General features: G+C 35.8%; 3 protein-coding genes and 1 pseudogene across 3 annotated transcripts; 3 read left to right on the forward strand and 1 right to left on the reverse strand.

The window, feature by feature from the left end:
- Positions 1-31,259: 31,259 nt before the first annotated feature.
- On the reverse strand, positions 31,260-32,368 carry LOC111369281. The gene is made up of 2 exons (XM_022990730.1): positions 31,842-32,368; positions 31,260-31,785 (listed from the first exon to the last, which is right to left on the reverse strand). The coding sequence occupies exons 1-2, from the start codon at positions 32,366-32,368 to the stop codon at positions 31,260-31,262; spliced, it is 1,053 nt and encodes a 350-aa protein (XP_022846498.1).
- A 13,303-nt stretch (positions 32,369-45,671) lies between these two features.
- Positions 45,672-46,891, forward strand: LOC111369360 (LEAF RUST 10 DISEASE-RESISTANCE LOCUS RECEPTOR-LIKE PROTEIN KINASE-like 2.3). The gene has a single exon (XM_022990846.1). The coding sequence runs from the start codon at positions 45,731-45,733 to the stop codon at positions 46,127-46,129; it is 399 nt and encodes a 132-aa protein (XP_022846614.1). The 5' UTR covers positions 45,672-45,730; the 3' UTR covers positions 46,130-46,891.
- On the forward strand, positions 46,135-46,792 carry LOC111369282 (LEAF RUST 10 DISEASE-RESISTANCE LOCUS RECEPTOR-LIKE PROTEIN KINASE-like 2.3). The gene is made up of 2 exons (XM_022990731.1): positions 46,135-46,159; positions 46,257-46,792. The coding sequence occupies exons 1-2, from the start codon at positions 46,135-46,137 to the stop codon at positions 46,790-46,792; spliced, it is 561 nt and encodes a 186-aa protein (XP_022846499.1).
- Positions 46,892-68,207: 21,316 nt separating the features above from the next.
- LOC111369283 overlaps positions 68,208-72,089 on the forward strand; it is an 11,426-nt pseudogene continuing 7,544 nt past the window's right edge.

The raw sequence follows: 72,089 nt of genomic DNA on the forward strand, positions 1-72,089 counted from the left end.
TATGAGTACAAATAAATGAATAACTCAATTATACTTTTTATTGAACCTATTATGTAGAGGCCATTTAAATTGATGTTATAACACCTATTAGACAATTTGTTTTCAAACGACCTCTCGGGTAATGATATAACCTCGATTTTATTTAATTTCAGTCGCCCTTGACCATATGACTGAACTATATGTCGATACTACCATCGAGACAACCCAACCCAATTTTCTACGGACCATTAGAAGCAACCTCTTTTAATACTAAGGTGATTCCTCGGCTATTAATATCCGTTACTATCTTCGAAAAAATCAAGATAACAAAAAACAGACAGATTTCTTTGTAGACCGAATTTGGCGGGTATTTTCGAGGCAATTTGCCGTTTCGGCAAAAGTAAAAAAGAGAGGGATGTTACTCGTGGCCCGTCCCATTTTCTTGGATGGCTACGATATCCATTTGAAGCCCATTATCTTTATGTTTGGTCTTTTGGGCCACTAAGGTTAACCTACCCTAACTTACCTTATTTGGTCACTCTCTTAGGCTATAATTCTCATTCCCTTTGTGCCTCCAAGATGTCGTCTTCTCTGCCTCTCTTTATGATCCCGTCTTTGCTCATTCTCAGGCTCTCTCTCTTGTGTAGCCTGTGTGGTTTCTCTTGGGTGTATTATTCTCATCTTGGCCGCCTCTTTGTGGGTATGAATAGCAACTGTAGGTGGGAAAAAGAAAAGAGAAAGTTGGGTGTGTCTCAATAGTGGCGGTGTTGATTTGGTTGGAAATTGAGCTCAGTATCACCTTGGATTGCTGGATTTTTCCCTTAACATCTGGTATTAGACGCGAGCTATCATTATCTAGCAAAAATCAAATCAAAATTTGAAGAAATTAACGTTTTCTTTAATTTGACTGAATTTGAAATCTTCAATAACTCCCAAATCGGACTCTGTTGAATGAACGAAGGCCAGACCCAAGACCAGCAAGTCGAGGCACCCCCGGTGGTGGTGGCAAGCGGCGACGACGGTGCGTGGAGGAGCTCCTGTGTGGTTATTTCGTGCCATTCCATTTATTTTAATCTCCTGAAAATTATGATGTGTTTGGTTTAGTATTTTAGGCTGCGCAGAAAAGTTTAGACGATTTTGCCCCTGACCACAATCTGCATTTGCTGCTGATTGGAATTGTTATATTTGCTGAATCTTTAGGGCGAATAGTGGTGGCCCTAAAAAAGAAAATTCGAATCTCTCCACGTTACGGACTCAGATAGGTTTGCTCTGGTAAATTGGTTGAAACCTTTAAATTTTCGCACTAGTAGATCATTGTGTGGGGTGATCATTAGGATTGGGGGTTGTTGTTGCTTGTGCTAGAAATTAGAGTTACTTGCTCTTAATTGATTGATTGAGAACTTGTCTTTCTATTTAGTTAAATCAGTATCTAGCTCTTAGTGTTATAATTGCTGTGAAATTGGTTATTTGTTAGACATACCTTTTGTTGCATTGATTCTTCCACTGTGTGTTATTTTAGTTAGAATTACTGTGACCTTACCAGTTCGAATGTTTTTCCTTGATCTAAGACCGCGAGTCCTACAAAATCTTGGGAATCTAGAACTGTGTATACTGTCTATAACCCTAGGACTATTTTGTGTCGTTTGATTGTGTTTTGTGCATCCTTTAGCTGTTTTGTGAAGTTGACAACTCAGGATCCCAAATGAATTGGCTTATTCGAAAAAGGCCTTGTTCTTTGGAAGATCTATCTCGTGTCTGGTGCACAGGCCATTGTTCTGTATCAATTTCTTCGCCGATCGTACGTTGATTGGCTTAAAGTGCCCATTCCTTTGCTACTGATAGGTATCGATATCTAACCGGAGGAGGATACGAAAATCTATCTGGCGCGGCAATAACCAATTTGGTCCCGAGGTAAGGAATAAATAAAGAAACAATTTTTGGTCATAAAAACAGAAACGCATGAATTGCGCAAGATTTGAAGATTTTTAACGAAAAATGCGATTTTTCTATCTGGCAACAAAAAATGATGGGTATTTTGGTTCAACAAAAAGTTTTAAAGGCCATCGAAGGCAATTTTCTAACTGACTTTTCAAAAGAACAAAAAGAAAAAGTGGATTAGCTTGCTTATACTTCAATTATTTTACACTTATTTGATGCTGTTTTAAGAAAGGTGGGTAAACTAAAAACTAACTAAGAACTTTGGAAAAAATTGGAAGACTTGTATTTGCTTAAATCTACATCGAATAAACTCTAACTTCTTAAATATTTTTTCAGCTTTAAAATGGATCCTTCAAAAGATCTCAATGACAATTTAGACGTATTTAACAAATTGGTGCAAGATATTGTTAATTGTGATGAGGCTTTGTCCGAAACTTATAAAGCTATAATCTTGCTCAATAACATTCTTGATTCTTATAAGGAAGTTAAAAATACCATTAAGTATGCTAGTGATACATTGACACCTAAAATTGTCTTAGATTCTCTTAGGAGTAAAAAAATGGAAATTAGGGCTGAAAAACACGATAAGAGGAGCAGTGAGTTACATATGATGCAAGGTAGAACTCAGTTTAGGCCAAATAGTCATTTGAGAGTGTTGCTAAAGAGAATGTTGAGGGCACTCCCTATGTCAACTAAGACTTTTGGGATTGCTACCCTTGCCACAGGTACTGAGACTACTAGGACTCTAGGGTAAGGGTTCGGGTCTACCTTTTTTTCGTCAAAGGACAGTTGGTCATCCGTAGGCCTCTTGAGGTGCTTTTCTGTTATGCCGATCTTGAAATCGACGACGATTGGCCTTTTCAATCTAGCTTTCCCAAATTGTGTGTTTATCCTTCCCCTTAGCATGTTGATCTAGTGTTTGGGCAGGTCAACATTGCATGCCCTGGCTTCAGCTTGGTCTCCCTGTACAATTTTTGTCCTATAGGGAGTAGGAAACTTTATGCAGTAATGATAGATTGATGTGGCGGCCTTCAGTTCATGCAATATGGGCCACCCCAGTATTGCATTATAATTGGATGGTAGGTCGACTACCACAAAGTCAGCCAGAATTCTTCTTTGGTGAGGATTTTCATCCAGTTCTACAATGAGGACAATCTGACCTTGGGCTTTGATGGGATCTCCGGAGAACCTTTGTAGTTTTCTTAGATATGGTTGAAGATAGCGCTCCGATATCTCCAACTGTCTTAAAGTCCGTGTACAGTATGTTGATCGAACTTCCACTATCTACTAGTGTCCTATGCACTTTTATTCCGATAACTGACATGGTAATTACCAAGGTGTCACTTTGGTCTTGGAGGATCCCTTTAGAATCCTCCTCTATGAACCAGAACCATTCAGGGTCTATACTAATTCGTAGAGCTCGTTCTTCGTAGGTCGGCATATTCACACATCCCGTGCTTGTCGTTGCCTAACCCTTATGGTCCTTCAATATATTGATTTCTTCCGACCATCATTCTAATCTTGGTTCGTTGGGGTAGATTTCGATTGGGAGCTACCTGCTGAGCTCGTATAGCAATTTTTTGCTATGTAGGCTGTTGCGGTTGGGGTCGGTCAACCTCCTTTAGTTTGGTGACGAATTCTTGCAATTGTCCTCTTCAAATCAAAGATTCAACTTTTTCTTTCAATTTCCGAAAATTGTTGGTGTCGTGTCTCTCCATTCTATGGTATTGGCAGTATCGTCCTTGGTGGTGTCCTCTCTGCCCATTTTTCTGGGGCACCGGTCTACGGAATGCTTCTTTCTCACCAGTCTGCATGAATATCTCCTTCAAAGGGGATTTCAATGGATGATACTCCCAAAACCTGTACTACTGACTCTTAGGGCGATCTCTTTCTCTCTTATCCTTTCTTTTTTCGGGTGGAGGATTGTCATTCGACTTTCTCTCTTTAGCCGTATTGCTTAGGTCGGGATTACATCTGGCCTCATCTTGGTCAGAGGTTGCTTCCTCAGCAGCGATGTATTTCTCAGCTCGATTTAGGAGCTCGAGGTAGGTTCTTGGTACGTGTTCATGTACTGACCACCAGAATCTTGTTCTGGGTCTCAGCCCTACGAGCACGGCCATGAGTATAGCGTCATTAGATATCTTTTTCACTTCCATAGATTTTTTATTGAATCTATTCATATAACTTTTGAGGGATTCACTTTTTCCCTGTTTGATGCTTACCAGCTGCTCTTTGGGCGTAGTCCTGGCTTTGGAGCCCATGAACTGGGCCAGGAATGTGGAGGCCAGGTCTTCCAATTTTTGACCGACCTCTGGTGCAACCTCCTGAACCATCTTTGCGCTTTATCTCCTAAGGTTAGGAGAAAAGCTCGGCACATGATAGCATCACTTGGCCTTTGTAGTTCCATCCAAGAGGTGTACTTATCGAGGTGACTGAGAGGTCTTCCCTCTCCTTCGTTCGCGGTCATCTGGGGAATCTTCAAATTTTCAGGTAATGGTTCGATAAGGATGTCTTTGGTGAAAAGAAAATGTCGCTTGGTGGTTTAGCCTTCGGTATCGCCTTTGTCTTTGGCTTCCAGGTCAGCGATCTATCTTTTCAAGGTGCTCATCTTGTCCTCGCATGGGGGTTAACGAGTGCTGAGTTCACAATCTGTCAAATACACTGCTAGTCCTCCTTGCCGTCGGTTCCTGTCTCCTGAATTGCCAGTCCGACTTCTAGAGGATTTTTCTCTTGAGAAATTGAGGGTCCTCCTAGTGGGGGGATGTCTTGCCCTTGTCCTTATTTGGGATTCCGCCTCGGTATCTGGTAGGGACAGGGGGCTTGGCTTTGCTCCAATAGTCCCACTGCATTTGTCAGCTTTTCCAGAGCTTCTCTCATGGCGGTCATTTGTGGGTTGCTTTCTCGGTTTTGCTCTCGCCGTCTTGGAGAACTGGGCGGGGTATTGGTTTCATGGGGATGAGTATGGGATGGGTTTCTTGAGGTCGGGATTACATCTGGCCTCATCTTGGTCAGAGGTTGCTTCCTCAGCACCGATGTATTTCTCAGCTCGATTTAGGAGCTCAAGGTAGGTTCTTGGTACGTCTTCATGTACTGACCACCAGAATCTTGTTCTGGGTCTCAGCCCTACGAGCACGGCCATGAGTATAGCGTCATTAGATATCTTTTTCACTTCCATGGATTTTTTATTGAATCTATTCATATAGCTTTTGAGGGATTCACTTTTTCCCTATTTGATGCTCACCAGCTGCTCTTTGGGTGTAGTCTTGGCTTTGGAGCCCATGAACTGGGCCAGGAATGTAGAGGCCAGGTCTTCCAATTTTTGATCGACCTCTAGTGCAACCTCCTGAACCATCTTTGTGCTTTATCTCCTAAGGTTAGGAGAAAAGCTCGGCACATGATAGCATCACTTGCCCTTTGTAGTTCCATCCAAGAGGTGTACTTATCGAGGTGATGGAGAGGTCTTCCCTCTCCTTCGTACACGGTCATCTGGGGAATCTTCAAATTTTCAGGTAATGGTTCGATAAGGATGTCTTTGGTGAAAAGAAAATGTCGCTTGGTGGTTTAGCCTTCGGTATCGCCTTTGTCTTCGGCTTCCAGGTCAGCAATCTATCTTTTCAAGGTGCTCATCTTGTCCTCGCATGGGGGTTAACGAGTGCTGAGTTCACAATCTGTCAAATACACTGCTAGTCCTCCTTACAGTCGGTTCCTGTCTCCTGAACTGCCAGTCCGACTTCTAGAGGATTCTTCTCTTGAGAAATTGAGGGTCATCCTAGTGGGAGGATGTCTTGCCCTTGTCCTTATTTGGGATTCCGCCTCGGTATCTAGTAGGGACGGGGGCTTGGCTCTGTTCCAATCGTCCCATTGCATTTGTCAGCTTTTCCAGAGCTTCTCTCATGGCGGTCATTTGTAGGTTGCTTTCTCGGTTTTGCTCTCGCCGTCTTGGAGAACTGGGCGGGGTATTGGTTTCATGGGGATGAGTATGGGATGGGTTTCTAGTGCTGGAGCTATGACTCATGACTCTACTTTTGTGGAGAGAGTAAGGCTATTTTTCACAATGTGGCCTTCCATTTAGTGTCAAATTGTTGATGTCAAAATTTGCATTAACTGATTTTGAGTTAGCTTTCAGAAAAGAAAAGGGGGGGGGGGAGGATTATATTTTATATCAAAAGATCATAAAAAGTAACTTAAGAAAGTTTGATTGTGTGAAGAGTTCGTATCCGTATCCCCCCCCCTTTTTAAGAAAACTATCATTCCACTGTTTATACATGATTTTCAGCCGAAATCACGTCGAATCAGCTACAGTACCAAACTCAGAAGAGGGGTCGCTGAATCCTCCCACGATTGGTTGGCGGGGTCGGTGGACATGTGCCGATGTTTACTCATCTAATGATGACCCGCAGGGGGTTGTAGATTTCGGGCCTTGGATTGCTGGCTTTGGACAGTGATGACATCATTTTGACAAGTGTATGGGTTTTAGAGGATGATGTGACAAGGAGCAATCATGATATCTTTTTTGGGGTTACGGAGGGCAAATTCGACCTGAGGGTTATAGCCGAACTCACATCCACCAGAGGTGAGGCCTATGAACAACCTGTCGAGAGATTAGAGTTCCGTGGTCAACAACTTGCATGAATCTAATGCTGGGCATGTTGGCTATGTGATAACTTTGTCTATACTATTGTTGGAATTGGTGCCGTAAACATAAAATTTGACAATGGTTTTGTGTACACGTTAAATGATGTTAGATATATTCTTGAATTGTCTAAGAATTTGATTTCACTAGGGAGACTTGAAAAAGATGACTTCACTGGTAAAATTAAAAGTGGTATGCTAAAGATGATTAAGGGTGTGTTAGTTTCTATTAAAGGGACTAAGAAAAACGACATCTATATCACTACTGGAGAAGTGATTAGAGATTTGAACTCCTCTATCTCTTCTGCTAAGATTGATTACACACACATATGGCATAATAGATCTGCACACGTAGACATTAAGAGACTTAAGTTACTTAATGAAAAATGTGCATTTGGTAAATATTGTGTGTTAGATTTGTCATTCTGTGATCACTGTGTGCTTTGGAAAGTATCATAAAACATCATTTTCCTTGAGTGTTCATAAGGCTAAAAGCATGCTTGAATATGTACATTCTGATTTGTTGGATCCTGCTAGTAATCCCACATAGGGTAGAAATAGGCATTTCTTGTCTATTATCGAAGACTATACTACGAAAGTGTGGGTTTATTTATTAAAAGATAAATCTGAGAATTTTCATAACTTCAATAACTGGAAGAGATAAATGGAAAACCAAATGGCAAGAAGATCAAAATTTTAAGGACGGATAATAGCTTAGAATTTTGCAACACTGAATTTGATAGTATGTGTAAAGAAAATGGCATAACCAGACATAAAATGGTTTCTTACACTCCCCAGCAAAACGGGGTAACGGAAAGGATGAATAGGACCATATTTAATAAAGTGCACTGAATGATGTTAAGTTCTGTTGTCCTTAAGTCGTTTTGGGGTGAGAATGTCATGACTGCTTGTTATTTGATTAATTTGACTCCATCTGCTGCATTAAATGTTGACGCTCTATATGAGAGATGGTCGGGTAAACTGAGTGATTACTCTATGCTTAGAACTTTTGGCTGTGCTGCTTTTTCTCACCAAAGTGAGGGAAAGCTGGAACCTAGAGCTAGAAAATGTCTTTCTAGGATACGCTGAGAGTGTTAAGGGTTATAGGTTGTGAGATAGAAGTCAAAAGGGGGTTAAGATCATCGTAAGTAGGGATGTCACATTTAACGAAAATGAGATACCGCGTATTAAAGGAGAAACCGAACCTATAAGTGGAACTGAACCAGGTAAAGAGAGAGATTGATTTAAGGTGGAGTTAGGAAAATTTAGTACACCTGCCCCTACTTCTCCTAATGAGGTGGAGATTTAGGTTTAGGAACCTGAGATGGAGAACAGTAATGAAGTAGTGATAGACGAGCACATTGAGGAAAAAAATCTCTTAGCTAATTACAACCTAGTTAGGGATAGAGAGAAGAGACAAAGGAGAGAACCTAGAAGGTTGCTGGACCATCGGAAACAAGTGTAATATCGGAACGAGTAGAGCGTCAGTGAATTTCTAACCAGAGTAAAGAGATGTAGCGAGTTAAAAGGTTCTAAATTTAAGTTAGCCTTTGCCATGCTAGTTACGAAGAACTAGTCGATAGAGAGCTAAAAACCTTTGAAGAGGCGAAGAGTACTGACCAATCTAAGGAGTGGTTTAAGGCGATGAAAGAACAGATAAGTTCTCTAGAAAAGAATCAGACTTGGGAACTAGTATCTAGGCCTAAGAATAAATCGATCGTCGATTACAAATGGGTTTTTATGGTTAAGGAAGATACTAGTAGCTCAGAACCCTTAAGGTTTAAGGCTAGGTTAGTGGCCAAGGGTTACACACAGAAGGAGGACATTGATTATAATGAGATTTTCTCACCAATTGTTAAGTACACTACTATTAAGGCCATGCTTGCATTGGTTGCGCATTCTGACTGGGAACTTGAACAACTTGATGTAAAAATTGCTTTTTTACATGGTGAGCTTGACGAATAAATCTTTATGAATTAACCAAAAGGCTTTAAGGACAAGTTAAATCTTGATTATGTGTATTTTTTGAAAAGATCCCTGTATGGTTTAAAGCAGCCACCTAGATAGTGGTACAAGAGATTTGATTTTTTTGTACTCACTACAAGGTTTCAAAGAAGTAAATTTGATCACTGCTTGTATTTTCAACATAACGAGACTGATAATAATTATTTATTTTTGTTGCTTTATGTAGACGACATGCTTTTGATTGGTTCTTCTTCTAAGTGGATAAATAATATAAAAGCAAAACTAAGTGGTAAATTTGATATGAAAGACCTAGGTAAGAATAAGAGAATTCTAGGCATGGAAATAGAAAGAGATAGGTTAAATTCTATTTTGTTTTTGCATCAGTCTCCATACATATCTAAGGTGTTGAAGAAATTTAATATGAACAATTGCAAACTTGTTACATTGCCTCTGGCTAATCATTTTGTTTTATCTAAAGAACAATCTCCTTACAATGAACATGAAGTAAGATATATGAGTAGGATTCCGTATTCTATTGTGATTGGTTCCATAATGTATTTGATAGTTTGCATTAGACTGAATTTAGGTTTTGCTGTTAGTACTCTCAGTAGGTACATGGTTAATCTAGGTCCTGAACATTGGGAAGCATTAAAATGGTTATTAAGGTACTTGAAGGGTACAAGTGATGTAGGTCTAAAGTTTAGTACTAATAAGGAAGATGTAAAATTAAGGGGTCTTGTAGATGCTGATTATGCGGGAGATATGGATGGTAGGAAATCGACTTCTTCTTACATGTTTACCTTATCTAATTTATGTGTTAGTTAGAAATCATAGTTACAATACATGGTTTCTCTATCCATTACTGAGTCCAAATATATTGCTACCACTGAAGCAATTAAAGAGGCTCTATGGCTTAGAGGTTTTACTTTATGAACTATGTGTCTTGAATGATTATGTAGTAGTGTATTCTGATAGTCAATCGTCTATACATTTATGCAAAAATCCTCTTTTTCACGAGCGCACTAAACACATTGACGTTAGGCTACATTTTATTAGAGATATAGTATCTCAAGAGGTGGTAAGACTTGAAAAAGTCCATACACAATACAACCCTTTAGATATGGGCACGAAAGTGCTGCCATTGGTAAAGTTTAGAAATTGCAAGGATCTTCTAAACATTGGCACAGGTAAATAATTTTCAATTTTATTGGTTTTCTGTTAGAGGTGTCACTAACGGGATACATTTTTTTTTTGGGTTCTTTGACAATAAGGTGGAGGTTGTTACGCAATTTGCCGTCAAACGACCTCCTGGACAATGATGTGACCTCGGTTTTATTTAATTTCAGTCAGCCTTAACCATATGATTGAATTATACGTCGACACCACCATCAAGACGACCCAACCCAATTTTCTATGGACCATTAGAAGCAACCTATTTTAATAGTGTTGCTCGTGGCTCATCCCATTTACTTGGATGACTACGATATCCATTTGGAGCTCATTATCTTTATGTTAGGCCTTTTGGGCTACTAAGGTTAAGCTACCCTACCTTACCGTATTTGGACACTCTCTTGGGCTATAATTCTCGGTCCCTTTGTGCCTCCAAAATGTCGTCTTCTCTATCTCTCTTTGTGATCTCGTCTCTGCTCATTCTCAGCCTCTCTCTCTTGTGTAACCTATGTGGTTTCTCTTGGGTGTTATTACTCTCATCTTGGCCACCTCTTTGTGGGTATGATTAGCAACCATAGGTGGGAAGAAGAAAAGAGAAAGTTGGGTGTGTCTCAATAGTGGTGGTGTTAATTTGGTTGGAAACGGAGCCCCGGTATCACCTTGGTATTGCTGGATTTTCGCTTAACAACACCATTAATGATGCTAGATAACATTATTTTTTTATATACAGCTGCATAACTCGTGTTCAAAAATTTAAAATTTTCTAAATCCCATGTCAAATTGTGGTGAGGCTTCCGAATGTCAAATTTTATAAAACTAGATTTTGCTTCACATCCATAACCAATATTTCATAAATTTGAATCATGTTTAGATGAAAATAAAGTAACAATATAATGAAAATAAAAGATGAGCTTCTTTTTAAAGAAGAGATAAGTTATGGATTTTATATTTGAAAAAGTTTTACTTATCGATATAATTACAAAATTTGGGAATATATATTGTCACCGTTAGATATGCTATTTATTGTCATGATGATGAAAAATCGATGATATAAAGTTTACGTGGAATAATGAGATTGGATTATTTAATTTTTATGGGAGAGAGGGGAGGAGACATGGTCTCAAGAAAGAGAAATGTGAAGAGTAATGGATTGTTTATCACCGATATTCCATCATCTTGATGATAAATAGCATTACAAGCTAAAGTTAATAATGTAAAGATTTACAAAATGATCTTTATAAGTGAGAATCTAATTATTGGTGAGGATAAAATAGTTCCCACCCCCAAAATCAAACTAAGCCCACGTTTGGTTGAGATTCTTTAAAATTTATTTTTATCCAAACTTATTTTCAACTATATCTTCTCCATTAAAATAATTTTACACGTGGATTCATAATTTTTCCTACTTTTAGTCATATATTTTCCAAATAAAAAAAAAAAAAACCTTTTCAGAAAAGAAAATTACATGAAATAGGCTTTAAAATATTAACCATTTGACCAATAAAAAAAGGCATCATCTCCTCTTCATCAGCTTAGTTTACATTATTTGTTGACAAATGAGCTCTTTGTAAACCCCAACATGTGTTTGCAAAACGTGCTTATAAGCATATTTGAACTTGAACAGCTCATAAGTACAACCAAACATGGTATTTTTATTTTAGAAATTAAGGATCAATTTACAACAGAGACATAAATAATAGTTAAAGGTGCAATTTTTGTATGATTATATGCTCCTCCTCCTGGTTTTAGTTGTATCTGTAACCCCACAAAGTAGAAACAGAATTTGATAAAGTAGTAGCAGCACATCCTCAAGTATAATTACAAATGAGCCAAATTTAAAAGAAAAGCCACTTCTCTCAATTTCGTTTTCTGACTTTGACACTTTGGTTGTAACTGTTCTACTCACTCGTATTGGTTAAGTTGTTTTGTTCATTATTTCTATTTTGTTAGTTATTTTATTTATTTATTTACTTATTTTTTGTGTTAACATGTCTTCAAAACATTAAGAAGACATCGGTTAGGTTCGAGTCAATCAACTGAGCGCAAAGTCAACGTGCCGATAAATGGTAGGTTAAAGAATTTATTGTGCCGAATTTGATGAGAAAATAATTGCAGCTCTAGTTGGGAGGATTAGTGGGTCATTTTCTTGAAATGATTGAGGTTCAATTTTTCTCTACGACAATAGAGTGCGGTCGATCTTATCTCAATGATTTGGCACAAAACTTAATTTAGGTGCATGGTACCATTAAGCCTCTAGTGCTTATAGAGTTATTATCTATAAAAATTACAAAATAAAATGTGTTTTTGACGTGTAAAGTATGATTAATCATTTGACAAGTTGTACTCTAAATTTGACTTTATTTGATGCATTTTTATTGACAATCAATTTTCTAGATCATCTTTCGTCAACGTTATGAGCCTATAACAACCAAAATTTGAACCTGTTTACTGCGTATTTTTCCTTTCTTCCTCACCAGATTTCTGTCAAAAATAAAAAAGTTAGAGGCTGCAAGTTTTCCACACAAGTCTCTATAATTCTCCAGTTTCATCTCTAGGTCTATACAGCTTCACTGCAATCACTATCAAGTCTCGTAATTTCAAAATTATTACTATTCTTACTCCTCCCCAGTTCGGTATTCACATCACACCACTGAGAAAAAATATTTTCAGTCTCTACATCAATATTTTCTTCTGTATTAATGCAATTTATCTAATGACAAGTTCATCATTATTTTCATCCAAGAAAAATATTTTGAGTTTATAAGGTTCTGAAATTTATTTTGCTTGTTCTGATTGATTTGACCCACTTAAAAAAATGAGTCCTGGAGGTTCGTCCACGCGAGGAAAGAAAAGCCTACATACATAGGTTGTTTAAAAGTCAAAAGATCTAAGTCATTTATGTTTAAATGAAATTTAATCCAAAAAATTAATAAATAATTGAGTTGTAGCACAATGATCATCATACAATTCTCAAAAATCATAACTTAGGTCCGAGTATCAGGCAAATATTTTTATAAAAAAATTATAAGAATTATTTTTTGAGTCAAAAACTCTTCAAATTCTCACTTTAAGGCTAATTAAACAAGTAAAAAGTCACGTTTTACCCCATGTCTCCTCAAATTCGAAATTCATTCTTCTTCATCTCAAATTGTGTTAATTTTAACTTATTAGCAATAAGGAAAAACAAGAACTTTGTTGCTACAAGTTTGGTTATTAAAGGCAAAGGGTTTTCTATTTTCGTGTCAAGCTTAGAGATTGGTGGCGCAAGTTGATTTTTCTTACAAATGTTTATGTATGTTTTACATGTATAAATATAATTGTAAGCTAAGAAATGTAAAGCAAAAATTTTAGGGCCATAACCGGTTTTTACAATCCGAAGTGATTCTTTGGAATAAAAAATTTCACTGATAACTCAAATACATGGAAATATTTATTCTATGAAGTTTTATGTTTTACATACGAATATACTATTTGTTCAAAGGGGATTGCATCTAAGAAATATTATCTTTGAAAATTTTCAGATTGAGAAGGAATTGTGTATGGATAGAGATTGCAAAGATTGTGGAGAAGCTGAGGGGAGAAAATCAAATCAAAGATCAAGGTTCCCCTGCATAGGATGTACTATCATGTATTTTAAAAGTAAGACTAAGATAATGAATTTACATGATCATTTATGAGTATGTACTTCATTTGAGCATGAAATTAGATTTTCATATAACACTATGAATTGATGTTTATTAATTTATGTTAGTATGATATGTTAGCATAAGTTTTGACAGAAAATGTGATTGGATGTGTGAATTTCAAACATGTTAACACTTAAAAGTAAAAATTTTAGCATTCTGTTTGATTTTCAAACTATCATCCAAATCGAATTCTACAAGATTTTGAATGAGATCAATAGGCTTTAAAAGTCCTATGAATCCTCTATCCGTTGACTATAGAATCAAGTCATTTGGAGGTTGATAAGACAAAATTATGCTCTTTTTTCATATGCTGTGTTTAGCGTATCCGTTTAGCATATGATTAGGTGTTCTATTGTGTGTCCAAATGATGTTGAAATTTTACCACGTTGTACTTCAATGAGTTCAGAAAAATACTATAAAAATTTCATAGAATTCAACACTTAGTTGCCACCAATTTTCTCACCACAAAGGATGATGGTGGTGATGTTTGCAACCACCAAGGAAGGGAAAAAACAAAGAGTAACTATGGTAATCACTCAACCCGGAAAACGGCTCCCGCACTATGTAACTGGGCAAAGAATATTAATCAATTTGGGCCAAGACAAATGACCACACGGGATACTTAAAACCACTTGGGCCCAAACACACATATCCACCAACAAAAACTCAACTCCAACTTGGCTATCAAAAAGTGTTGGACCACGAGCAACCTTAATTAATTAAGTTGCTTAAAGTGGCCCATGTTGCTTCCGAGTCAAACCATCACAAAAGTATCGATATAAATTTATCCAACATCGTTTTAATATCATTGTTCAGCTTCTTTGGGTATCAAAAACCCAACATTGATGATGTTTAATTATTTTAGCGTTCAATTTTTTTGTTAGACGCAGATTTTCAACGTTTTGAAAACAAGATCTATATTTTTTCATTAAGTTTGAAATGAGATTGTTTTGACCGATGATGATTGGATAGTATTCGTGTTGATTTATAATCTGTTAAACATTTTTCTTCTTTAATGAAATGTGAAACCCGTTACCTAGGTTTAATTTATATGTCACCCTCATTAATAATTATTTCTATAGCCTACTTCAAATGCAAGAATGAAGATTCTCTCCTCTATTTCAAGTGTGTGTCACGATGGAAAACAAATTTAAAAATGTTTTCATCAGTTACCTATGATCTTTATTCTTATTTTAGTTTTTGCTCCCCGACTCAAGTTGCGAGAAGTAAAATATTGTTTGGAGTTAATTCAAAATAATTTAAACAACACGTTTGCAAAAAATATTTCATAGAATAATAGAATTAAAAACTTTGTTAATTGAATGAACTTTGTGATGCCTAATGACTTTTTTGGGCTGTGATAACAAAATGGGCTAAAGTCCAAAATCTGTTTTATTAAAACCAAGGCTCTTGTCCAATAACATGACTTGATCCACCCGACCCAAAAGGTAGAAAGCGTATTTTCTGGTGAAACATTTTAAATGCTGTCCAAAACACGTCCTCTTTGTTATTCTTGGGAGCCCTCGACCATTAGATGAAATCCGGATCAATGGTTATTTGTCTGTGGGTATAAATATGCCTCTTGGTTGCCCTAATTGAGTTGAATCGTCACTTTCTGTGAGACTTCGAGACTCTTCCAAACCCTTCTTCTTCTTCGTGAACTTCCAATCTCTGATTGGAACTGATTTCTGAGTGGTTCTTCTGTGTGAAACTGAAATACTAAGTGTCTTGAAGGGTTAGTGTGTGATTTAACCCTTGTGGCTTCCTTTAATCTGATAGAGGAAAAGCCTTAGGGTTTGGGTGGATCGTGTGGGTCATACAGACGGGTACAAACCTGATTTTCTCTCGAGTCTAAACCTACAATATGAAAGGCCTTCATCTTTGATGCCTGTGGTCTAAGTTTCGTTGATCGACTGGAAGCGGATTTGTTTATGTAATTTTTGTACTAACATTTTTCTTGGTTGTTTTGTATATTTGGGTTCATTACTTTGTGTAATAGTGGTATCAGAGCCTTCGACTGGCTCTTGTGGGTGAATCGAACCACGTTCTTGCAATATCCGATAGATCTGGTAAATTTCTTGAAGTCACAACCCTAGATTTTGAGTTTTTTTGTGATAAATCTGGCTTTTCTTGGTGAAAATTGCCTACGGTGATTGGATTTGTTCGATCTTGGGTATTGTGGACTCATACCTTGATGAAATTCGCGTGTGGTTATGTGAAACGACCACCACTATGGTTTAATTCTTTGAACCCTACTTTTACTGCTTGATTTCTTGTTATCTGCTTTACTGAATAATTGTTTTTGCATTTGGACCTGTGTGATTTGAGTTAATCTGTATATACTTATTTTGTTGGAGTAGTGGAGTCTTGCTGTGTTGGAATATTATATTCATATGGGTAACTGTTCTGTTCCTGTCTTGTATTAATACCTTCCTCATTTCGTATCAACAAAACCTCTACCCATCACCCAAGCCTTGACCTGAGATCTTGAGTCTCACGGAATCCTGGTAGGGCTGAGTAGTTAATCTTTAAAACTTTGTGTTGGATATTGTGTGTATGTTAAGTTGTTATTTTTGCACTTACATATACTTTTCTACCTGGCCTGTAATATCAGGAATCTCTGCTTCTTATTTGCCTGTTGTGATCAAATCAGTATTGCTAAGTGTGACCTATTTGATCTATAAGATGACCACCACTAGCTTTGAACTTGGGGTCTTCAATGGGAAGGGGGATTTTCCTATATGGCAAGAAAAATGAGAGGGGTTTTAGCGCAATAGAAAGTTTCTAAGGCTATAACTGGAGAGTTTCCTGAAACAACGACACAAGAACAGAGAACTGAATCAGATGATTTAGCCTATACCTCAATTATTCTCCACTGTCTGACCAAGTGTTGAGAAAAGTAGGGAAATTAGAAAACACAAAGGCCCTATGGGATAAATTAGAGAAGCTGTACTTAGTGTCTTTACTTAATAAGTTCTTCCTTCTAGAGAGGTTCTTTAGTTTTAAGATTGATCCAACCAAAGATCTGGATGATAATCTTGATACCTTCAATAAATTGGTACAAGATATCACCAATGCTGGGTATAAAATTTTGAAGAATATAAAACAGTAATACTTCTTAATGCCATACCAAAGGCATACAGGGATGTCAAATCTGCCATTAAGTGTGGCAGAAATACTTTGACTCCTAAGATTGTTATAAATTCTATAAGAAGTAAAGAATTGGAACTTAAAACTGAAAGACAAGGGAAGAAAACTGAGAGTTTGTTCATGAGGGGAAGACAACCAAATAGGCAAAATAATAACCATCCAAATCAAAATCATTCATGAAACAGTAACAGAAAGAAATTCAGGAGTAAACCAAGATCAAAATCAAAATTAAGAAATAACAGGAAGTGTTATGGTTGTGGGAAACTAGGTCATCACATAAAAGATTGCCATAACAAGAAAGTTGAACTTAAAGAAAAGAAAGTTGATGAGGCAAACGTGGTTGAGCCTGCTAAACCTAAAACAGTTGATGTATATGTGGTGGCTCAGCAACCTGATCTGGAAGTGGCAAATTATGCTCACAACAGATATGTCCATGAGTGGATATTGGACTCAGGTTGTACCTTTCATATTACCCATGAAAGGTCCTGGCTTCAAGATTTTAAAAAGTTAGGAGGTGGTGATGGGGAATAATATTGCCTGCAAAGTTGAAGGTTTAGGTAAAATTTGAAAATGGATACATGTATACCCTAGAGAGAGTGAGGTATGTACATGAATTCAAAAGGAATCTGATCTCTATGGGAGAATTAGATGACCTAGGGATGTGTAGTAGGATTGGAGATGGGTTGATGAAAGTGATAAAGGGATCTCTTGTCATCTTTAAGGGTGTAAAGAAAAATGGGATCTATGTAGTTAAAGGTGAAACAATACTTGAAAATAATGCTACTATCTCTAATACTAAATCTAATTCCACCCTAAAATGACATAAAAGGCTTGCACATGTTGGTGAAAAAGGCCTCACAATACTATATAAAAGGGGGGCATTTGGTAAGGACCAAATATAAAAAATTCCCTTGTGTGAAAACTGTACTTTTGGTAAATATCACAGACTCCATTTTGATTCTGGAAAGCATAAAACTACTTCCCCATTGGAATATGTCCACTCTAACTTGTGGGGTCCAGCCTCCATAACTACCTAGGGGGAAATAAGTATTTCCTCTCAATAATAGATGACTTTTCAAGGAAAGTATGGGTGTTTCTACTAAAACACAAATATAAAACTTTTGAAAAGTTTAAGAGTTGGAAAGTCCTTATTGAAAATCAAATGTCTACAAAGATAAAATTTTTGAGAATTGATTATGGACTTGAATTTTGCAACTCAAAATTTGATAAATTTTGTGAACAAAATGGAATCTTAAGACACAAAACTATCCCATATACATCCCAACAAAATGGGGTGGCTGAGAGAATGAATAGGACCTTATTGGATAAGGTCAGGTGTATGATGGTGGGATCTGGAGTTCCTAAGGTGTTGTGGGGAGAGGCTGTTGTGACAGTCACATACATAGTGACTAGAACCCTTTCTAGTGCTTTGGAAGGAAAAACACCTGAATAGAAGTGGTCTGGGAAATTGCCAGACTATTCCCACCTTAGAGTTTTTAGGTGTATAGCTTACTGTCACCAGAATTTGGGGAAATTGGAGCCAAAGGCTCAGAAATGTGTGTTCTTAGGCTATCCTGAATGAATTAAAGGTTATAGGTTATAGGCTAGAGGTCATGGGAGATATAAAATCATAACAAGTAGAGATGTTACATTCAATGAGGATGAGATGCCCTGTTTAGAAAAACAAAAGTCTACAGACCCTGAAAACCCAAATGTGACCAGGTTTCAGGTGGAGTTGGGATCTCAAACTGAGTCTGTTCCTAATAATATGAGAGAAAATAAACCTACACTACCTCAGACTCAGACTAAATTAGAACATTCAGGTGTGAAGGAACAGGAACAAACTGAAATGGATGATCCCAGTCAACAAAGTGATAAGAGAACCTGCAAGATATGAAGACTATCTATCCTATTTTGTCATGTCTTATAATAACCTAGCCTATAAGGAACCTAAGACCTATAATGAAGCTATGAGTTGCAACAAGTCTGGTAAGTGGGAAGCTGCCATGAGAGAAGAGATGAGCTCTTTAATGAAAAATAAAACTTGGGATCTTGTGCCCAGACCAAAAAATAAATCCATAGTTGATTGTAAATGGATTTACAAAGTGAAAGAAGGCAGTTCAAATCATGAGCCTACAAAATTTAAAGTAAGATTAGTTGCTAAAGGGTTTACACAAAAACAAGGTGTGGATTACAATGAGATATTTTCACCTGTTGTAAAATACACAATTATTAGAGTCCTACTTGCATAAGTTGCACATCACAATTGGAAATTAGAACAAATGGATATAAAAACAGCTTTCTTATATGGTGATTTAGATGAGACAATTTATATGTCACAACTTGAAGGTTTTGTGAATAAATTTGAATCTGATTTTGTGTGCTTACTTAATTTTTTTTTATATAGTTTAAAATAGTCCCCAAGACAATAGTATAAAAGGTTTGACAATTTTGTCATGACTGTTGGTTTTGTAAGAAGCTCTTATGATCATTGCCTTTACTTTAAGAAAAAATCTGATTCTTTAATATCCAATTTTCTGTTACTTTATGTTGATGACATACTGTTAATTGGGCATGATTTAAAATAGATAAATGATATTAAAGAGACTTTTGGAGTTGAGTTTGAAATAAAAAATCTGGGGCATGCTAAAAGAATACTAAGAATGGATATACTTAGAAAAAGATCACAATCCGCCTTGATTTTGAAACAATCAGCTTACATAGAAAAAGTCTTATCTAAATTTTCCATGCATGAATCAAAATCAGTCTTTGCCCTAAGCTAGTCATTTCAAATTAAGTAAAGAACAATGTCTAATTGATGAATCTGATATAAGGTACATGGAAAATTTTCCATATGCTAATGCAGTAGGGTCTATAATGTATACCATGATTTGTACCAGACCTAATATGGCTCATACAATCAGCACTTTAAGCAGGTTTATGGCTAATCTTGGTCCTGAACATTGGGAAGCACTTAAGTGGCTTCTTAGGTACTTAAAAGGAACATCTAGCTCGGGATTAGTGTTTAAAAACTGTAATGAAGGAATAATGTTTAAAGACTTTGTGGATGCTGACTTTGCTAGTAATAGGGACAATAGAAAAGTCCACTTCTGCCTATATGTTTACACTTTGTGGTATCTGTGTGAGTTGGAAGTCTCAGTTGCAGCCTATAGTTGCTTTATCAACCACAAAGGCTGAATATGTTGCTGCCACAGAGGCTATAAAGGAAGCCTTGTGGCTTAAGGGATTGTTATATGAAATAAGAACGCTAAATGAACATGTTGTTGTATATTCTGATAGCCAAAGTGCAATAAACCTGTGTAAGAATCCTGTTTTTCATGAAAGAACTAAACACATAGATGTAAAGTTACATTTTATTAGGGATATCATCGCAAATGAATCTGTTCTTCTTGAAAAAATTTCTACATAGTATAATCCATCAGACATGGGGACAAAGGTATTGCCTCTTTCCAAGTTTAAATCATGTTTGGCACTTTTGAATATTGATACAGGTTAACTTTCGCAGTTATAACTTGGTAGCAATTGAAGAGTTGCAAGTGTCCAAAAATCCCATTGGCATCAAGGTGGATGTTGTTGGGCTGTGATGCCTAATGACCTTTCTGGGCTGTGATGACAAAATGGGCTTGATAAGTATGTTTTTACACACTTATTTAGCTCACAAACATGACTTAAACATGGACAAAGTAGTTGAATTGTAACTCAATCTCATTAAATTCATGCAATGTAAGTGTTTCTATGGAAAAGATGGAATTTAGAAGAAAAGAGCCGAAAAAGGACCAAAACTTAACAAAGCGATAGTTCGGGGACCAAAAGGTGCAAATATTGGAAAGTTGAGCTAAAGTACAGAACGAGAATGAAAATATGCCAAGTATGAGATTGAGGATGATACAAGAAGATCGGAGGAAGAAAGAAGTAATATTAGACTGAATTGAAGAAAAGAAGAAGATGAAGGACTAAATTGCAAATAATTAAAAGATGAGCGGAGCAAGTGATCAAGGAATTGATTGACCCAAACGTCAATTAGGAGTCAATATTTGATGATGAAACAAAGGAAAGAAAGAAAAGAGATCAAGAAAAGAGAAAACGAAGTTCAGGGACCAAAACAGTAAGGTTGAAAGCTACAACCATGCGGCCGCATAGAAGGTTGCAGGGATTTCATAGAGCCATTTCACTTGAACCATGCGATCGCATGGCTATAAAAACAAAAAAAAAAATTTGAACTTGCGTTTTTAATTGAAACTCTTTCGAGACTCCGTGAGGACATGATATAGAAACCAAAATTCATCAGAAATAGGGTAGAACGTCCAGGGAGAAGAAAATTACAACTTTTGGAGGCAAGAAACACGATCTTGAAGCCGATTCCACAAGAATTCAAACGGGTTTTCAAGGCTTTATTCAAGATTTCAAGAAATTTTCATACGGGTGCTATTCTTTCAATTTATTAATTTCGTTTTTTGTTCTGTAATTATGAATATTCTAGGCTAGGTTTTCAATTCACTAGGTGATCGATGAACCATTGTTTGTTATTTTAATTCCATATTTCATGAATTTAATATAAAGACTCGTTTGGATAATTTCATCGGTTTATATGCATTGATTTTCTTCCGCAATTAGTGGCCAATGATTGTGTGAGTGTTGATGACTTATTTCTTACATTCGAGAGAAGTGGAATATGTTCGATAAGGTGTAAATCAACATAGGGTCCGATAGGGAATAGAGATATACCCCTATACTTTATGCAATTCTCTAATTGTTCACAAAAACACATGCATTCTTGTATATTTGCATCATCCATAGAGATATAGGCTGGTGGTGTGCAAGAATATGTCTAATATATATCGAGAGAATATGTTGGATAAATTTAGGAACATTGAATTGGCAAATTCCCATCGGGTCATTGATTTTATGAAATTAGGGTTTTTATAGCTTCAATTGGGGATTCGTGATCCTCGTGACTTTATTTTGATTCATTTCCATAAAGTAGCTTTTGAATTTGCATAATTTCATTTACTTGAGTGTTTGAGTCGTTTAATTAGAGAAATTTCGAGATTAAGGTTTCTAATTGAGAAATTAAGGTTTTTAATTGAAATTAGGGCTTTTTGCATTTGGACCATATTTTCATTCAATTAGATTCGGTTAAGGCTAGATTATATAGAATCGAACTACTCAATCTCTGTGGGACGATATTCAGACTTTTAAAAATCCACTTTATTACTTGTTACGATCCGTACACTTGCGGTAGTTTTAAATCGAAATAATTATTTCGTGAACAGGGCTAAAGCCCAAAATCTGTTTTATTAAAACCAAGGCTCTTGCCCAACAATGTGACTTGATCAACCCAGCCCAAAAGGTAGAAAGCGTGTTTTACGATGAGGCATTTTAAATGCAGTCCAAAACACGCCCTCTTCATTATTCTTGGGAGCCCTTGACTGTTGGATGAAATCCTGATTAATGGTTATTTGTCTGTGGGTATAAATATGCCTCTTGGTTGCCCTAATTGAGTTGAATCGTTACTTTCTTTTACTTGAGCAGCCTGTGAGACTTCGAGACTCTTCCAAACCTTTCTTCTTCTTCATGAACTTCCAATCTCTTATTGGAATTGATTTCTGAGTGAAACTGAAATACTAAGTGTATTGAAGGGGTTGGTGTGTGATTTTACCCTTGTGGCTTCCTTTAATCTGATAGAGGAAAAGCCTTAGGGTTTGGATGGATCGTGTGGGTCATACAAAAGGATACAAACCTGATTTTCTCTCGAGTCTCAGCCCAAAATATGAAAGACCTTCATCTTTGATGCATGTGGTATGAGTTTTGTTGATCGGCTAGAAGCGGATTTGATTCTGTAATTTTTGTACTAACATTTTTCTTGGTTGTTTTGTATATTTGGGTTCATTACTTTGTGTAACACTAATTCAGACCTAATCAAGGATAATTATAGTCATAGATGGCTTCCCCAAAGGACTCTCAATACAAAGGAATGAGCCAGGGTTTCAAAGCTGTATGACAGAATTTAGAAAATTTTACTAGAATGCCCTCGAACCACATTTTCTAAACAAATTAGAGCCTATTTGAATTAATCTTGTAAAAGATTGCTAAAGAACGAATACGTTTATTTTCAAAGGATTCTTACCACACATTCAAGTGACCGACGTGATTATGGTTGATTTTTATTTTTCAACAAACGTACACACTTGCTTTAATTTGATATTCTAAGTTCTTCAAAGAGACAGTGGAGCACAAAAAAATGGGGAAAAAAAAAAAAAACCACACCGCACATCCTGGATTTTCTTTTATACTTGATTTGTTATTGTTTCAATATTTTTAAATTGGGGACAATCAACTAAAAACTCACCTTATTTTCGTTACTATTGAATTTTTTATACCTTCATAACTTATTTTCCTAGGACTCTGTTCGGTGTACCTAAAATTAAATTTTAATATATTTTGATAAAAGTTGATAAAATGTATGATTGAAAAGTTGTGGATCATATAAAATCTAGGATTAAAATTAATTGTTAATTTTGATTTAGATTTTAATCCTCACTAAATAGGGGCTAAATTTATGCCACGGAAAAATTGATCATAAATATGGGATGAAAATTCAAAGTTGACAATAAGAAAAAATTTTTAGAGGTAAAACAAGGAAAAAAAGGAAGGCTAAAGAAAATGGGGAGCAGAATTTCTTTTTCTTCGCTTAAGTTGATCATCGTCCTATAGGGCCATTACCTAGAAACTTCAACAAGGATTGCACTTTCAACGCATGGTTGATGGTTCCGTGACGACTTGGCCCAAATGGACTTAGAAAATCAATTCAATTCTGGACATAAAAAAGTTGAATTAAGATTATTTGAAATAACTAAGCCCCCATTTGATTTCCTTTATTTTACTTGAATTTATTTTATCATACTTATTTTTAACTATACATTCACAGTACAATATTTTACACATAAATTCAACATTCTTTTCAATACTTTTTAACCACACATTCTCCAAAAAATACTATTCAAAACAATTTTATTTATTTATTTATTTATTTTTTTGCAATAAAGACTACTAAACAGGGTGTACAGTGAGTCTCTGGTTTTTCATGTCAAATTCCCATCCCTACGTCTATTTGCTCTGTAGTTTTACTTTGTTGTTTTAATGGGGCCGCGTCAAATATTATAACTTCAATGTACCGTGTGACTTCGTTAAATCAATATTTCAATAATTAATAATCTCTAACATTCAGGAATTTCTTCTATCTATTAATTTATAAAAATATCACAAAAATTTAATTAGCAGAATCACATTCTTTAGAGAACTATTTATCTAGAATAGAATGCATTTTCCCAGTTGTCCCGATCTTGAATTGTATACCTTAGAGTACCCTATAAGCTACAACATGGGCATGAATTGAAATGTCAAAAAGAGAAATACACGGTGAAGGGCGTCTAATTTATCGTTCATAGATTAAGGGGGTCATCATCAATATCTTCTTCGACTTCGTCTTCATGTTGGTCTTGTGATGATGCAATTGCTATGAAATTCTTATTCGGTACTTTCTTGTGGATGATTTGTTGCTTATCCTATGAAATTAAAAGGGCATAATAAAACTAAATTAGCATGTTGAAAATTTTCTACTACCTTCAAGTACGTAGTGAAATTAGCAAATATACATTGAATAATGTTTTAATACATGTTTTAAAAATTAATAACCTACACTAATTAACAAATTATTGTGGAAACGATTGAATTTAAAAAGATCAAACTATACTCCTAAAGAATTAAACTTATACTTTGTGAAATGGTTGTGGAACAATACCCTTTTATCTGCCTGGTGGTGTTCGACGTTCCGACTACTCCGTCCCGTCAAGTGTGTGTGACCTGAAAAACGAAGGCGGGGCTTCCTCCCCCGTTTTACCTGGGACGTGAGAATTAGTTTATAGACTTGAAAAAAATGCAATTAGAATTTAGATGACTAAAAAGAGAGAGGGATCATTTTACCTGTGTCACATCCAGAGGTATTTATAGATATTGGGAGTTGGATAACCGCTGGGTGGTTGTGATGCCACGTGTCCTATGTTCGCATTCCTATTACCCCCACGTTGTGAGTGGGGGACCTTTAACTTCTTGCTTGGAGGTTGTGCCTGTATTAACCGCCATAGAACCTAGTCAATTCATTAGAGGTTTTATGGCTAAGTGTTTAGATAGACAATTCCATGCTAGTTGAAGACTTCGCGTAGAGGTAGAGTGACCTCTAGAGGTAGTGGTAGAGCACCCTTGGGGAGTGGTCGACGGCCTCGCGTAGTGGTAGAGCGCCCTTGGGGGGTGGTCGACGGTCTCGCGTAGTGGTAGAGCGCCCCCTGGGAGTAGCGGTAGAGCACACCTGTGGGGTCGATGGTCATGCATGGTGGTAGAGAATCGCTTGGGGATAGTGGTAGAGCACTCCTTACGGGTCGATGGCCTTGCATCGAAGTGCAGCGATCTATCTTGCTTGTCGCCAAGGGTGGCTTCTCCTACCAACCTATATCATTAGCCCCTATCCCTTGTCGATGTTTTCGACAAGGGGTAGCAATTTTCTTTATTTGGGTTGGTTTGAAGTTTTTTTTTTAATGATAAATGAGCAGTTTGTATTAGCAAGTCGAACAATGCAATCGAAATCAAGTAGCAATTTTACTGTACACATGGTATCCCATCAATGGTCCTAATGTTGGAGGGAATTTCCCCCCCAAAAGTTTGAATTCTTGTGTCAATAAAAGGGGTGTGATTTTTACTTCAAAGAATCACTTTCATTTTCTCTCAACATCCTAGGCTTTCTCCCTTCTAAGGTAATTTTATCTCCTTTTTAATCCCAAGTCTTGCTTTGAATTTGTTCTCTTCATCTTTTTTTGTCGCCATGTATAAGACTATTCTTTCTTCTCCTTCCAATGAGAATAGTGATGGGGGGTGTGGTGACTCGACCGGACCTTCGTCGGAGGGTACCGGAGGGGGTCTGACCGGCCCATGGGGGGTGATCGATGACCAGCGGGACTGGTTGACCGACTAGCCTTTAGGCTGGCCGTCGCCCAGCCTCTTTTGAACTTCGTGGCCCATCCGGCCCCTCAACTCAACTCGCTAGTGACTCGCCCCTTTCATCAGGTAGATCTCTTTATGACATTGATAGTGAAACTCATTTAATTGATTCTCAGGCGTTTGTCCCAAATTCCCCAAAGAGGCACATTATTTCTACCAAATTTCCAAACCAAAATTTAGAAATCAGAGAGACCCCGTTGGTGAGGTTGTGCCCCCAGATATCCCAAAAAGTTATAGTCTCTACAATTCACCACTTAAGTTGGAAAAATGTCTAGGTAAGTATGACCGAGTTGATGATTACGTCTATAGAGCCCCCGGTCCTAAAGAAAGACTCCCCGGGTCTGATCCCCACGAGGTAGCCGTGTACAAGGATCTTATGGACGGGGGTTTTTAGTTCCCCATTCATTCCTTTTTTGTGTCGATTTTCAATGAATTTCACTTTACTCCTAGTCAAATTAATCCCAACGCGTGGAGAAAGGCGTTATATTTCCTATATGTTTTTCTCAAAAGGAAAATACCACTTTCCATAGACCTTTTCAGGCGTGTCTTCGAAATGCATGAGCTAGTTTAGTGTAATGCATTCGTCTATTTTACCACCAGGGTTCCTTTGCGATTTCCTAAATTTTGAAATTCGAATAGTGGATGGAAGTCCTGGTTCTTCTTCGTCCGCCCTTCAGCAGGCTGGTTCTCTTTTAACACCAATTGGCGACACCCCCAAATTCGTCTCTATAGATAAGTAGAAGTTACCCCCTTTCTAAAAGCTCAAATCCAAGAGTTGGTTGATGTACTGCCTCTCGCACTTGACTTAAGATCAGTCTTGACCATGAAGAACATGTTGATAGTGAGGATGAGTCGTCCTATTGGTAGGTTATTTCCGTTGGTTTTTTTTATTGCATGCACACACGTTCACTTATTATTTTTGCTTTTAGTTTTTCGGGACTGATGAGTTTGGGTGTGTGCATACAGATATGGACTTTGATCTTGATGAGGTATTGAAGACCTTGCTAGGAGGCGATGAGGGCTCTGCTCCCGTTGATGGTAAGCTTTTGTGTTCACCTCCCTTTTTTTATCCTCATGCTCTTTTACCTTGTGATCTTAACGGATTCTAACTTACATGTGTAGGGGCAGAGCTTGATCTTGAAGGGTCATGGATTCCATGCCCGACCGGGGGCAGGGGGATGAGGTGGATCCATCACCTATCCCTTCAAAGAGAAGGTGGGCGGTCGACAAAGGGGGAAAGTCTCAGGCGATCAACGAGACCTCCCAGCCTTTAGACGAGCCTCGTGAGGTGGCTCTACCTCCTAGGTCGGGTGCTTCCAGTCGTGCACGATGTGAACACGAGGATTTACTTCCCAACTTCGAATTTTCTCCCACTCGGGGCTATCATGAGATGGGAGTGCTCAAGTCTTTGGTGACGCCTGCTCGTTCTAGAGCAATTGCAGGGCGTAGTGCAGATGACATTGAAAGGGCTGCGGCTATTTATCTCTAGAGGGTACATTTCCAATTTCACATTTTCTTTTATGTTGGGTCCTTCATTTTAAGCTTGGTTTTAACGCTTGACTTTTATTCTACGCCCTCACTTCTTAGGTGGTAGCCCTCCAGACCGGACTCGCTGAATCGAATCACCGCTTGGTGTTGGAGTTGAAGATTCTTACTGAAGAAAAGAAAAAGGAGGCTCATCACTACAAGAAAAAGATATCCTCCTTGAGAAAATCTCTGGAGACATCGGATGCTCGAGCTCGCGAGCAGGAGACGGAGAATGACAACTTGCGTTCTGTTTGGGCTCGCACTCTGGACTAGGTGATTGAGAAGTATAAGACCTCAGCTGAGTATGCTAGAGATCTCGAGGTATTTGTGGAGCAGTATAAGATGTCGTCTGATTATGCTAAGGTTTTGAATTCATATGGGAGGAAGGCGATGCAGCATCTATCAAACTCTCTAAGGAGTGGATTATGGCTGAGCATCCTTCTATAGACCCCTTTGGTCTAGATAGGTTTCTTGCGTAGCGCAAGGGAAAGGCAAGTGGAGCATAGTCATCCAGGTCACTTGGACGTTCATTACGAGGTGGCAATGGGGATGTCTCCTCTTCAAGCTAAAGTATTTATTAGTTGTTGTTTTCTTTGCTGATTTTTCCTTTTTCGTGTTTACTTTTGTTTAGTCTCATTATCTCCTTCTTGTCCGGGGTGTAGTCAAGAATTTCTCATATGTATAAACATATTTTTCGTTCGCTATTATTAGTGTTGAGTGCATTGTTCCTTCAACTTGCTGTCTCTCATGTTGTCCTTCTTCTATTTCTTTTCACTGTTTGATGGAGCGGGGGAGTGGCTATCAGAGTTTAGTGGTTGATGGCCCTAGCCAATTTTAGCCTTGTGTTACCCCGTGCCTAGCCGTGTAGGCTATGTTGACCGTCGGAGAGGGGTCTAGCGGTTAAGGGCCTTAGCCAATTTTTGGCTTGTTAAGGCTCTCCGCCTAGCTGCGTAGGCTATGTCAACCATCGGGAGAGGGGTTTAGCGGTTAAGTGCCTTAGCCAATTTTTGGCTTATTAAGGCTCTCCGTCTAGCCGCTTAGGCTATGTCGACCGTCGGGAGAAGGGTCTAGTGGTTAAGGACCTTAGCCAATTTTTGGCTTGTTAAGGCTCTCCGCCTAGCCACGTAGGCTATGTCGACCATATGTCTTCATGGGATGAGGGGGAGTCTGAGACTGTATATCGGTATAAAAATACTTGGATTTGTGAGCTCAGTAAGCGCACCGTGACATCCTAGCTAGGCTGGCCCTTCCTTAGCGCCCTCATCACTTGCTACTACTAAGGTTTTTCATTGAATAAACAAATGCAACTAAGGGTGCCTCAGTGAGGCATTACATAGAGAGAATTAACAAGGCAATCTATCTACTGTATTTACAAAAGCGTAGTCCATACGTCTATTCTAAAATTTACTGGTAGTATTTTTTGAGATGCTCTGCGTTCCACGGTCTTCCCAGTGGTCGTCCCTTCATATCTTTCAAGCTGTAAGCCCCCTTTCCTAGGCTGCGGATCACTTCATATGGGCCTTCCCAGTTTGATCCGAGTTTTGCTAAGGGGCATCCTGCTGCTGCCGCGTCTTTTAAGACGAGGTCCCCTGGTTGGAAGATTCTTGGTTTCACTCTCCGATTGAAGTATTCGGCGGCTCTCCGTTTATAGGCCATCATCTTTATTGCTACCTTCTCTCTTACTTCTTCTAGTAGGTCGAGTTCTACCCTGGTCGTGGTGTCATCGGGCTGTCTGACTTTCATCCTGCCTGTCTCACTTAAAATTTTAACTAGGACTAAGGCTTCCATCCCGAAGGTTAGTCTGAATGGCGTCTTCCGGTTGCCTCTCGTGGAGTTGTGTGGTACGCCCACAGCACATTGGAAAGCTCGTCTGCCCAAAGTCCCTTCTCCTTTTCCAATCTGGTCTTCAGATCCCAAAGAATGACTCGGTTGGTCACTTCAGCTTGCCCGTTCGATTGTGGATGAGCGACCGAAGTCAGTCTATGGTCGATGTGATAACTTGCACAAAAAGCTTTGAAGCTATGATTGTCAAATTGTCCGCCGTTATCTGTCACCATTACCCTGGGTATCCCGAATCGGCATATTATATTTTTCCATACAAAACCCTATAATCTTGCAGTCGTGATGGTTGCAAGTGGTTCTGCCTCTACCCACTCGGTAAAGTAATCGATGGCGACTAGCAAAAACTTCCTTTGTCCCTTGGCTAAAGGTAGAGGACCTAAAATGTCCATCCCCCACTGAAAAAGTGGGCACACTCCAAATATGGCTGCCTGTTGCTCGGCTGGGACGTGGATCAAATTTCTGTGTCGTTGACATGTGTCACACTTTCTTACTAGTTCTTTGGCATCTCTTTTCATGGTTGGCCAGTAGTAGCCTTGCCGTAGAATTTTGAAAGCAAGGGATGTTGCCCCTTGGTGGTTACCACAAGTCCTAGCATGTACTTCAAATAGTATCTCTTTAGCTTCCGAGGGTCGTATGCACTTCAGATATAGCATGGTGAAACCCCTCTTGTAAAGTTGCCCATCAATGATGGTGAATGAGGCTGCCCGAGCTCTCAACCTTCTTGCTTCAAAGGGATCTTTCGATGTTTTATTCTCTGCGAGGTATTTGATTAACGGATCCATCCAGCTTTCCTCGTACTCAATATTTTTCACCTCAACCCAGCGTTGGATGCTAGGTTGCTGTAAGACTTGCACGTTTGCTGTTCACGGCAGAATTCTTGGGTTTGCCGATGCGAGTTTCGCTAGTGCATTTGCCAGCTGATTTTCCTTTCGTGGGACCTTTGTCATCCTGAAACTTGTGAACCCCCTTTGTAGATACCTTACTTTCATCAAGTAGGCTGCCATCTTCCCATCCTTAGCTTCATATTCCCTCGACACCTGTCTAACTATCAGCTGTGAGTCACTGCAAACCTCTACCGAAGACACCCTCAGCCTAGCTGCGAGTGATTACTGCTTTATACTCAACATCGTTGTTAGTGGAGGGGAACTCGAAGTGTAGTGAGTATTCCAATTCCTCGAAGTCTGGTCCAATCATTATGATTCCTACCCCTGATCTTTTCGTATTTGAAGAATCGTCCAAAAAAACCTTCCAATCTGTCTTTTGACCTTCTGGGTCTTGATGGGGTGGTGAGCTTAGCAATGAAGTCTGCCAGAGCCTATGCTTTGATGGCGGTCCTTGGCTTGAATTCAATGTCAAATTTACTCATTTCAATTGCCCATCTTAGCAATCTTCCGAACTTTCCACCGGCTGTACCAAAAACACATTTCTCAGGGTTGAATTTTAGATTATTCTGTCGGGCTATGTCGAACACTCTCTGTAGACAGGCCACGTGGTCGATGACCTTAATACTTTTTACCACCATACCGTCGACGTAGGTTTCTATGACATTTCCAATCAACTCCTGAAAGACCCTATTCACCATCCTCTGGTAAGTTGTCCCTGTATTCTTTAGGCCGAAAGGCATGGCAGTGTAATAGTAGGTTCCAGAATCTGTGATGAATGATGTCTTTTCCTGGTCGCACTCAGCCATAGAGATTTGATGATACCCCGAGAAAGTGTCTAGGAAGCTAAGCCTCTCGTGACCCGATGTGGCGTCGATGAGGTGGTCTATCCGTGGAAGCGGGTATGAGTCCTTAGGGCATGCCTTATTCAATTCGGTTTAATCTATGCACATGCGCCACTTTCCATTTGACCTTTTTACTAGCACAATGTTGGATAACCATTCGGGGTACCGTACCTCTCGAATGAAACCTGCTTGCAGTAGCTTTTCTACTTCCGTCCTTGCTATTTCTTGCCTTTCGGGGGCGAGGTTCCTTTTCTTCTGCTTCACTGGTTTGGCTCCGGGTAAGACTCCGAGGCGATGCTGAGCGAGTGTTGGGCTAACTTTGGTGATATCACTTGGGCTCCATGCGAAGACGTCTAGGTTGTCTGTCAAGTACCTCACCAGCTTCCCTTTTTCGTTAGAGTCCAACTCGGCCCCGATGCTGACCTCCCGGCCCTCCATTATGGAAATTTTTCGATCATGTTAAGTGGCTCAATCCGCCCTCTCGGAGGTTTGACTTCTAACATCATGACTGATGGGGCTTTTCTGACCGATATACTGTCAACATAACATTTCCTGGATGCTTGCTGATCCCTTCACACACACCCAACTCCCCTGCTGGTTGGGAATTTCAGGACCTGGTGATAGGTCGAGGGGATGACCTCAGCCGTGTTGAGTAACGGCCGACCGTAAATTGCATTATAGGCTATGGGAGTCTTAACCACCAAAAAGCTCACCATAATTACCACAATGGTTGGATATGTGCCTCGCATGACCGGGAGCTCCACAGTACCTTCTGGGATCACCGTGGCTCCTCCAAAGCCTTGCAAGCGGGTGTTCACGATTTTTAACTTGTCAGGTGGGACCCTTAGGCCTAAAAAAGCGTCACAGGTGAGTACATTTGCGGCACTTCCCCCGTCGACCAATACTTTTTTGACGTCAAAATCAGCTATGTCGCCTACTATTACTAGGGCATCATCATGGGGGTGTGCCACGCCTACCAAGTCTTCCTCACCAAAATGCTCTGGTTGAACCTTGCCTTCTTTTGGATAGAGCAGATCTCGAGAGTGCGGGCGTAGTTTTTCCTTGCCGAGTGTGAATCTCCCCCTCATACTAACCCTCCTGTAATCATGTTTATCACTCCGGCCCTAGATGGGGGACAACCCTCCATCTTTTACTTTCCCCGGTTGTCCTTCACATACTTGCCCAAGAGACCCCACCCTAGAAGGGGCTCGATCTCCTCCTTCAGTTGCAAGCACTCTTCAGTATCATGCCCGTGATCGTTGTGAAAATGATAATATCTGCCTTGGTTTCTTTTGCCCACAAGCGTTACCATGGGTCTCGACCATTCTAGCTTTTTCATGTCTCGTATTTCCACCAATAGTTTGGCACGTGGGGTGTTCAAAGGGGTGAATGCCCTGGACTCCTCTCGTTTGTGCCTGGCTGGCCGATATTGGGATGCCTTTTTCACCATCTGCTCACTCATTGGCCTATTTTGGTTGGCAGGTCTTAGCTCATCCCTCGCCTTGCGCTTGTGACTTTCTACTTCCCATCCTTCTTTGAGGTTCTTTGTGACCTTCTCCGCCTCCTCAGCATCAACATACTTGTCTCCCTTTTTCAATAGGTCATGCATTGATTCTGGGGGGTTCTCAGAAAGTGACATCTTAAAAGCTCGGTTCCGATTTCCATTCATCAACGCAGTCATCACCGCCGACATTTGAAGGTCCTCTATTCTAAGGGTCGCACGGCTAAATCTGGCTAGATATTCCTATAGAGACTCATCTTTCTCCTAGACCACCTGCATCGGTCCAATGGCTGTCCTCCTCTTTCTCTTGCTACTCAGGAAGTAGGCTATAAAACTCCTGGAAAGTTCATCAAATGTTCGGATAGACCGGGGGGCAAGTGTTGCCACCTAGTCTCTGGCTTCCCTCCTGAGAGTCGGGGAAAAGACCAGCACATTACCGCATCGGGCGCTGCATAGAGTCTCATCAGATCAACGAAGGTCCACAGGTGGTCAAGCGGATCTATGACCCTGTCGTAAGCCTCTATCGTAGGCTGCTTGAAGCCTTTAGGTAAAGGGACCGCCATGATCTCGGGCGCGAACGAGTCCTCTTCTAGGACTATCTGCCTGCGTTTGTCTTTTCTTTTAGATATCGCGTCATCAATTTTCTTCGTCATGACCTCCTCCATTCTCCGCTCCAGATCCGCCAGGGGTGAGACGGACTGTAAGACCGTCATCCCTGGAGCCCTTGAGCCTGCGGTCATCGGTTGGATGGCAGACGGTGTTTCTATTTGTACCTCCTAGGGTAGAGGCGGGGCCTTTGTCGAATGCGGTGGGAGGACGGCTCTCTGCGTTTGATTTTGTAAGAGGGTCACATGGCCACTAATTGGGTCTTTAGGGCGCTGAACTGCTTTGCGTCACATACTGCAGCGGTGGATCGGGGCTTCTGGCGATCGATTCTGATTCTGCCTTCGTCATTGCTGCTCTTAGGCGTGTGTCACTTCTTGTTCGTCTTCTCGACATGACCTCTGTGTTCAGTGGAAAAAATTCCCACAGACGGCGCCAATGAAATGGTTGTGGAACAATACCCTTCTATCTGCCTGGTGGCGTTCAACGTTCTGGCTACTTCGTCAAGTGTGTGTGACCTGAAAAACGAAGGCGGCGCTTCCTCCCCCATTTTACCTCTGGCGTGAGAATTAGTTTATAGACTTGGAAAAAATGCAATTGGAATTCAGATGACTAAAAAGAGAGAGAGAGAGAGAGATCCTGTTACCTGTGTCACATCCGAGGGTATTTATAGATATTGGGAGCTGGATAACCGCTGGGCGGTTGTGATGCCATGTGTCCCACGTTGGCATTTCCACTACCCCCACGTTCTGAGTGGGGGCCTTTAAATTCCCGCTTGGAGGTTGTGTCCGTATTAACCACCATGGAACATAGTCAATTCACTAGATTTTATGGCTAAGTGTTTAGATAGGCAATTCCATGCCAATTGAAGACTTCGCGTAGAGGTAGAGTGATCTCTAGGGTTAGTGATAGAGCGCCCCTGGGGAGTGATCTACAGCCTCGCGTAGTGGTAGAGCGCCCCCTGGGGATAGTGGTAGAGCGTCCCCTGGGGGTAGTGGTAGAACGCCCCTGTGGGGTGGTCGACGGCCTCGTATAGTAGTAGAGCGCCCCCTGGGAGTAGCGGTAGAGCGCACCTGGGGGGTCAATGGTCGTGCATTGTGGTAGAGCACCGCTTGGGGATAGTGGTAGAGCACCCCTTAAGGGTGGATGGCCTAGCATCGAAGTGCAGCGATCCATCTTGATTGTCGCCGAAGGTGGCTTCTCCTACTAACCTATATCACTTTGTATCCCTCTCTGTTTTCTTCTATTTTCCTTGTGTAAACGTGTTAATGTCTAGTTAATCAAATTTTAGGTGATTTTTTTTTTCTTATCAAATATCATAAATAATCCATGAAATGTTTGGAAACATATTAGGCAAAGTTGGACATCGCTTTTAAAGGGAAAGTGGAAAACCCTTGGCATGCACAAAATCTAGATCAATATGATGCCAATATGCGGCAGTTTTATATGGTCCAATCTATGGAATTTTTGAATCGATCCCTCGAGATGGAATGTCTGTACACATTGTGCTTGTTTTATAATTTTTTTTACATGCCACTCAAATGACAACCTACATCAGATTCAGCTGATTTGTTCAAACTGTTAAGCAGAGATTATAATCTAGAATGAAATTTTTTTTGTTGATTGTATTGATTGCAACTGAGAGGGAGGACAATGTACATCTGACACAAATATTCACTTCCGACGTGTAAAAGATACCGTTGACCCTTTGAACATGGACGATTGCAAGTTTTTCCTATATATCTTCCTAATTTGTGTTTTTGCTAGCATTCCAGAGCAGAATTTAATTGGTCAAACTTTAATCTTAATAATATATTTTATGAGATTCACAACATTTATTAATTTGTCAACTATATATCACATTAATTTTTACCAAGATCTGTTATTTTCTTATCAAAATCTTTGTAAAAGCAACCCCTAATCCACAAACCTTAGGAGAAAAACTTTAGTAAGACAATTTTATAACATGGTAGAACTTACTGTTTAATCATGACACCTCGGACTTGAATAATTCAAATCATGACACTTCGACATTCGAATGACGATATATGGTTTAGGTTCTATATAGCGAATTATAACATTTTCAACAACCAATTCAGGTACTCAAAACATGTTAATCCCAATACCATCTAAACATTCAAGTTTCCAAAGGGAATTCAATTTTTAAGAACTTTTAAATACTTCTTTCTTAACTCAGAAATTATATCCAATAGAGACAGCGACCAAGTCTGAGGTTGTCGTAATATTCAGTCCAAGGTAGTAACTACTCAAAATAAACGGAGTGGAAGTATCGCATGGTCTATGAACTATGGTAGAAACATCCCATCAGCAGTGGACAGGTTGCAATATATTCCACAAATGTAATTGATAGAATCATGGACCAGTTTAATTTTTTCCATCCACTTGCACAAGAGATACAAACTGATGTATGGCACGCAAGCAGAAATTGAATCTGTGGCCTCTTTCTTGCGTATTCCAACACGCAAAATGAAAAACCAGTAAAACATTGCACAAATATTCAAGAATTTCACTATACAGACACTGGACTCACAGATTGGTCAATACTTGCGACTTTCTTAAAATGACCCTTTATTAGTTTAATAAATAAGGAAGACACAGACAACCAACCATTTGTGTCTGAAGCTTGGAATTCATTTCACCAAAACATGAAATACACAGTTTTCTTGGCGTCTTTAGATATTTGCATATTCTGTCTTATCCTTTTATCAAGAAAATCTTCGGCTGCTGATTTTTTGTACGAAGCATGCGTGCCCAGGAATTGTGGAAATGGCCCAAACATTACATTCCCATTCTATATTGAAGGTTTGCAAGAATCCTACTGCGGTTACCCCGGATTCCATCTCAAGTGCGGCAAACATGGCTATCCAACGATTAATTCAACCGAAAATGACTATGTAGTTGAAACCATTTCCTATCCCAGTCGTTCTTTTCGTGTTTATAATGCTGCTGTTTTGAGTAATTTAACCGGTAGATGCCTTCCACAAATCAAGAACACGACACTTCCTATTGGAGAGTTTCAGTATGTTAATGTAACAAGTCTTTATCTGTTGTCCAATTGTATTGAACCGTTGCCTAAGGATCTTTCGCAATACATGGTTGACTGCCAGGGTGAGAATAGAGATAATTTGGATTTAGCAATTTTGGATAAGGATGAAAATTTGCAGAAGGGACTGGAAAATTGCGAAAAAAATGTGGTGGCGCCGGTGGAAGTGCATGGAGATAAAGAGAGGATTGTAGTGGGGGAGTATGAGGAGATTTTGAGAAGAGGGTTTGAACTGAATTATTTGTCATCCAGTGACTGCAGTGCATGTGAGAGAGAGGGCGGCAGATGTGGCTTTAACACTACTACACACAGTTTCAGGTGCTTCTGCCCTGACAGACCCTATTTCCGGAGTTACGGACCACTACGTACAGTTTCAAGTAGGTTATTATCGAAAAAAAAAAAAAAGTAAGTTATTTCTTTTTTGTTGCTTTCGATTTATGGAATCTGATAATTGAAAACTTAAATTGAGAATATAAAATAAACCACGAGAAAAGTTTCTTAAAACATGTTTACTTTTCACACGATAACAAATAAGATTTTAACACTTGTTCTTGCTTCCATAAAAAGGTCACAAGGGTATGTAACGTATGTTAACAGAACATGTACTGTAAATTTAGTAGACTAAATTTTTTCTTCCGTGTTACCTAAGTGGCTAAGTCACTTATTGTGGTTTTCGATTAGCAACCAGTGCGTTGCTACAACCAGTCTCAACGAAAGATATATCAAGGCCTTGACCCGTGCAAATTTCAGCCCTTCCCAGATAGCCATGCACTCACCCACCAGTAGATCAATATTACTTGCGAGAACTTTGGGAAAGGCAGCCACCATTTTGCCAGTTCTCATCCCTACAAATATCCCAATCCCATAGACTTTTCGACCCAATTCATTGCATCAACATTCTGTTAATAAGTAGCGATTTCAAACAATTATGGACTAGGTCCCATGGGCACCTGATGTATTGGAGGTAAGATTTATAGTTTTAGCCCATTTCATTTTGTTTTCGTGGACTGGCCCAGTGAATTTGAAATTTATGGACCGGGCCCACGTTGTTGTAACTATCTATTTATTAACAATTGTAGCATACTTGAATGTGAAATAATACTAATAATTCAACCTCACCTCCACACCACCTCCACTCATTTAAAAATTTGAAATCGCTCTCTGGAAATGTTCCTTTTTGTTGAAAATTTGTTCAAAATCAATGGAATGATGATGGACTTATTGTTGGGCTCAATTGTGGAATTGGTAGAATCAAGAGAAATTGAAAAATACAAAATTTGAATTTTTGCCTATGCGTACGCACAGACTTAATTATGTGCGTACGTGAGATGTATTTTGGCAAAATCAGAATTAAATTTTGCTTCTACTATGCGTACACACGATTTATATTATGCGTACACATAGTGTTAAAAAATAGCCGTTGGCTGATTTTTCAATTTGAAACTTGGGAGCCGTTTTGGATTAAAAGTTGCCACTTTTCATCTTGTTTTGACACTATTTCATGATGTATTGATTGAGACCTATAAATAGGTGATGAATGATCAATACAAACATTATTAAAATCATTGAAAACATCTTGAGATCCATATATCATTCCATATTGAATTAAACTATTGATTTACATTCATATTCAAGATCTTCCTTTGTGTTCTTAAAGTTTTGGAGGATTGCACTTGTACTTTGGTGTTAAATCCTATACAAGGTTTGATATAATCATACAAACCGTTTGCCAAAACCCTTAAGCATCTCATTCAATTCCGAGAGGGGGCAAATATAGTTTGAGGACAACGATCCCGTGTTCAAACCTCAAATTCGTTCTTAACGTATTTCGTGATTTCTATTCATTTTGTTTCTATAATTTTGTTGTTGTTTTTTCTCCAACCCCTTATTTTCCAACAATCTCAAACTATATTCTACGATGGAGAATGATACAACTATGGTAACCATCAAACTCATGAATCAAGATCTGGTTAGATTGGATCGTTTTGATGGGACTAACTTCACGCGGTGGTAAGACAAGTTGAAATTCCTCCTAACAGCGTTGAAGATTTTTTTATATTCTTGATCCAGATTTGGCGCCTTTGTCGGAACCAACGAATGGAGAATCCGAAGCAATCAAGACCGAGAGACAAAAATGCCAAGAAGATGAATTGATTTGCCGTGGTCACATCTTGAATGCATTGTCGGATCGTTTGTAGGATCTATACACCAATACAACTTTGGCAAAAGAAATTTGGGAAGCATTGGAAAGTAAGTACAAGGCGGAAGAAGAAGGTACAAAGAAATTTTTGATTTCTAAGTATTTTGATTTTAAATTCTTAGAAAATATCTTTCTTCTTCCCCAAGTGCATGAGTTGCAAGTGATTGTCAATAAATTAAAGGTGGTAAAAATTGATATACCGGAGACCTTTCAAGTGGGGGCTATAATTGCCAAACTTCCCGGAACTTGGAAAGGATACCGGAAGAAGATCATACATAGTTCCAAAGATTATTTTTTGGAACAACTGCAAAATCATCTTCAAATCGAAGAGGAGTCGAGAATACGTGATAAAACTGAAAATTCTCATGAGGGCTCTTCTAAAGCAAATGCTGTGGAAAAAATAGAACCGCCAGCAAAATCCAACAAAAGGAAGCCTTCTAGGAACTTTAACAAGTCCAAGAAGAAGACTAAATGAGGTTATTTTGTGTGTGGAAAATCTGGTCACTATGCCAAGGATTGTAGGCACCGAAAACAAAACAACATCGAGGCCAAAGTGAATTCCATCCAAGATGACAAAATTGTGGCCACCATAAGTGAAGTAAACGCAATCAAAGGAAATGTTCTCGGGTGGTGGTATGATACTTGTACTACGGTAGATATATCACATTATAAATCTTTGTTCAAAACTTATCAAGAAGTGGATGGAGAACAAGAGATTCAAATGGGTAACGAGATGCGATCGAAGGTGTTTGGAAAAGGAAGTGCAGACATTATCTTCACTTCCGAGAAAATCGTTACTCTAACTAATGTATTGTTCCGGATATGAATAAGAACCTAGTTAGTGGCAATCTCTTGGAAAAATCAGGCATCAAATGTGTTTATGAGTCCGGCAAACTTGTACTATCTCATAATGGAAAATTTGTTGGAAAAGACTATTCGTGTGAAGGAATGGTCAAATTATGTACAGTTGACAATGAAACGCATGAAAAATTATGACTTGATCTTATATGATGAAAATGATAAACATAAATGCAAAATATGTATAGAATCTAAAATGATTAAAAAATCATATCAAAGTGCCAAGAGAACCTCTAGTATTTTAGATTTAATTCATACTGATATATGTGAACTTAATGGTATGTTAACTAGAGGTGAAAATAAATATTTCATAACTTTTATAGATGACTTTTCTAGATATACTTATGTTTATTTGATAAAACATAAAAGTGAAGCCTTTGACATGTTTAAGACATACAAGAATGAGGTTGAAAATTATTTAGGAAAGAAAATTAAAATTTTAAGGAGTGATAGAGGTGGTGAATACTTTTCCAATAATTTTAATTTGTTTTGTGAACAACATGGAATTATTCATCAATGTTCTGCACCTAGGACACCCAAACAAAACGGCTTGGCTGAAAGAAATAGAACATTTGTAGAAATGATAAATGCCATGCTTATTCATGCTAAGTTGCTATTTAACTTATGGGGTGAAACTTTATTAAGTGCATCTAGAATACTTAATAGGATTCATTCAAAATATACTAAGGCTTCTCCTTATGAATTGTGAAAAGGAAGAAAATCGAACATTTGATACTTCAAAGTGTGGGGGTGTCTTGCCTATTGCAAGAATACAAATACTAACAGGACCAAATTGAGTCCAAGAGGCATTAAATGTCCCTTTGTTGGATATGCAAACAATAGCAAATCTTATAGATTACTAAATTTGGAGTCCAATGTGATTATCGAATCCAATGATGTGGATTTCTTTGAGGATTCATTATCTTCGGATAATGAATTGAGGAAAAATCTTGAAAATATCCCTAGCTCAAGTGGAACACATGATAAAATATCTTTTAAGGATGTTGATGAATCTAGTGAACCACAAAGAAGCAAGAGAACTCAAGTTGAGAAGTCTTTGGGATCGGATGAAATCGATTCTCAACTTATCTTCTTTTACTTAGTAGAGGGAAATGAGTTGAATATTGTGAGAACAATTCCTTTTTGTTCTGCAAGTAGAGACCAACTATAAGACTTATAAATAAACTATGGCTTCTCGTGATAGCATCTTTTGGAAAGATGCAATTAAGGACGAAATGGATTCCATAATGTCCAATAATACTTGGGAACTTATTGATTTACACCGGGATTCAAGCCTATTGGATACAAATGGGTATTTAGGAGAAAATACAATGTTGATGGATCCTTAAATACCTTCAAGGCTAGATTAGTAGCCAAAGGATATCGACAAAAGGAAGGAATCGACTATTTTAATATTTATGCACCGGTAGCTAGAATAACATCAATTATGATATCATTCGCTTCAGCTTCAATATATAACTTGCATGTTCATCAAATAGATGTCAAGACGAAATTCCTAAATGGAGATCTAGATGAGGAGGTCTATATGGAACAACCCGAAGGATTTGCCCTACCTGGAAATGAACATAAAGAAATGAACATAAAGTGTGCAAGTTGGTGAAATCTTTATATGGTCTGAAGCATGCACCAAAGAAATGGCATGAGAAGTTTGACTTAGCAATAATATCATTCGGGATTAAACATAATAGCGTTGATAAATGTTTATATACTAAAGTTTATGATGATTATGTGACATTTAAATGCTTGTATGTTGACAACATGCTGATTATGAGTAATCACATGGATGGAATAGAAAAAACAAAAATGTTTCTTTCTTCCACATTCAAGATTAAGGGTCTTGAACAAGTAAATACCATTTTAGGTATCAAAGTCACAAAGACTAGTGGGGGTTACTATCTAAGTCAATCACATTATATTGAGAATGTGATAAATAAGTTCAAACATTTGAACATAAAAGAATGTAGTACCCCGATTGATCCAAGTTCAAAACTAATAAAGAATGATGGAAGGGCAATTGCTCAATTGGAATATGCAAGTGCTATAGGGAGTCTTATGTATGCTGTTCAATGCACAAGACTGGATATAGCTTATGCAATAAGTGAACTTAATAGGTTTACTAGCAATCGAGTAATGATCATTGGAAGGCTATTGTGAAAGTTATTGGATACTTAAAGAAAATCAAGAACTTCGGCCTACAATATACTAAATTCTTGACGATATTGGAAGGATTTACCGATGCTAGTTGGATATCTAGCACGGGTGAAAGTAAATCTACTTCGGGTTGGGTATTCACTCTTGGAGGAGGTGCTGTTTCTTGGAAATCAAAGAAACAAACATGTATAACACACTCAACCATGGAATTTGAATTTGTAGCTTTATCGGATACCGGGAAAGAGGCTGAGTGGCTTAAGGATCTCTTATATGAGATGCCTTTGCGATCAAATAATATCTCTGCAATAACTATCATGTGTGATAGTAAAGCCACGTTAGCAAAGGCATATAACGAGGTATACAATGGAAAATCTAGACATATGAGTCTGAGACACATAAGGAAATTAATCAAAGATGGAATAATTTTCCTAAATTATATAAGGTCAATTGAGAATTTAGCGGATCCTTTAACTAAAGCACTAAATAGAGATTTAGTGGCGTCTACTTCGAGTAGGATGGGGTTGAAACTCCTTAATTAAAAAGGTCCACCAATGACGACAACCCTACCTATCATTACTCAAAAGGTAATCCACAGATTCAAAGGGTAACAACAAGTCATTCGATATGTGGATAGCTGCAGCATTATTGAAATCCGCAATGACCCTATCCTAATTAAATAATGCTGGTTGTTACTGAAGTGAGGGCTGAGCATTAAAACTCTTAATGAAGTTCAGTGCTAAAATACAAGTATCTCTAAAAGCAACAAAGATACTAGAAGAACTTCACCTAAATGAACTTCAAGGTGGTGCCGCCTCAATAGAGAGTTGGAGTTTCTCTTTTAAAAGTTCATTAAATAGGTTGAGTGCAAGGCCATAAAAGCGCTAAGTGAGTTGAGGAACTTGAGAACACGTGATACTTTTTTGTGTGTTCTTACCGGTATTGTCACAAGGAATAATTGGTTCAAAACTTCCATGCTACCTCTAATTCCGACTTTACTTTGTTTGAATTACACTATGATTAGATTCAAATCGAAAAATATCTAATCCTTATGTATAAGTGTCGTCTTTTTGAATATGTGATCGTACTGATTTTGAACAAGTGATGGATTGTTGAAAATTTGTTCAAAATCAATGGAATGATGATGGACTTATTGTTGGGCTCAATTGTGAAATTGGTGAATCAAAAGAAATTGAAAAATACAAAATTTGATTTTTTGCCTGTGCGTACTTAATTTTGTGCATACGCGAGATGTGTTTTGGCAAAATCAGAATTAAATTTTGCTTCTACTATGCGTACCCAAGGTTTATACTATGCGTACGCATAGTGTTAAAAAATAGTCGTTGGCTAATTTTTCAATTTGAAACTTGAGAGCCGTTTTGGATTAAAAGTTGCCACTTTTCATCTTATTTTGACATCATTTCATGATGCATTGATTGAGACCTATAAATAGGTGATGAATGATCAATACAAACATTATTAAAATCATTGAAAACATCTTGAGATCCATATATATTCCATATTGAATCAAACTATTGATTTACATTCATATTCAAGATTTTCCTTTGTGTTCTTAAAGTTTTGGAGGATTGCACTTGTGCTTTGGTGTTAAATTCTTTACAAGGCTTGATATAATCCTACAAACCGTTTGCCAAAACCCTTAAACATCTCATTCAATCTCTAGAGTGGGAAAATATAGTTTGAGGACAACAATCCCGTGTTCAAACCTCAAATTCGTTCTTGACGTATTTCGTGATTTCTATTCATTTTGTTTCTATAATTTTTTTGTTGTTTCTTCTCCAACCCCTTATTTTCCAACACTTTTCTCACTCTTGGTCACTAGCAATGTGACCAACCATCGTAGTTGCGTCACGAGAGCCGTTGTTATGATGACGTAGGTGCTCAGCACGCTCACGCTCCCCGATGTGAGCGCCACTATGCGTGCTGCTTCTTTGTGCTAGGTGATGCTGCCTTGTGCATAGCAGCGCATCAGCAACACTTATTGGTGCATGTGGTTTTAGGGTGTTTTGGGGTGGTTTAGATCTGAGATGGGAGTTGTGTTTGGTAATTTGAATGGCGAGGAGACAGTGGCGGATATGGCGGTTGACGGGTGATGGCAATGGCAGTGGTAGAACTTATTTGGTAGGCAGAGAAATGAGAGTTGAAAGCTACTTTGGAAGTGCTGCATTTGGATCACTTAAACAATGATAAGTTTGAAATTAATTGTTGCATTAAAGTTTGCAAATGGTGGTTGTTGTTGGTGGTGGTGGTGGGTACAGTAGTTGTTGTGGGGGTGGATGTGATGAAAAGTGTTAGTGAACAATCATTTAGGCGATTATGACCAATTAATTTGATAATTTGTGATCATGAAATAAGTTGTGGCCTTTGAATTTTGTGATTTGTGATCGAAAAATAATACGTAATCAATTAATTTGAAAATTTGTGATCGATAAATAAGTTGCGAACTATAAAATTTGTGACTGTGGCTTTATATGATTGTGACTAGTACGTAATCGTGATCATAAATTGTAGGGAAAATTGCAGCCACGGTACCAAACATTTCGTTTATTAGTAGACCTTTCCCAAATCTTTCATTTGTACTATCGAAAGTACCAAACCTTTAAAAAAATCTCAGCTAGAGTCCAAATGGATGGAAACCATCCGTTTGACCATTAGTTGACCAAAATAATTAATTTTGACCAAATATAAAAGGGCAAAATGGTAACTTTACGATTTTAACATAAGATAACTTTAAAAAAAATCAATAAAATAAAAAATAAAAAAGTGGCTACTATTCACCTTCTCCTTCACTAACCCAACCCCATCCCCAGCCCCCTCCTTCAATAACAATAGCATCAAATTGGAGTTTCAGTGAGTCCCTAGGTCTCTCCAGTTTTTTGCACATTAGCATTTTCCCCAACCACAACATTTTCCTTGCACATCTTCTCTACCGAATCTTCACCCAAATTTATGGTGGTTAGTTCCTCACCAGTTTCTTCTGTTTCCATAAAGATAACATCGGTGTCATTCACACTATTGTCTCCTTCACTTTCGACTGTAGCGGGCTCTGTTTCACCATTCCATTCCAATTCCCTATCCTCCTTAGAAACCCTTTTCTTCTTCAACACAGTCATTATCCAATTCCTCCTCCAAAAGCAGATTTTTCCTCAATTCATCAACCCCAATTACCAAAGTGTCCTCACTCAAATCAACGGTCCTTGAGCTGTCTCCAGGATCGACGGCTGGGTTCTCCAGCATCAACATAGTGGTCTTCAGAAGAGAAGTAGGCTTCTTACTCTGGATGGGTTTGAATTTCGAATTTTGCATCATCCCGAGTTGTACGTTGATCAGTTGGACAGTTATCCTGTCCCGAAACCATAAATATTCTAGTGGATTCAGTAAGCGAGGGAGGCGGAGACGTTAAATTCGGGTGGTAGTCGGATTCCACAATCCAACAGAAGGGGGATGGGGATGGGGGTGGGTTAGTGAAGGAGGAGGTGAACAGTAGCCATTTTTTCTTTTTTTATTGATTTTTTTTTAAAGTTACCCTTTTAATTTGGTCAAAATTAATTATTCCGGTCAACTAACGGTCAAATGGATGATTTCTATCCATTTGGACTCCAGCTGTGATTTTTTTTAAAGATTTGGTACCTTCAGTGGTACAAATGAAAGGTATGGGCAAAGTCTGCTAATAAACGATATGTTTGGTATTGTGGCTGCAATTTTCCTTAAATTGTATAATATTATTATATTAAATTAATAAAATATTTTTACTTATTTATTTCATTAATAAATTTCATTAATGGCCTGATTTTTAAAATTATATAACATATTTCTTAATTTTGAAATTGTAATTTTCTATCACCTTAAATGTTTATTATTCTCGACTTGAATTGCCACAAGCCCAAAACGATGCATCTAATTAGTTTGAATCAAAATATGTGACGGTGCGACCTACTAGGGGATAGAGTTAGCACTACATAAAATTTAGAACTGGATTGGACATAGACTCTTGGGATATACTATTTTCTTTGAGCCAATTTTACGATTTAAATAAGTCCACCCCAGAAGTCTCTGGCTTAAAACCTCATCTACGCCATAATAGCGTCTCAAAGAAACTAGTCCACACTAGACGTCTATGTCCAATCCAATTTATCTTTTAGCATTGTAATCGGTAGTCCAACCCAAAAGAAATTAGGCAAATTTAATTTATGTTGCCTTTTTATAGTTTTGTCTTTTAGCATTGTAATCTATAGTGGTTAAGTGATTTGTTGTAACAGACAATTTGACAAAAAAATCTTTAACACCAGATTAATTTATTCCACTACTGTATGAAATCACATGTTCATAAATCATACCCTTTAATGACTTACATGCTAGAAAGAGAGCGTACTAAGAAAAATGAGTTCCCATCTCATTTTTTTAAAGTTCTCTTAATCTAACACGTGTTTTGACTTCAATTGCAGGAAGAAGTAAATCGAAACTGATTTTGATTGGAGGTAACTCTTCCAAATTTCAGTACTATTTATTTTGTTTTATTTTGTTTTGCTCTATAAACAGTACTGTTACATTTTTCATGATAGGTGTTTCAACTGCAGTGGAAGTCCTCTTCTCCATAATTTTACTCGCTTTCAAAAAGAGGAAGTACATGCAGAATTTGAAGGGAAAGACGCAAAAAGATAAGGACATTGAACTTTTTCTGAAGAACAATGAGAATCTTGCAACAAGAAGGTACAGTTACTCTTATCTTAAGAAAATGACTAATTCATTCAGTGGCAACTTAGGGGAAGGGGGCTTTGCAAGTGTGTATAGAGGAAAGTTATCCGACGGTCGTCTTGTAGCAGTAAAGATTTTGAAAGAATCGAAAGGCAATGGAGAAGAATTTATCAATGAGGTTGCAAGTATCAGTAGAACATCCCACATTAACATTGTCACTCTTCTGGGATTTTGCTTTGAGGGTTCCAAAAGAGCTCTCATTTATGAGTTCATGCCCAACGGATCTCTTGAGAGGTTCATAAACCACAATAGCTCCATAGCAGAAAGTTAGTTAGGATGGGAAAAATTGTTTCAAATTGCAGTTGGCATTGCTCATGGAATATAATACTTGCACCAAGGATGTAGTACACGGATTTTGCACTTTGACATTAAACCTCATAACATTCTTTTGGATAAAGACTTCAACCCTAAAATATCGGATTTTGGTTTGGCGAGGCTTTGCCTCAATAGGTCCAGTATAGTGTCAGTACTAGGGGCCAAAGGGACAATAGGGTATATAGCTCCAGAAATAGTTTATAGAAACATTGGAGATGTTTCTCATAAGTCAGATGTCTATAGCTATGGTATGATGATTTTGGAAATGACTGGACAGACGAAAAACATTGATGTCAGAGTTGATCATTCAAGCGAAAATTATTTTCCTGATTGGTTATATAAGAACCTTGAACAGAATGTTGAGCTTGATCTTAACATCATTGTGAATGCAAATGAACATTTGAGAAGGAAAATGTCAATAGTTGGCTTATGGTGCACACAAACTGATCCTAGAACTAGACTATCAATGAGCAGGGTTGTAGAAATGTTAGAAGGGAACATGGAATCTTTGCGAATCCCACCTAAACCCTTCTTGTTTTTACAGCCAAGAGAATCAATACATACTTCAACTTCTGAGTTATCACTCGCTCTCTCTGATGTTCATGAAGTCGAGCAATGACCCCATTAAAACTTTCTGGGATCTTGTGGTGATTGGAGGCTCCTTGTGACCTAACACAAAAGCAATTATCTCTGTTGTTTGTGCTCTTGCAATTTGTAAGTTGTTAATGTTAAAATGCTAAACAAGAATTTCCTGGAATATCAAAATTTTCTTCAGTTTAAGAATACAAGATCGTTATGATATGTTCACATGTAAATTAGAACTTAGATTAAGAATTTATTCAAACTCGATAATCAAATCTTGGTAAGAATTTGAATCACAAACTTCCGACTTTCTTAAATTACAAAAGATTTTGATTTCATGAACCTGCTGTTTCAAAACTAAAAATCAAGAAAAGATCAAAAGAACAAATTACATTTTTTTTTTATAAAGGTTTTTGTCTCTTTTCTTATGTATATTTCAGCCACCCGTGTGCCAATATATGCACAAAAGCCTTCTTCTTGGGGTGGCTAATGAGCCGTAACTAGTTAGCTCATTTGCTTGGCTCTTCAGGACTCCATCCATGGGTTGTTCGAGCTTGTTTCAAATGAGTTCGAGCACAAATTGAGTGACGCATGGGCTATATATATATATGTGTGTGTGTGAAAACTCTATAAATACTCCTTGTTTTAATCGATTTTCACACCAATTTTCTACAATCTAATTATTTACTCTCAAATCTCAATTCAATTTAGCTCATCTATTACATTCTCATTTTTCATAATTTTCTCACTCTTATAATTCATCCATTACATATTTACATTCCGTCTCTATACTACTAAAATTCTATTTCATCTCTATACATTTCAATTTTATTCCATACAAATGGATCCAAATCCTTATGTTGAGGGCTTGTTCGGGGGCAAATCACCTATGATGCCAAAATCTCAATTCCATAATTGAATTTTTCGATCTCAACGACTTCCCCATTCCCGAAAATGACACCATTTGGGCATCGGCGATGCTCACAAAAATAATACCACATATAGTCCTTGAACTTTCATTATAATTATAATTAACTCCAAACATTTTCAAGTAATTACAATTGAGTCCAAAGCGTTTTTGAGCTTCCATAAAGACTTGTTCAGACGTATATTATTCAAGCTCCAATAATTAACAAATATTTCCATAGTCTTCTTAGAGCACATGAACGAAGATTTTCCTCTATGCTTACAATACATGAACAAAGACTCTCCATCATATAACGGATTGAGAATTATCAAGTGGCTTGAGCAATATTGCGAACAGAATAAAAGCACATGTTTGTGTACGCAATTGGATTGAAGAAGGCGACCTTCTGACCTTTCGCAAACATTTATATACTACAACTAGATTTTATTTATTTCATTTGTACAATGTAATTGAATTTTTTAATATATATATATATATTTTAAAAATTATATATTATAATATTTCATGTATAATTTTAATCTGTCTACGTATTATATAATCCATCTCAAGTTAGGATAAAGGAGAAAGAATTTTTATATTTTTTTTTTTTTTTTTTTAAATTATATATTATAATATTTCATGTATAATTTTAATCTGTCTACGTATTATATAAACCACCTCAAGTTAGGATAAAGGAGAAAGAATTTTATAATTTAACATTTATTTCTATCAAATGTTTTCTACAAGATTGATTTTTTCAATGAAGTTGTTTACAATTTTTTTTTTTTACTATGTTATATGTTCCGTTCCGTAAAAAACGATAATTGTCATCGAGTTGGCGGGCAAGCTAAACTAACCTTTTTCTTAGGGATCATGTTACATATACATCACACTTGACATAAAGGTTTACATAAGAGGAAATTACATAAAACCAGGCATTTAAAAGTTCAAATTCAAAGTTCAGGGATGAAATTTATATATGCAAATATCAGGTATTATATATAGTTAATTCAACCAATTCAATTAAAAACCCTAATCAATTCCCCAAATCAAACGTGTCACTTCCTTTCTCATTCATTTCTCTCCATTTCTCTCTCCACTTGACCATAACTCCAGCGCTGCCTCCCACTGTCAGAGATTGCCACTTGCAGCACGCCGATGAGTACCGTTGCATCCGCGCCCACCACCGCACCATCACCAATTACAGATCTGTCAACCGTAGTTCAGTACCACAGTGACCTGCGTCCAGTTCACAACTCCAGTGCCACTGCCCACTGCCAGAGACTGCCACTTGCAGCACGCCAATGAGTACCATCGCGCCCACCCCCACCAACGCACCATCATCAATTACAGATCTGTCCACTGTAGTTCGGTACCACAGCGAACTGCATCCACTTCACACGACGACTCTCATTGCCGCTTTTCGTGGTATCTGCAACGGTGCCACCATGAGCACCACTGTCCTACTGCAAGCTGCGAGCGGCAGTGCGCGCAGAGGCACCGGTGAATCAAGGGGTAAGTGTCGCTGTGAAGAGGGCGGCCTTGACACTAAAGCAACCTGTGGTGTCAGGTCGCTTCGCGCGGCTTCACTCCGACGGGCGACTACTGAGAGTGGATTCACTCCGAGAGAGAGAGAGAGAGAGTTGAGGTTTCCGACGAGAGAGAAGGGTGCGAATTGTAGAGAGAGAAGTGAGGGACAAATATTTAAGGGTTGGTGGTGGTGGTGGTGGGGTGTTGTGGATGTGATGGTGTGGTGATGTTATTGGTACGGTGATGCTCATGATGGTGGTGGCATCCGTGACCGACAATTAGGCATCTGTGACCAACTATTTAGGCATCTGTGACTTAAAGATAATTTGTGACCAATAAACTGTGACACATGTGATCCATAGATATAATGTGACTTGTAATTTGAATGATCTGTGACCTCGAAATAATATGTGATCTACAAAATTTTTTATCTGTGACCATGAAATAATATTGTGACCAATTAATTTGACGATATATGACCAATAAATAAATCTGTGACCTATAATTATGAACATGTGACCATTAATTATGTAATTGTGACTTTATTATCTTCATTTAATAAATATTTTTAATTAATTAAATATAAACCTGATTTTTGAATTTTAAAAGTATCTATTTGATTTTTGAATTAGGGTAAACTTTATACCTGATATATGAACTCTTCCCTTTACATAATGTCATGTGGTATTTTATTATTGGACAGTTTAAAAAACAATAATCTCTTCCATCCAATAACCTCCCACCAAGTACCTTTCTGGCATTGCTTCTGAACGGTTTCTTTTGACAAAGTAAATTAATCATTTTCTTAAATGAGCTGAATCAAGCATGAAGCTTAACTTGGCCATTATTATCAATAAGCCTCAAGTTGACAAATTTATGAAAAGGAATAGTATTGGATGCTTCAAAATGTGTGGATAATAATGAGTAAGATATATAAATATATAGTTGAATTAAAGTTTGAATTTGACTGAATTTCTAAATCATTTATAAATTTCTTTCTGAAGGAAGGCTAAATGAGCTCAATAGCAATCCCTTCGTATGGCTTCATTTGTCCCTTTTTGTGAACTTTTATAATTTGTCAACCTTTTTTCATCTTAACTTTGTGGCCCAACTCTTCAGATTTTCAGTATTACGTTGTCGTACAATACAGCAATAATTGTATTGAAAATTCATTTACCATTTATTTAACAAGAAATATAATAATGGTAAAGAAATTTTGTTTTCTAATTTAGCATTGCAACTCTGCGTTATTGGGAAAATCATTATATTGAAAATTCTATGATTATAAATTCATTACGGTTTATTTTCATAACCCGTCAATGGAAAACAATTCTGTAAAAGTTTTAGTTTAACTTTAAAAGGGAGCTGTTATTTTTATCTACCATTTTTATATATTTATCCACTTTTAATATTAAGTTTTTAACCTTATGTAAATTTACTTAGATAGACAAAAATAAAATCAAATAAAATCTATCTTCTAAATTCATCTATAATGTTTATTCTCTTAAATAATTTTTGACTTCATCGAAATGTTCATCCACACACGAATCCAAAACTCAGTGATTCACATGCAGTTTGAAAGGTCATGGGATTCGTTTGGTAACTTTGAGGACACGTCTACTAAGATTTTGATTCTTGATTGACAATGTTATTCAATTAATCCTTCTTGTAATTTTTATCCTCTTTGTCCTATATTTTTGAGTTCTTGACAAAATTATTTGGATTTGACTTAATAATCCTATATGATTTTTTTTCTTCTGATTCAACAGTTGGAGGAAAGAAAAGCGTGCGGATAGAAGAATGAAAGTAGTAAACTCTAAAAGATATAATAAGAAACTTAGTTCCTGCTCCAATTGTTGAGGAGAAGCCCCAAACTTAGATCTCTCACCCGTTAAAAGGTACCCACCACTCTCTCACTCACTCACTCTCTTTCTCACACACAAACAAACAGGCAATAGTGTTTTGATTTCTTGTATATTGGAACTAAATTGTAATCTTTGCTTTCAGGAGTTTCTGTGCTCAATTATTTGAAAGTTATACAGTTCGATCCAACTAACATCTAGAGGGGGTGAATAAGTGTTTACTTGGAATTTAAACAAATTAATTAATAATTGCAATATTATTAATTCGTCCAGATGAATTCACATGCAATCTACCCTATGTTGAATTGCCGCAGTATAATAAATTGCTGAAAAATAAATAATATAGAATATTTGATGATGAAGAAAACCCCTAGTAAGATTAAAAACTTCGGGCCCAAACTAGTATGAATCCACTATAAACTAATTAACTTATAGTATTACCAAACTGGACCAATACAAGTACTTTCTAACTTCCTGACTATAATTTCCAAAGCCCTCCTGATTGTGTGCTTCTGCACCAACTCCCAACTTTTTGATTTTGTCTATCTTCTGTGGATTCCCGAGAACTCGTTGTTCTCCAACACCCAAACTCCGATCACCTCCCTTGATCTTCAACATTTGACAGATGCTCTGGAAGTATGGATTTTTGGTGTTTGACTTATGGGTTTTGATGTTTTTCAATTGCAAGTCTCAATGATCAATGGATTGAATGATATAGAAATAGTGTATGTGTTTTCTCACAATGATCAATCCAATCTTTTTCGCGAAATGGCGCAGATATATAAATGACATTTTCGATCATATGGTCCTGTTAAAATTCTTGAAAATCACAAATTAGGATTTTATAGTAAGCACTATCGCTCAAGCGACACCCCAGCGAAAGCAAGCGACGGTGTTTAGCTCGAGTGATGTCCTAACGACAAGTTAGCAAAGTTTATTCTGTTTTTGTCGTTCGAGCAATATGTTAGCGAGAGGCAGGCGAAATTGTGGCGGCTCTTCTTTCCTTATTCCGAGCTTGAACCCTAACCTATCTAACACAACTATACAAAATTGTACCTAACTCCTCAACTTTTACACTTTTTCAATTTGGTCCTTTTTGTTCACAGAATCACTAATTATATTAAAATCTAACATACTTGAACATGCACAGCAGCCATTGAGAAGAATATTAAGGTAAATTCTTAAATTTTCTAGTGTTCAAGAAATTTTTGATTATTTGCATGTATACGTAAAAAGTAATAATTGCTTTCTGTTAATTTAAGAAAACTTGTAGCAGTAGTTGTGTGAGAAAGATATATAAAAGTGACGTGGATATATAATATTTAAGTGAATATATTCAATAAGGATAAGGATAATGTTGAAATGTAATGCGGATGGATATAGTATTTTCTTAAAATTTTAATAGAAATGTATTTATAGTGGAATAGATATAAAAGAATGTTAATGAAATAATGGTACTCCTTTGAGAAACATCTACTTCATTTTGGACAAATTTCAACGGGAATCATCATTTGGAATTGACACCGCTTTTAGGCTTAGCCTTTTTTTTTGGTTTTACTTAAGTAGTTGATAAAAATTTGAATCAAAATCAACAATTAATTTTAACCACACATTTCATAAAATTTATAACTTTTATAAACTTTTTGATCACATATTTCATCAACTTTTATTCAAATATACTTAAAAGCTGATTTTTGGAAGAAAATCAAACATGCATTAAAATATGTTCAAAATCGTTCAAAACTGAATACACTTTGTTCAATTTCTCATATAATTTCAAATCAAACTAGGTTTTCTTTTTATAAAATTTAACATGTGTTCAGTATCAGTTCAAACTGTATAAAAACGTTGTTAATTAATGAGCTAATTAAGACATAATCAAGGATAATTATAGTCCTAGATGGCTTCCACAAAGGACTGTTAATACAAAGGAACAAGTTACGGTTTCAAAGTTGTATGACCAAAATTAGAAAATTTATTAGAATGTGCTCAAACCACATTTTCTAAATGAGTCAGAGCCAATTCGAATTGATCTTGTAGAAGAATCGCTACGAAATGAGTACGTTTAGTTTTTGAATGATTCAAGTCACACAGTTAGATGAATGACATGATTATGATTGACTTTACATTTCAACACTACGCACAAGTCCCAGTATCAGATTCTAGGTTATCCAAAGAGATGGTGGAACAAGAAAAAGCCAAACCACATATCCTGAATTCAATTTATACTGAATTTGTTATTATTTCTATTACACCCTACCCATTTATGGTCAAAGTCAAAAAAATTATTTTGTCAAAGTCAAGTAATTCAATGGGTCAAAGTATAGTCAAATAAGGACTTAAATTGAACAAATGATATCATGGGTTTAATTTGTAATTATTAATACTTAAGGGAATGGAAATAATACTAGCTAAAATCTAAGGATTCAATCTTCTATCATTACAATTAAAGGGCTAAATGTTATGTCATATGAAGATTGGGTACTTGGCTTGCAATTATATGATAGTTATCCACTTAAAGGATAAGTGATTTCCTTTTTTCTCATTTTGGGGCATATTAGTGTAGAGGTATCCAGAAATGAGAAAACGAAGCAGAGGAGAAGGGGGGAAGAAAAAGAAAAAGAGAAAAAAAAAAAAAAAAGGCAGAGAGAGATGAAAGATGTAGGTGCCGATTTTTGCATGTTCGGTTTCCTTATATCTTCAATTTTTTCCCCTTATTTTTGAGAGTTCTGTTACTTAAATTTCTAGGGTTCATTAGTCATTGTTTATACTCAAATTTTAGCAAGAATTGAAGATTTTTAATGTGTATTTGAGGTATTAAACAATAATATTATTGTAGAGAATAATATATATATTGGAAGATTAGTGTTGAAGGGAAAAAGTATGAAATGGGTTTATGGAATAGCGTTTAAGCCCCCGTTTGGTTTTTATTTTTCATCCAAAAAAGTAATTTTTTGACCATTACTTCCCTAAGTCGGCCGTTATTTTTTACTTCTTCACTCACAAGTGGGGCCCACTTTTCTATCTAACAGTCAAAAAATTAATTCTCATAATAACTACCGAACAAGCTCTAAATCTTTATAATATTATTTGTATATGATGATATCAAACATTTGATTTAAAGGATTGAGGTTTATTTTCCCTTTCTTAAAGCAATTTTAAGCTATTTTTGAGCAAGATAATACATTAATGTTACTATTGAAATTCTGACGAGAAAGTGTTGTTTTTGTCAATGATTTTGGTGACAGTTTTTTAGAGGAAATCCCACCAATGGTCACTGAACTTTGTAGAAAATCTCCTAAGAGGTCACCGAACTTCAATACATCCCTGAATGGTCACTGAACTTTTTCAAAGTACCCTAAGACGTCACTGAACTTCAAAACGTCCCTAAATGGTTACTGAACTTCGTAAAAAGTCCCTAGGAGATCACTAAACTAGTTATACATGGGGTTCTAATTTGCAACGTTGAGTGACCTCTCTTGGGGACTTCGACAAAGTTCAGTGATCATTTAGGGACGTTTTGAAGTTCGGTAACCTCTTGGGGGATTACGACAAAGTTCAGTGACTATTTAGGGACGTATTAAAGTTTGGTGATTTCCTAGAGGATTTTCTGCAAAGTTAAGTGACCATTAGGGGAATTTCCTTCAGTTTTTCATATACAGCAACAAGTGCCAGATTTCAGTACTCAAAAATTCTAGTGCTTTTTTTGTCAAACCTTCATTTTTTCAGATTTTTCCTTTTGAATGAAGTTAAATAACAAATAATGAAATCTAGGTATTGGATTAAATTATCTATAGGGGTTATATAAAGTAGTGATTTTAAGAAACTATGAATAATCTTATGGATTTGATTATATGTGGTGATTGGTTGGCAATAATCAAAGAGAAGAAAATTTAGGGAAATAGATATGAAAGAATAAATATAGAAGTTGATGAATTACTTGACGGGTTACATTTAAGTAATCATTTGTTATCTTAGGTTGCGATGTGAAAGCTTGGAAAGCCTCGTCAATTTAGTCAGATTTCTATCCATAGAACTGTGAGTGGAAAAACTCAAATATTGATAAATTAGTCATACTATTACATTATGTGCAATTATGTGAATTATTTGTTCAATTATATTACTAGTACAAAAGTTTCTTTCAATATATATGTGGAACGTCAAATATTGGATATGGATTATTTATGAATTGGAATGTTAGACGTGTGATATTGAGATCGACCAGAAAAATATCTGTGAGTATATACTTCTTCTAATTCACAGAGGGAACTTGGCTGTGTTCTAGAGGTCTTGACCGTCTACTTATTGTTCACAGAGGGGCCTTGGCCATATTCTTGAATTGATTATCAGGTGCTTTGAGATTGCTTTCGTTCACGTAGGGGCGTAAGGCCCATGGTGAGAGTGTTTAGCTCGAGAGATGGATTATAGATTTCAGTCAGAGAGTACATTTTTTGTGAATTTTTCAGTACATTAGATGTGATTAGATAATAATATGGAGATCAGCTGACAATTATATCATGACTATGAGATGATATTTTATAGCATTATGAGGATGTCTTGCGTCTTGATTATTAATAATATATGCTGTTATAATGTGAACTGTTAAATGATGTAAACTCGATTTTCGATAAAAATGTATAAATGAGAAAGTATACTATTTTCGAACTTCTCCACTCACTAATCTATCAACTCATATATTTTTTCATGTTTTTCTTACCAAGTAGCAATTGAGTTTAGGATCTTCGAAGATCCAGTTGATGGTAATAGAGTGTGGTTTTGAAAATGTTTATGTTTTATGCATTAGTATATCATGCATATTCCGTGTGCATAATTACTTGTCATGGTGGCAAAAATTATAGGCTCTCAAATTTTTGCTACTGGAATGTATGAAATCTAAAATGATAGATAAATATTTAAACAAATTTTGAAATGACTTGTATGTAAGTATATTAGTTGCAATGATTTGATGGTTGAAATTGTGGTGTATGTAACCTATCAAGAGTTGAACAGATTGTTAATTTAAAGTTAAATTTGTAATAGTGTTGTAGGTTTTACATATATGCAGTCGAAGTGATAAAGGGCACAAACACTTAAGTACCAATTTTATATAGAATTACATGATTTTTCATGTATACATAGGAAAATCTCTAGTTACAGTTTACACGATAAATAAAAGGGTATGATATTATCTTTGTAATTGGTGACAATCAATGAGGAGTTTTAATTATCTTGGGAAGCTAAATGATCCTTAGTGTTATCAAAATTTTGTGGTGATTTGTTGCCACTTATCTGGGATGGTGATAGAAATCATGATTTATCAGTCAAAAAAAATATTCATTGATTGTCATTCTTGAGTTATAGTAGTAAACATGCATTGAAGTAAAGAAAAGAAAAGAGTGATTAGCATATTTCATATATATGCATGTATAGCTTGAGGAATAAAATGAGGCTATGGAAATTAAGGATTAAGAAAAGAAGAAAAGAGAAAAGAATGTCGAAGTTGAAATTTATTGAGATTGGAAAATTAGCATTTGGAATCTTGATGATATATTGATATGTGAAGGTTCACATGATAAATAGAAAGGTTACTATTTTGTGACATTAAGGAAATTGATATACTTAAATGTTTGAGGTTATACGATACGACAACAAATGACAATGCTGCGTGATCATAGCATGATATGGTAAATAGAATGTATATGAGTGTTATGGTTGTCCTATAGCAAAATAATGTGATGATATATTTGTGTTATTAAGTTAATTAATTTTGTCAAGGCCATTTGTTGATTATTATGTTATTTTATATACAACTTTGAAGCTTTTTGCTAAATTTTGAAGTTGGTGAATTCAATGAATTTTTAGTAATATAAAATTTAGGTTGTTTTAGATTGTATATTTTGGATTTCAGAATAAGTATTCCATTCTTATCGAGGTCTATTTGATATGGCATATATAGATGATATGTTGGATAATTTAAGTCTAAGACAATAACCAAATGTAAATTTTACTCACTGTGGAATGATATCGTCAGGTTACATTATCTTAAATATAGGTTTTTAAGCGATCTACTAGAAGGTCTATGATAGGCTAATAGCTTCTTTGTGAATAAGAGTGTAGAATTTTCATGGATTAAATGTTATTATTGTCTCTTCATCAAAAGAAGAACATCAAAATTTGTGCGGGTTTAGAAATGTAACAAATTTTGCTATTAGGAGTTCAGAATTGATTAAGTTCGAAGGAAATACTTGCTTTTATATTTAAAGATGATGAGTGGTTGATTTATAATGTTTTATGTTAGGGTTTAGTAAGTGTTCTGAAGTAGAATGTTAAATTATAAATTATTAAAGATACATGATTAAAACATGATTTAGAATTGACGGTATTGGGTTGATGTTTAGGAATTGTAGTGTTATCACGTGGTAGGAAAGAACAATACTTACCGATCACAAAAGTTTAAGGTATATTTTTATTTGAAAGAGTTAAACATGAAGTTGGCATATAAGAACTAAATACAAATAACTCTTTCAAGGTTATATATGATAATTGCATACTTCAAGGGCTTATTTATTGGGATGAAAGTTACAAAAGAAAGTTATTGAGTTTTAATATGTACCATTGTTATAGTGAAAAGAAAAAGGGATTTAATTAGAGAATAGTTTAAATCATGATATAGGCTGAAGTTTTGGAGAACATGAAAAGTGATATCTTGAATTTCAAATCATGAATTAATTGAATTTTACTAAAGTTTGGTAGGATGAAATGCTGAGAATGTCATATATTGATCATTAGGATATTACTTAAAACATGGGTCCAATTGGTTAATGATAGAGGTTACAACGGACTTATCTAGTATAATTGGGGAAATTTGATATAGAAAAAGTCAAAGAAGATACAAGATAGGAAGGAATGAGCTCCATGTCTAGTCAACGTTTGTTGGATAAATCATTTAAGAAAAGATGCATCATGGAGTAATTGAAGATCAAATATATGCTCTATACCTTTGTGCTCGAATCCTAGCTGATTGAATTTCGATGGCTAAATTCTTTTGAAGGGGGTAAGATTGTTACATCTCACTCATTTATGGTCAAAGTCAAAAAAATTATTTAGTCAAAATCAAGTAATTCAATGAGTCAAAGTATAGTCAAATGAGGACTTAAGTTGAACAAATGATATCATGGTTAATTTGTAATTATTAATACTTCAGGGTTTGGAAATAATACTAGTTAAAATCTAAGGATTCAATTTTCTATCATTACAATTACAGGACTAAATGTTATGTCATATGAAGATTGTGTACTTTGCTTGCAATTGTATGATAGTTATCCACTTAAAGTAGGGATGACAAATAGCCTCACGGGCTCGGGCCACCCGTGACCTGACCTGCAAAAGCTCGGCTCGGCCCAGCTCGGCTCGAGGCTTGGGTCGAGCCCCATCTTGGGGTGCCCGGCCCTTGTGGCTCGCGGGCCGACTCGAAAAAAAAAAAGCTGCCTTAAGCAACCTAACCAGTTTCCTTTAAAAGGTAGCTTGCTGCCTTTGTTTAAAGGCAGCAGGCAGCTTGCCTATACAAACAAAAGAAAAAATCGAGTTTTGGCTCAGGCCGAGCCTTGATTTTTTGATCGAGCTTTTGCTTGGCTCAATTTGGGCAAAAAAAGCCCGATTTCAAAAAGCTTGAGCCAAGCTCGAGCCTCGGCTCATTGATACCTCTAACTTAAAGGATAAGCGATTTTCTTTTTCTCAGTTTGGGGCATATTAGTCTAGAGGAAAACGAAGCAGAGGAGAAGGGGGGAGAAAGAAAAAGAAAGAAAGAAAGAAAAGGGGGAAGAAAAATAAAAAGTAAAAAGAGAGAAAAGAAAGGAGTATGTGCCAATTTTTGCATGTTGGGGTTCCTTATATGTTCAAATTTTTCCTTATTTTTGATGGGTATGTTACTTAAATTTCTAGGGTTCATGAGTAATTATTTATACTCAAATTTTAACAAGAATTTAAGATTTTTAATATGTATTTGAGGTATTAAACAATATTATTATTGTAGAGAAAAATATATATATTGGAAGATTAGTGTTGAAGGGAAAAAGTATGAAATGGGTTTATGGAGTAGAGTTTAAATTTTTATAATATTATGTGTATATGGTGATATCAAACATTCGATTTAATAAATTGAGTTTTATTTTGCTTTGCTTAAAGCAAATTTAAGCTATTTTCGAGTAAGATAATACACTAGTGTTGTTACTATTGAAATTCTACCACGAAAACTGTTGTTTTTGTCAATTATTTTGGTGATAGTTTTCTATATATAGCAACAAGTGCCAAATTTTGATACTCTAAAATGTTAGTACTGTTTTTGTCAAACCTTCATTTTTTAAGATTTGAATGAAATTAAATGACAAATATTGAAATCTAGTTATTGGATTAAATTATCTGTAGGGGTTTTATAAGGTTGTGATTTTAAGAAAGCATGAGTAATCTTATGGATTTGATTATATGTAGTGGTTGGTTGGTAATAATCAAACAAAAGAAAGGTAGGGAAATAGAGATGTAAGAATAAATATAGAAGTTGACGAATTCCTTGGCTCGTTTACATTTGAGTAATTGTAAAATTATCTCAGGCAGCGACGTGAAAGCTTGGAAAACCTCATCAATTTAGTCAAATTTCTATCCATAGATCTGTGAATAGAAAAACTTATATATTTTCAAGTTTTTATAAATTAATCATACTATTATATTATGTGCAATAATGTGAATTATTTGTTCAATCGTATGATTAGTATGAAAGTTTCTTTCAATATGATAATATGTGGAGCTTCAAAAATTGGATATGGAGTATTTGTAAATTGGAATGTTAGACGTATGATATTGAGATTGGTCAGAAAAGTATCCATGATTATATATTTCTTCTAGTTCATAAAGGGATTTTGGCTGTGTTTTATCCTACACGGAGGGTTTCGATTGGATATTGGTTTTGACCGTGTACATATAGTTTACAAAGGGCTTTGGCCATGTTTTAGAATTGATTATTAAAGATTTTTGAGTTCCGCTTTTGTTCATGGAGGGGGGCCTAAAGCCCGTGGCGAAAATGCTTAGCTCAATGGACGACTTACATATTTTAATCAGAGAGTACATTTTTTGTGAATTTTTTAGTATCTTTGATGTGATAAGATAATAGTATGGAGATCAGCTGACGATTATATCATGACTATGAAATGATATCTTACAGCGTTATGAGGATGTCTTGTATCTTGATTATTAATACTAAGTTTTGTTATAATGTGAACTATTAAATGATGTAAATTTGATTTTTGATAAAAATGTATAAATGAGAAAGTACAAGTATTTTTAACTTCTCCACTCACTGAACTATCAACTCATATTTTTTCACGTTTTTCTTATAAGTTAGCAATTGAGTTTGGGATCTTTGAAGAGCTTGTTGATTTAGGAGCCACTGCCGCATGACCGTTTTAGATTACTTGTATTCATTGAGTTGAGCATGTAAAAATTATTTTGGGCTCATTGCATTTTTTTTTATAAGCATCTTATTTTGATGCGTAATTAGTAGTAACTCATCAGCATTGGTAGTGGATCTGAAATTTAGTCAACATTTTCTATAGGTGCATGTCATGTTTTGGGTCCATTAGAGTGATTCGAGACGAATCGTGTCAGTTTCAATGTTTTTTAATTTTGGACAATCAAAACACACCTTATTTTCCATTTTATTGATTCTTAAAATACATTTCTTAACTTATCTATTCTAAGCTTATGTTTGGTGTAGATAAAAATCAATTTTTTTTTCTTTTTGTAAATTTTGAAAATTTTGATGAAATATACAATTGAAGAATTAATAAAAATTGCAAATCTCATTAATTATGTGGTTAAAATTAATCATTGACATTGACTTAAAATTTTAAATTATAAAGGGACTAAATTTAGCGCCTGTGGCGGTTTGAGCCCCATTTTTAGTTAAGAATACATTTTGAAATTGTAGATTGATGGAGATTGTGTAGTTAAAAATACAGAAAAGTTTTGAGTTTGTGTGCAATATTATTTTATTAAAAAATGTGTAATTGAAAAGAAGAGTGAGAAACATATATTTTAAAAATAATGGTAATCAGACAAGGGCTTATACAAAAAATAAAAATAAATAAATAAATAAATTTTGACCATAAATATGGAAGAAAATTCAAAGTTGGCCATAAGAAAAGAATTCTAAAGTCAAAGGTAGAACAAGGAAATAAGAGAAAAAAAGTGTCTAAAGAAAATGGGGACTTGAATTTCTTTCTTCTTTGCATAAGTTGATCACCGTCCTATGCGGCCATAGCCTGAAGTCTTCAATAAGGATTGCACTTTCAGGGCATTCCGTGTCGACTTGGTCCAAATTAGTGACTAATTATTTCCCAAGTTAATTAGAAGGTTTTTTAGGTTGACAGAGTGAGAAAATAAAAATGAATAGCTAGAAAAAAGTTTAACCAAGCTTGTAAATAAGATAAGCCATCCCGTTGGAGATTTTATTTTTCCGCCATATTGTAATTTTAGGATAATTTGAGAATTGTATTAATGGATTTGGGTAATCAATCCAGACTTGGACATAAAAAACTTGTGTTAGAGCATCTCCAAGAGACTTTCTATTTTTAAAAAGAATATTCTACAATTTAAAGAGCATTTATAAATTTAAAGAGCAAAAATTTTAAAGTGCTTCAATAGCCTCTTTATTTTAAGATTTAATTTTAGCATTCTCAATATGTATTTATTGTTTTTAAAATTTAATTTTAAAGTGCTCCAATAGCCTTACAATGATTCAATGAAAAGATATTGAGATTTGCACATATTATTTAATTAAGTCAATAAATTGTATATTGGAAGTTGAAACCTCTGAAACATTAAATTATAGAGAGGTAGGTTTGGCTCTCTGAATTTGGAGAGCCAAACACACTCTTTATTTTAAAATGTTAAATTTAAAAGTCTATTGGAGTAAAATTTTAAAGATTGACTCTTTAAAATAAAGAGTATTCCACTTTTAAAGAGGCTTTTGGAGTTGTTCTTAATGTAATTTTAAATAACTAAATTTTTGGGATGAGACGGGACGAGGCACCACAAGTCTTGGGATTTTCAAGTCAAAATTTCCTTCCCTATTTGTTACATAGTTTATTTATACATTTTAAATTTGCTGTTTTAACAGTATCATGTCAATTATTAAAACTTTATTCTGCTGAAATTTCTAGATTAACAATTTAGTAATTAATAACTTGCGACATTTAATAAAATTTAATGTAACCGATCTTGTTTTATAAATATATTTGCATCTAATAATTAATATAAAATATCAAAAAATTAATTTGCAGAATCACATTCCCTTGGGAATCATCTATCTAGAGTATTTATTTATTTATTTATTTATTTATGATTTTGACTGCATACCTTGGGATTGTTAGGAATTTACTTAATCATGCACAGCAGAAAATAAAACAAATTTCAATTCCCACCAAAGACTTCCTTTGTGCTTAGATAGAAATTGTACTTTTCTTGAAATCTACAAACTCTTTTTGTGTTTCTTTGGTTCCAACAATTTTGATCTGTTATCCACAGCTGTCCAATTGTTTAGCTTCCAATAAAAATTGACACAGGAAACAAGATTGAGAGAGAATCAAGATTTACTTTTCTTGTGTTAGCAAGAATATTGAAAATCTCTCTACAATTTCAAAATCTTAGCTACTTATTTATATAACCTCAAACGAGCTTGGCCCGTCTAATAATCCAAACGAATATTTAATTAACTAATTTAATTGAATTCGGTCAATGAATTAATTAATCAAATTAATTAATTTGGGCCCATTAATAATCAACATAATTAATTAATTTATCTAATACTTGTTAAATTAATTACTTGGTAAATCTCAATTTTCTAGTTCTCCTTTTGTGTGGGACAATTAGGCTCCTAATCACGATGTCTAACGACCTGAATTATTATTTTGATCTAATCAAAATCAATAAATTAAAATACCATTTTTAATTTATCATCAATTCACGTTCATCGTCCCAAATTGACATTTAACAACGTGTTAGGGTAATACATGTGACGAGAAATATCACATGGTATGATAAAACCAAATTTGTTTATTTGCCATGAAACTATAATCCTTTCATCAATATGATCCGATCAATTACGAGATATGAATAAGTGTCAATCTCATTTATTGATCATATCTTTCATTCTACTATTAAGTCAATATAAGGCGAAAACTCATTTTCGACTTGTGAGTACACCTTGGCCAAAGATTTTCTTATCAACTTAACTGGATGAAATGTAGATCATAATCTTTTACTATTTAAGAGTGACGAATCGTCTATTGGTCATTCACAATCTTAATATGATTTTTGACATACTTGAAAGATGTCGTATTAGTGGCCCTTCGCTGAGCAACATCCAACACCACAAAAGTATGACTGCCCTCGTATAAGGTACTATGATGACTTCAAGTCAAAGGACCAATTTCACTATCGAACTTTAGAGATTAACCACTAACAATCAAATAGTTATCTATGCGGAATCTTCCAGTAAGCCTCCAATGTTTTGTTCTATAATAAAACATCCATCTGTTCATTTAAATGCACCACATATTAATTTGTGAGATCAGCTACTTACTTTATAAGTAAGAAATGTCACACGTGATGGTTTATCCGTAATAACGACATTTGTATCTCATTATTACTTACGACCATGGATAATTTAAGATTCAATCATTTGTAATTTGCATCTTACAATCACAACTCATTGTGATTAACAAAATTACCAAAATTTAAATATACAGACTTAATTGAATATTAATTAAATGATAGATCTGTCATAAGATTATATCAATTATATATTAAAAGTGCTTATATTCAAAGTTGATTGGACTTAGGGCATAACACTTACAAACTCCCACTTGTACTAGATTCAATCACTTATGTATCTAATATCATAAGAGTCTACATAACAATCATGTTTATACTTTGACAATTCTTTGTCAGTGGATTTGCAATATTATCAATTGTGGGAATTTGTTTATTTCTTTACGTCATTTCTTTGTATTACCTTTCGGATGAGAATGATATCGCCTTAACACATGTTTAAATCGTTGATGATACCTTAATTACTTCGCTTGCGCGATGACTCTATTATTATCACAATATAAAGACTTGTGATCAACAATATTAGGAATTACTCCAAGTTCATTAATGAACATCTTGATCCATATCGCAACTCTTTGCTGTTTCTAAATCAATCATTTATTAGTTTTCCGCTATTGGATCGACGGTTGTTTCATGTTTGGAACCTTTCTAACACACCGCTTATGAGTAAACCAATTTCTCCATAGAAAAAAGATTTTATCTATGTAGATTGTGATGAATTAAGCTATCTTCTATATCTATTTCCATAGATCAAGTTGCTTCTTCCATATCTTTCATAAAAAATCATTTAACAACCACAATTTCAACGATTGAAACATATGGATCTCACTTTCTATTAATAATATGTCTTATACATATAATATTATGAATGCGACAATGCTCCTACCATCTTTTTGTAAACACACAATTTGTCTTCATTTTTGATAAAATCAAACCTTTTGATTTTCTATCAAATCGAAGATTTCAACTCCAGGATACTTGCTTCAGTCCGTATAAGGATTGATCCAACTTACATACCTTGTAAGCATATTTGGATTCAAAACCTTTGAGTCGTGTCATGTATACTTTCTCTTGTAAATTCCTGTTAAGGAATACAGTTTTAACATCATTTTTTGCCATATCTCATAATCGTGGTATGCAAAATTGCAAGCAAAATTCGAATGGACTTCAACATGGCTACATGAGAAAAGGTTTCATGAAAGTCAACATTTTGTCTTTGTTTCTAACTTTTTGCTACTAACCTTGCTTTTTATATATGTATGTTCTCATCCATGTCGACCTTTTCTTGTAAATTCATTTACAACCTATGGGTTTTATCCCATCAGGAGGGTCGACAAAGGTCCACATCTTGTTTTCATATATTGAGTTCATTTCGAATTCCATGACATTCTGTCATCTCTTTGAGTCAACGTTTGGCTTTGCTTCTGCGTAATTAGTAGGTTTATCATCCTCAAATAATAATATTTGATTGGGTAATTGGCACAAAACGTCCCTACTTTTCAAGTCTATTGTGGAAAACGTCCCTACCTTTCATTTTTTGGCATTTTTGCCCTCATTTCAACCTTTCTTTGCGCTGGACGTCCTTCCGTCCATATTCCGTCAGTTTTTCCGTTAATTAAAGGGTAATTGGCACAAAAAGTCCCTACCTTTCAAGTCGATTGTGGAAAACGTCCATACCTTTCATTTTTTGATATTTTTGCCCTCATTTCAACCTTGCTTTGCGCTGGACGTCCTTCCGTCCATATTCCGTCAGTTTTTCCGTTAATTAAATACAAAAATACCTTTTTCTTTCCATAAACAAAGGTAAAATTGTCCTCACCCACTTCACCCCTTTTTCCCGCCATCAACTTAGTCCATAAGTAACAGTAGCAGCAACATGAATCTGAAAGTACTTTAAATGATTAACTTAAATAAAGAAAAAATATCGTGAACACATTATATTTCATAATTCCACAACTACTGTTGCTGTCATCTTGTGTCACTGGAAAAATTTAGAAAGACATATTAAATGGGTAGTTAATTTATAATGAGCCAAAATGGTGAATGTCTCTTTTTGGCTCAATGGAGAAGATGAATGGCTGATTTTCAATTGACTCATTATAAATTGACTACCCATTTAATATGTCTTTCTAAATTTTTCCAGTGACACAAGATGACAGCAACAGTAGTTGTGGAATTGTGAAATATAATGTGTTCACGATATTTTTTCTTTATTTAACTTAATCATTTAAAGTATTTTCAGATTCATGTTGCTGCTACTGTTACTTATGGACTAAGTTGATGGCGGGAAAAAGGGGTGAAGTGGGTGAGGACAATTTTACCCTTGTTTATAGAAAGAAAAAGGTATTTTTGTATTTAATTAACGAAAAAACTGACGGAATATGGACGGAAGGACGTCCAGCGCAAAGAAAGGTTGAAATGAGGGCAAAAATGCCAAAAAATGAAAGGTAGGGACGTTTTCCACAATAGACTTGAAAGGTAGGGACGTTTTGTGCCAATTACCCATATTTGATTAGTAATAATGGATTCACACTTTCTTGAAAGTCGGATAATCTTACTAGATTTACACGTAGCTGACATGTCATCAGGAGTCTCTACTTCTTGATAAAGAGTATGTCTCTTATCAATTGTGGGATCAAACTCATATTCATCTACTTGGTCAACTATATCTGTGAACTCTTGAACTCTTTCAAGTTCTATTTTGCTTCCATTGTCCTCTTATAAAGTAAACATTTTTTTATAAGAAGACATCTATAAAAGGACGATATATCTTGAGACGAAGACTTTTTTCTAAGTGGGTTAATATAATTGATATCCAAATATTTGTTTTGGATATCTCACAAATATGTATTTATTGGATTTAATCTCAAGCATATCCGACTTAGGCACTTCAAATAAGCGTCACAGTCCCAAACTTTCATATGAGTTAAATTGGGACTTTTCCTTGCCATAACTTATATGAAGTTTTATTAACCGATTTAGATAGGACACAGTTTAGTGTGTAGCATGCATCAATTAATGCATGACCCCAAAACAATTTTGAGAGGTTTGCATGGCTTATTAGTAATCAACTATGTCTAATAGTTTATGATTCCTCCTTTTAGATACACCATTATGTTCCAGTGTATATGGAGGAGTCTACTGCAAGAAAATCTCATTCTCTTTTAGATAATTCAAAATTTCATCTTTAAGACATTCCCACCTCGATCGAATCTCAGTGTAAGGATATCTTTACCTATTTGTTTCTCTACTTCTAGCTTAAATCTCTTCAACCTTTCAAGAGTTTCATGCTTGAATTTCATTAAGTATATATATGATGAAATAAGAGAAACCTCATCTGATATTAATTGACATGGGTTCATATATATCACTATATATTAGGACAGTAATTATGCAGACCTTTATCCTTTTTTCAAGTAAAAAGAGATTTGGTCATTGTGTCAAACAGACATGATTTGCACTTGTCAAATAATTCAAAATCAATTGACCCAAAGTATACATATCTATATAATTTTGGAATTGCATTTCATCTATATGATCAAGTTTGCTAAATTTAGGTGTTATTCAGATTATTACTTTTATGCTTCTTAATTTCCCTATACTCATTATAGAATACTTAGTATTTAGAATTTAAATGTCATTTTGTAATTTACTATAAATGTTAAGATCTTATCAAGATAAAGAGGAGCGATAATTGTCCTCAACATTAAAATATAATTCATGTCCAAACATGAAATTCAAACTGATTCAAATATTAAGCGTAAAGGCAATAGCAAGAAGTATGCTCCTATAGGCAATGTAGCAACCTTTGCTCATTTTCAACGTGCAAATCAATTTCTTCCTTTTGCAGTGATATACTTCTATTTAGTTTCTTCATGTTTGTATAAATATGAGATCCACATCTAGTACCTAATGCCCAAGAATCTAATGAAGTAGATACAAGCCTTTTAATATTTCTCCCAATGATTTTTCATTCTATAATGACAACAATGATCATTCGATTTGATATTGTCCTTCGCTTTGACCATCTTAGTTATATTGGATGCTTTCCCAAAGCCCTTTTAGACTTCCTCTTAATATCCTTTGAGAAATCAATGACTTGCCCACTACTAACTTTGATATTGAGTTTAATAGTCTTAAGCATGTTAAGCAACTCAATGAATATGCATTCGAAATTATTCATATCATAATTCATAATTAATATGAATAACTCTCTAACAGAGATTGCAGAACTAAGTCAATATTTAGTTCATAGTTCATTATTGAACCTAATTGAGACAACTTCTCAATGCCAATTATCTTCAGTATATGAGTATTAACTGAAGATCCATCTGTCATTTTGTATCGTTATAGTTGCTTGGAAGTCTCATATCCTTCAACACGTGATTATTATCATACAACTCTTTGAAATGAAAAATCATGTGTTAGCATTTATACTCTCATGTTGCTTTCGTAACTTATGTGACATAGTTGTAAGCATCATATCATACATGTGCAGTACTATCGACATCACCGTGTTTATTATAATAGCCACCTCTTCCTTAATCGAGTCACCAATATGTGTTTTTGGAAAGGGCTACTCAAAGACAACCAATTGTCTCATGCTTGAGAGCAATTCTCATGTTGTGGTACCAATTAAGAAAATTTAATTTGGTTGTTGGCATCCAGTATGCCACTCAAATATATATTATTATCATGATTCAATAAATATAAACGACGAAAAGTAAAAGAATAATATATAAAAATGCATCAATTAATTTAGCATGGTCTTTTATTAAATTAATTATACTCTCATTGTTTAACTCAAATTTATGATCATCTCGCATAAATTTATAGAATCCATACTTGACTACCAGTGGGTTGAGATCCCATTTGTTATATTGTTATATTGAGTGTACTCAACAAGCCTTAATAATAAAACATCTGGGTAAATACTATTATCAATTGTATCTCCATACAACTTCCAGATCATTAAACTGACAACTCCTTATTTTCACACATTTTATGTGTTAGCTTAAAATGCCTCTAAAATTTATCTTTTTAAGTGTACTCAACAAAAGATAAATTTTAATTAAATCGAACCAATCGTTCAGAAATATCTAATATTTCACAGTGTCAAACATATCCTTAATAGACTAGCTTTGAGTGTACTCAACAAATTGAGACAATTTGAGAATCTGATTTTTCACTATAATGATGGAATGCGAATATGAATCTGACTTAATATTTCAATGAGGGGTTTTACATGCAAATGTCTTATCGTAACAAGCATATAAATTTTACTATACATCTACCATGCAAATAAACACCCACCCACCCACACACACACAGGCCTAAATAATTGGACAATAGGCCATGATAATTACAACGGACTTGTAGGTCCAAAATAAATAAGAGCTCGTAGGCCCATAATACAACAAGAATAAAACCAACCATTCAACACATCCACATGATTGAGTCCATAATCATCCACTAGTAATACATTCATTACATAAATGCATTTTTATATAATATCTAATATTATATGAAAACATGTTTCAAGTTTTCAGCAATTAAAATCGTCTAAACCAATTTAGACAAATGGATCATATCAATCAAATAATTAATTAATCATATTATCAATTAATTTAATTAACGGGTATATTTAATTAAATCAAATTTTAATTATGTGCTTGTTTGGTATGAATTTTATTAATTAATTTTTTGACCGTTAGAGATAAAGTGAGTCTTACCTGTGAGAGAAGAATTTAAAAATAACGGCTGGAATAGTGAAATAACGGTAAAAAAAATTGATATTAATTGGATTAAAATCCCTACCAAACATGTTCTATATATCAAAATTAGAGTCCAATTATAATCCCACAATTATAGGACAAGACTATTTAATTAAAATTAAATTTTAATTAAATATCAAATTAGAGTTTAACTCTAATTTTAAGACTCAAGTCGGTTGAATTTAATCAAAATCAAATTTCAATTAAATAAAAAATTAGAGTCCAAATCTGATTCCAAGATTTATGACGATCTTATTTAATTAAATCAAATTTCTATTAAACACCAACTCCAATTCCAAGAAAAATTTTAGGGCCAAACTATTTAATTAAATACCAAATTAGAATCTAACTTTAATTTCAAGAAAAATTTTAGGGTGAGACAATTTAATTAAAATCAAATTAGAATCAAAGTCTAATTTCAAGAATATATTGGGGTAAATAATTAATTAAAATCAAATTTTAATTAAATACTAAATTAGAGTGAATCTCTAATTTAAATTGAATTAATATTTTATTATAGGATAACTCTTCTAAATAAAATAAAATTCAATTTAGAGTTAAATTTTAATATTTAAGTTAAAATCCAATTTTAACAAAAACATAAAAAGTCGTCAATTTTAAATAAATTTTTTTAATTGGGTCGAGATTAAATTTTGGATCAAAACCCCTTTAAATATTAAATTCAAAGCTCATTTTAATGTCTCAATTCAAAATTATTTTGAAAATTGCAATCTGACCCTTATTTCAAAATTTTATAGAAAGCCCTTAGAAATTTCAGAAATAATAATCGGGCCCTTGTATGAAAATTGCATTATGACCCATCTTATAATATTGCAGACAAGGGCTCACAACTTCAGAAATTGCAAAAGTGGTCCCGTCCCCAAAATTCATCCAACCTTGATTGAAAACCCTAACCTTGAATCCGCCTCCTTTTTTCTCTTTTCTTTCAGCGTCAGCAGGCGACTAGCGTTGCCTCTAATGGGATGACAGCGGTGTGCCGTCACTGTCACATAGGGCGATGCACCGCCGTTGAGCAGCAGCGCCCTTACAACAAGCAACAGCGCGCGGCTGTAACAATAACGATGTCTAGTCAGTAGTCGCTGCTTTTGCTTCTTGGCCGTGAGCTTCCCCTTTCACATTGCCACCCAAGGTTGGTGGGGATGGTTGTGCCACCACGTCTCCACCGGTCAACCATTGTTCCAACCCATTTTTCGATTCATTTTTATTTTTTTAAAATTTATTATTATTTTTTTATTTAAACAGATTTCAAAAACGTGAAAATCAAATTTCATTAATTGCTAGAAACTAGAAAAAGGTATAACAATCAACTTAAAGGTTGAACCCCAACCTTAAGAGTCCCCGCCCCATCCCTGAAGTATCGTGAGAGAGGTTAATCGCAGGATGTGCCCCAAGAGGCCATGGAACAAGAGTTGCATGTACACTAGTGCCCACTAAGAGTCTCAATCCATGTTTCGGGAATCGAACTCTCACACCGCGACTGTCAGCAAGGCTGAATATACTTGACTCTTGTCCTTTGCACTACTGGGATATGCCCTGGGGGCGTATAACAATCAACTTTTGATTACACAAACATGTTAAATAATTTATAATAAACACGAAGTAGATTCTAATACCACCAATGAGAATTTATTTAACATGGACAATGGAAAAAAAAAATTCACCAGGGATCGCCTTTGTTTTTGATAGAAATTGTACATTTCTTGAAATCTGCAAACTTCTTTGCTTTGCTTTTACTCCAACAATCTTGATCTGCTACCAATAACTGTCCAATTGTCCAGTTTCCAGTGAAAATCCACAGGGAATAAGATTGAGAGAGAACTAGGGTTTACTTTTTTTGTTTTGGCAAGAATAACGAAAATCGCTCTCCAATTTCAAAACCTTAGCTGCTTATTTATATAAGCTCAAATGTGCTTGGCCCGTCTAATAACCCGATCCAATATTTAATTAACTCATTTTAATAAGCAACATAATTAATTAATTAATTAATCCAATATTTGTTAAATTAATTAATTTGTAAATCTCAATCTTCTAGTTCTCATTTTGTTTGCGACTCATTAGGTTCTCAATCACGATACCTAACGAAGTGAATTATTATTCATCAATTTACATTCGTCGTCTCATATTGACATCTAGCAATATGTCAGGGCAATACATGTTACGAAAAATGTCATGTGGTATGATAAAATCAAACTTGTTCGATTACCATGAAACTATAATCCTTTTGTTAATATAATTCGAACAATTACAAGATATGAATAAGTGTCAATCTCATTTATTGATTATATCTTTCATTCTACTATTAAGTCAATATAAGTCGAAAACTCATTTTCGACTTATGAGTAAACCTTAGCCAATGATTTCCTTATCAACTTAACTAGATGAAATGTAGATTATAACCTCTTACTATCAAAGAGTGACGAATCCTCTATTGGTTATTCACAACCTTCATATGATTCTTGACATACTCGAATGATGACGTATTAGCGCCCTTTGGTTGAGCAACATCTAATATCACCAAACTATAACTGTCCTCATATAAGGTATTATGATGACCTCATGTCAAAGGACTAATTTGAC

Source organism: Olea europaea, chromosome 20 (genome assembly GCF_002742605.1).
Source record: "Olea europaea var. sylvestris chromosome 20, O_europaea_v1, whole genome shotgun sequence".
Lineage (NCBI taxonomy): Eukaryota > Viridiplantae > Streptophyta > Magnoliopsida > Lamiales > Oleaceae > Olea > Olea europaea.

Bases quoted from the DNA above. Each gene is read 5' to 3' on its own strand.
- LOC111369281 (XM_022990730.1), bottom strand. From the start codon at position 32,368: ATGACTGCGTTGATGAATGGAAATCGGAACCGAGCTTTTAAGATGTCA. The intron at 31,786-31,841 runs GTAAAAGATGGA...ACATGATTACAG, and splicing joins GTGAAGGACAACCGGGGAAA to GAGGGTTAGTATGAGGGGGA.
- LOC111369360 (XM_022990846.1), top strand. From the start codon at position 45,731: ATGCAGAATTTGAAGGGAAAGACGCAAAAAGATAAGGACATTGAACTT.
- LOC111369282 (XM_022990731.1), top strand. From the start codon at position 46,135: ATGGGAAAAATTGTTTCAAATTGCA. The intron at 46,160-46,256 runs GTTGGCATTGCT...TTTTGGATAAAG, and splicing joins AAAAATTGTTTCAAATTGCA to ACTTCAACCCTAAAATATCG.